Source organism: Ceratosolen solmsi, unplaced genomic scaffold (assembly GCF_000503995.2).
Source record: "Ceratosolen solmsi marchali unplaced genomic scaffold, CerSol_1.0 scaffold6, whole genome shotgun sequence".
Lineage (NCBI taxonomy): Eukaryota > Metazoa > Arthropoda > Insecta > Hymenoptera > Agaonidae > Ceratosolen > Ceratosolen solmsi.
The window spans coordinates 13,762,862-13,834,950 of record NW_011948414.1 but is presented as its reverse complement, the minus strand read 5'-3'; the positions used below and the strand labels follow the sequence as shown (position 1 = coordinate 13,834,950).

The following is a 72,089-nucleotide window of genomic DNA, read 5'->3' as shown; positions in this document are numbered from 1 at the left end:
TGTTCAGCTTGTATTTGTTAGGATAATTGCGTTGTGTAACGTGTTAAAACGAATCAGTCCGGGTCGAAACTATGCCAAAAATTTATAAATACCAATGCGTCTTCCGCGCCTTGCCACGGCGTAAAGCTTGGGAAATTTGCACTTGATACAAATATGTACCAGTAAATTTATAGTATACATGGTGCATATCCATATACATCAATACACTAGGCAAAGAAAATTCAAATAATCGTTTTAATTTATTTTCAAATAAAATTAGAACAGGAGGCTTCGATATTATTATCTATCATTTCAGAATATCAGTATAAATTATCTAATCTAAAATTGTAAAAATTCAAATATTGATATATTTATTCTTAATGCTTTGATTTGTAAATAGATATTTGTTTTTTTTTTGTAAATAGGAATATGTTTTAATGGTTATATCTTTTAAAATTTTTAAATAATATATTGAGATATTTTATTTTTATTAATATCGAAACTAAAACTGCTCTACTTTTTCAATTTTGCCTTATATAATAACTTATCTAATTCAAATTTTTAAAAAATTAAACTCTGTATAACATACTCAGAAATAAATCAATCAATACACTTTTATACTGATTATCTCTGATTACGTTAATATATTCGCATATAAATAGTTATTTTTAGTTTCCTTTAGTTATAATAGTTAGCACTCACAGTTTTTATATTTAATTAACTAAAACTTTATTATCTTATATATAATAATTTTATTTGATTTATTATCATATAATACAGTACAACAAATATTAAAACACAATTATTATATAATTTTATTTTGTAATGTATTCATCGTGTTCGCAATAGTTATATAAAATAAAGAAAGTAGTAATTGAAAAATAAATTAAATGATTTATGTTTAAAAATTTCTATTTAAAAAATATATTATGTTGAGCCAAAAATAACTATTAATGGTACACACTGAAGTCATTAAATATATTTGATTAAGTAGAACTACTTATAACAATTTATTTACAAAAAATTTTTGTATTTTTGTAATAATTATTTTATAGATAAATAATTTATTATATAAGTTGCTTTTTAGTAATAACAGTTTTGTATTTATAACTTTATCTTAATTTTTCTTAACGAAAAATTTATTTAAACATTATATGAGAACTGTGCAAAAGAAATGTGGATGCTTAATGCTTTGATAATCTTCTGGGTACGAGTACTCCATTTATGAACTCATCTAATGAGTTAAAATAGACTTCAAAAGAATAAAATTATGACCTAAAATTTATATATAATAAATATGATCTATAACAGACACACAAATTTAGAAAAATAATAAGTCATTTATTGTTGTGTACCAAATTAATGTATGACTCTTGAATTCCTAAAAATCTTAAATTAGAAGAAAGGTATTGAATTTGTAAATATCTTTATGTAAATACTTGAATTGCCAGTAATTTTAAAGTGAATATTTCTAGAAATAATGATGAGATCTGAGATGAGAATTTACGATATCATTAAATATTACGTAAATTGAAATACGTTACACAATTATTTTCTATACTTTATAATGTAAATAGGAATAATTTTAAATTCGTAATATTTTACTAGTAAGATAATTACATACATTGATGTGAATTTTTTAATTAAAAAATGTTAAAGAATATGAATTGTTTTAATTACTTAAATAAAACTAATTATTAATTAAATAAAAGATAATTAAGTTAACAGTATAATAACAATTGATTGTTACTTTTTATTAATAGCAAATAATATAGTTGCATTAATTTTTTTAAAACACATATAAAATCTTAATTTCATGAATTTGTATAAATTTCCAAAATGAAGTAACATATTATATAATATAAAAATATATTTAAGAACTTCTTTGAAAATAAAATTGTAATATATTATGAATTATTTATGTACACTAATACAAGGATTAACAATTTTAAAAATAAATACGTGTATAAATTAATTTTTAGATATTTGATAACGAACCGTTCAAATTAAAAATAATATATAATACACCGTCATAGGGTATATATAATAAATTCATATATTAATTAATAATATTTTATTCGTAGTGGGATAAAGAAGCAAAAGAAGCAGAAAAGTTAATTAAAATGCGGCACATCGAAAAAGAAGATTCTGGAGAAATGGATAATTTAGCTTTAGCAATTTTAAATAAAAATAAATCTAGAGTATCTGAGGCAAATAATTTCTTTGATTCTCTCATTAATAAATACACAAAATCATCAGAAAAGTCAAAGAAGAAAGGAGAATCATCGCAAATGTCAAAAAAGAAAAAATATATATAGTTATCAGTTATTATAATAATTTAATATTAAATAATTAAAAATGTTATCATAATCATCATGGATCGAAATTCTTTGTATGAATACATCAATCCAAAGAATAATTAATTCATATTATATTCAATGTAATCTTTATTTTTTGTATTATTGAACTATAAATTTTTAGCTATAATTATATATTAATTTTGATAAATTTATTATTATAAAACATTTCTAAACAAAAATATAGTTTTTTGTACTTAAATTAACAAAAATAAATTTATAATCTTATTGTTACATAAAATAAATTTTGAAATAAAAATTGAGTTATTGTAATAAACACGTAATTGAATGTAGTTGTTATTTACAATAAAATATAATATTACGACATTCTTATACCTTGATATTTTTAATATCTTAGGTGCCAGTGTGGCAGTACTGTGACTAAATTGCTGACATACATAAGCCACGCGTAGTTACTCATCGAGCTTTAAATATCTAGCATTCTCTTCATAATTCAATATAAATGTGAAAAATTACCGACAGAACTGTAAGTAAAATCGCAGTCTGTAATATCAGCGAAGTAAATTATATGTCATCATTTTGTCAGAATTTTGATACGACGTAGTATGTTCCATAGTATTTTGTAGGACACTACTGTACTTACTGTACTATACTCATTTCTGTTCTGCTCCTGCAGAATATATAAAATTCTATATTATCGATTGATATTTATTTTTACTCAATCGGTATAAATTGAATCGTTAAATTATTTTGTTTCTGTAATAATTTGATGAACTGTTTTTTTTTATGAAAAAGTACTATAATTTTAATGTGATAATATTAGTTAATATAATTTTTTTAATTAATGGGTACCATTTTTAAAAGATTTACAAAAATTAATTTCTACTTATTTTAGAAAAACACTTTTCTAAGTGCATTAAGATTTATCAAAGTTTTTTTTAACGGACCTTGCTGCAAAATGTTCGATCAATATTCATTGATTTTATAAATTTACAATCGAATAATTCATTTAAGTATGCTATTCTTTCAAGGACTTTTAATGCAAAACAATTACTATATAAATACTACATTTTTCAGAAACTATTTATTTTAATTTATTATAAATATTTTAACCATTTAAACATAAATTTAAATTTATTTTTATTTTACATATAATATTGATTGAGAGCTTTTCAAAAACAATTTATTGCTATTGATAAAACATGTCTGTTTTATTAATAATATGATACAAACATTTTTTGCATAGTTACAAATATATAATGTTACTTAACAAATTCTTACAAATTAGCCCTTCAATATAATAAAAAAATTAAAAAATTAAAATACGGAAATATGACTTATTTTCGATACTTGGAAATAGTATTATTATCTTATAACATTTGGTAAATATATCTTATAAATTATTAAAAAAAATCAATATATCTTAATTCATATTAATTTTTTATACATATCTTTTAAATTATATTCATTTTTATATTATTTTATTAATTATAATCTTATATTTCATGTTATTAATATAAATTTGTAAAATTAAGTATTGATAAGTTATACCAATTAGCTTATTGTATTTGTATTAACAGCATTATTGCTTACATAAAATTTATTGTTATTATATACATAATATAATTTTCTAATGATTTAAAACTACACACACACACATATACTTACTTACACATATACATGTACTTACGATTTTCTAAAAATATATATTTTTAAAAAATTATTTTTAGAACAATTTTTGAATAATTATCTAAAATATTTAAGTTTGATAATAGTTATTTGTAAAAAATCCAGACAATAACAAATTTATATTAAATAAAGTTATGCAAAAATAAAAAAAAAGTAATTAATTCAAATAGTAGTATAGAATATTGTAAATATAAATATAAATGTATATATATATATATATTTATTTATTTATATATGTGTGCGCTGAAAACATAAAATTAATTCTTTTGTAGAATAAATAAGTTCCATTGGATAATGATATAAATTAACATATATATTACATACAAAATGTGTAATGCTTGAATCAGCTACAATGATCCATACTATTTAGTATTAAAACCAATTTTATTGTTAAGTGCAATCTGAATAACAAATCTAAAAATAAATCAAGAAAATAACTTAATACGTTTTTCAAATGTATCCTAAATTCGGAACACCCGGTATTAGTTAGTCTGAAATAATAAAACATATGATATGACCATACTTATTTTCGTAATGGAACATAAGGGTAAGTAATAGTAAAGTATAAGTTCATAATCATGTGAATTCTTTCAATAATTTGTATGACTTCACAATTCAAATAAACTTCGACTTTACCTTTTTACGAAAATCTGTGAAATTCAATGTATTATAAGTTATTCATACTATGTTTGAAAACTATAGAATAGATAATTTACAATGATTTATAGATACATCAAAAGCTCGTCTACTTATCGATTACTTAGATAGTATTTTTGATAGAACAGTTATTTTTTAGATAATTAAATTTTGTATGAAATGTGGTTTTACATACATTTTTGTAAAGACTCGAATAAATTAATAAAATATTCATAAATTGTTATTATACATGTAAACTAAGAATAAAATTAACTTAGTTAGTTTACAAATCTCCTCTAGTTAATAAAATTATAATTTATTAAAAATATTCATTTGAGTTTATAAACTAAAAATTAAATTATATATTTTTTTGAAACTAATAATTTCTATATTCGAAAAACATATAAATCTAATTTAATATATGTAATAAATATAGTCATAAAAATTATTTACGTAAATTAGAAAAAACTGTCCATTTTATAATCAGTCTTTTAAATAAAGTTTACTAAAATTAATGCATTAAAAATTGCTTAATAATAACTATGTAATAAGAATTTAATATGAATTTATTTAAGAAAGATGACATTACTTAAATATTTAATGATTCAGTTCAAAGGATTTTTGAGAAGCAAAACTATTTAGATATATTCATTTACAAAAATTATCGGCAAAAAATATATCACAATATATTGAAAATAAATTGTTCAAACTATAACAAGTCAACAGCGTGTGGGTTACAAATAAAATGCATTATTAAATATGATTCTAAACAATTATTAAAATGGTGTGTCGAAGTGGTTGAATCGAAATTAGATGAATTTTCAACTATTTTTCAGTGTTTGACTTCTTGTTCTCATTTTCGACGATACCGGTAGCAACGGTAGAAGCAGCGGCAATTCTTAACTCAGTTTCTTTCTCTATTTCCTCCGTATTGTTCGATGTTCTTTTGACGCTTCCCAGATATATAATTTCGCGTACACCCTGCTTAACTTTTATGCGACGAAGCAGACAACCTGATTGCTCCTCCTTACGCTACCATCGACAAGCATGCGCATATATAGATGTACGCGTAGCTACTTAGGAAAGCGCGCGCGCGAACGAAAGAGAGACAAAAGCAGAAGATACAAGAGGATGTGGAGGGGTAACTTTTCGGAGGCAGAAGCAAAGAAGAGAGAGGAAGAGTATAAGCGGCAGCACTAAGGAAAGAGCGAGTAGAGGAGTGGAGGAGGAAGAGGTACAGAAAAAGGAGGAGGTTGAGGAGGTTGAGGAGGTGGAAGAGGAGGGCAGAGCGACATTCCAGAAGGCGGCGGCGGCGGCAGCGGCGGGGCTCTCGTGGGAAACTTTAAAATGAGAGGGTGGCAGCCTCATGCCAACAGTGAACGAGAGAGCACGAAATCTCGGTATATGTGAACATATATATGCTTTTATATACACAACACATGGTCATCTCATAAGGAGGAAGGGATCCAACGTAAGAACTAAAAAATAAATAAAAAACGTAAATGAGAAGAGAGAGAAAGAAATAGAATGAAGGGAGTAGCAACGCAACCGTGATCATTGTTTACTTCGTAGTTTTCTTATCTTGTGAACTTCTCGCAACACTAGTATACCAAAGAATAGTGCATTTGAAGAGCAAATCAGGTAGCGAGACATTGAAGGGCGCGAAAAGTCTCCCTTGGTGACGTGGCGACTGCCATCGCAAGTAGTATAACTGGTTTTATTGCGGCGCAACAGATCGCCAACGGCGTCTCACGCGCGTTCTCACAAACGAGCCGCTATATATGTATACGAGAGATGGAGAAAGAGAAAGAGAGTTAGAATGGAAAGCCTCCAGAGAGGAGCCACAGTTCTTTCTCTTTTTCTCTTCTTACCATTCGTTTCTCCTCGTAGAGAGAGAGAGAGAGAGAGAGTGTGTGTGTGTGTGTGTGTGTATGTGTGTGTGTTCTCTCTTTCTTCCCTTCGTATAGTATCGTCGCAAGATGAGAAGAAGGTGGAGAGTTAATTGAATCTGAGCAACGTATAAGTGGAATGGCCTATGCCTCCTTTAGCCACTCTATGCCTCTCTCCCTCTTTCTATAAGGCTGTCTTTTTCTCCTCCCTATCTCGCTTACGTTCACCCTCTCTGCCTCTAGTCCGTTCGCTTTTCTTATTCTTCTTTCTTTCCGCATGCCTTCTTTGGTTTTCACCTTTTCGTTTATACGTGCTGCTTGTCTCTCCCTCTCCCACTCGTTCAGTTCATTCCCTTTGCTTTTGCCTTCGTTTTCGCTTGCGCCCTGCCTGAGTCATGTGCCCTTGCCGCTGGAACGAGGACGAGAGATACCAAATGTTTAATGTTGAAAGACAGAGAGAAATTGAAATAGATAAATAGATAGAGGGAAAAAGAAGGAAATGAAGACGAGGAAAACCAAAATCAGTTGGATGCATTCTTTATTTTATTGTTTATGCGCTAATGACGTTAGATTATACGCGCACATCCGATTATATATATTATACAAAAAGTAATAATTCATGTGATTATTAAACGAATGTTTATCGATGACACTCATAGCTACGATGAGACAAATAGATAGATTCGGTCGGCGGTACAGTCCATGAGTTAGAATAGCCACCGTGCAATCTTACCATGCCACTGAAAACAGAACCTTACGTCGAAATAAATATTCTTGTATTCTTTCTTATTTCATTATTATTAGATATTTAAATCACTCCATTATTTGGTGATATAAATTTTACGTATTTGCATATCATAAATGAGAATAATTACTAAATCAAGTAATAAGAACTTGTTACAAATAATTAGTTTCATTGGTTGTATTGATTTACCATGTAAAGTATTTATTATCATAGATTAAATCTATTCATTGAATTAAAGTTATACTTATATAAATGCAAAGATAATTTATTAGAAAATAATCCATTTTCATGTAGTAGTACGTCTATTTTAACAGAAAATAATAATTTTCGTATTTTTCAATCACTTTATTTAACTTATTTTATATGGAACAATCATTAACTTAATATTAAAAATAAAAAATATATAACTTAATAATAAACTTAACTATAAAAATATTTCAGAAAACTAAAATTACAACTACATTGCACATATATTTTCAAATTGTTTAAATTTAATTGAGGTAAATTCTTATAATACTCTTAAGTTTTATTACCAAGGTCCAAAAAGGTATTGTTATATTTTATATATTGGTATCATTTAAAATATTAGATTTACTCTTATTAACTACAAATTTTGTTCAATAATGTCATAATTATTAATAAGAAGTAATTTAATACTTCTGGAAATATTCGAAAGTAAATGGGTAATGGAGAAAGTTATCTCGATAGTAACATATTGATTTAAGATTACATTTTGAATTCGTAACTTTGTTTCTATAACGGTACTATATATAAATATATATTATTAAATATTATATCGCGAAAGTTAAGCTATAAATATCTTTAAATCATCAATGTAAAAAACCATTTAAACTATTTAATAAGATAATAAAATCGTATTGGTTTTTGAAAAATATTAATATTCAACGTTTCAAATAAAAAAGAATCCAAAAAATTTAGAAGTTCTCAAATTTGAAACGATTTTAAAAATTGTGAATGTCTAACAGAAAAATTGGATTAAGTAGCTTTCTATTATATAATGAATCTTGCGCATTCACATAAATTATATATGAAAGGATAAACCGCAGATATATGTATATATATATATAATATATATAAAGTATTATATATAGTGAATTAGTAATTGGATTTTTGATTGAATATTGCAGTATAAATCAACAATCAATCCGTTTATTAACTAGTTTTGTCTATAGTTTAGAAATATACAGCATGAAATAAATATAATAATAGTTTACTGCTCATTTCTTTAATAGGTGATTTAATTATTTATTTTTCTATCTCAATAAATTCTCAAATTAAATTTTAAAAAAATATCAAACATACAGATATTTTTTAGAATTTCATTATTTTTAAAAAGTTTTAACACACAATTCACTGACAAATTTGAGCAAATAGCATTAGCAATTTATTATATTAAAAAATAAATCTTCGAAGTATCTATTCTTTTAATGTTCGCCATTCACTGTAGTGTCTTACATTATATGCAAAAAGATAAAAAAGATTAAATCCACAATTCTACAGAACATCGAAAACCAGCAACATCAGGACAAGTCTCGCTTCTCTCTGTCTTCTTTCCTCTTACTCTTCGTTCGTATGAGACTTTCTCGCAATGCCTCCTGTAGACCTTTTCAGCGTCCTTAACGCTCACCGTGTATCTTTTGTCTTTCTTACTCTTCTAGGTTTGATGGAAGCTCGCTCACTCGCGACCAACGGTGGCGGCAGCAGCAGCAACGGCGGCCAGCCTGGCTACGTGAGAAAAACGTTCGATGCTCGTTTACGCTCACTAACTCGAGGCATTTTTTTTCTTGCACCTTTTCTCCTTCACTCTCTCATGGCCGCATAAGCAGAGTCAGCGAACGAGCCGATGAAGATCAGTTTAAAAAAAGAGAAAGAGAGGGATAGGCATTGCCATGGATAAGACAATGGCGCTTGTTTGCTAGTAAGAAAGACGCGCGTCCGCGACGACAACCGCGATTCCGTCGCCGCCGAGGAAGTCCGAGCATCGGCGATGAGCCTCGAGAGAAGTCCAAACAAGAGAGAGAAATAGAGAAAGCGATTTATATGTGTACGTGTGTGAGAGAAAGAGAGAGAGAGAGAGAGCGAGACAGAAAGCACGCAAGAGAGAAGAGCAGCACGTATACTAATATAAAACCAGTTGGCCGGTGAGTAAACAAAAAAGGATAAGTCCAACGGACGCATCCTTAACTCGTGCGTTAGTCCATTCGTCCCCCCCCCTTCTCTTGATCGAGGCAAGAGAGGAAGTTGTGAGAGAAGTAGAGAGATGAGAAAAAGAATAGTGACCAAAGACGAAGGGAAATGAGTCGTTTTATTGCTAATTCAAAGATATCTAAAACGGCTAAAAATTGAAAAAAGAGTCACGAACTTAGCTCGGCTTAAAAATGTACTAATTTCTCATAATTACCTACAATAATATAGTGTCAATGTAAAACAAGCGCACAATGTAATCGCTTACACTATAGAAATCACAAATAAACAACTGGTCTTATCTTCCTATTTGCACCAAAGTCTAAGTACTACCGCATAGCCATGTTATCAACCTTTCAGTCTCTCTCTCTCTCTCTCTCTCTCTCTCTCTCTCTCTCTCTCTCTCTCTCTCATGCACCTTTCCTTAATTGACAAATTGGAAGCTTATTAGGGAGATCCAATGTGTCAACTGGTCCTGTTAAGCGGTACGTGTTTTTCCAGATCGAGATCGTACGGGTGGGAGCATAGGAAGCAACAGGTAGGAGGAGGTTCAAAACCGAAAGACGAAGTAGCCGCGAAAGCATGGCCCAGTGGCTCTCTCCCGGCACGGGACAGTCCTGCTAGCGAATGCCACCCAGGATGGTGCGCGTGCGCGCGAGTTGTGTGGCCTCGAGAGGCGCTCGGAACGCGAAGCGTGCCGAGCGCGTCCGAGCGGGTCCGAAACGCGCCGCTTGGCCACCCCGATAGAGCGCGCGCGTGCCGCGACCCGTGTGGTCTGGACCTTCTCATCCGGGCCCGCGCATCTCTGGCTTTTTCTCCTGTTCTCTCTCTTCTGTCCACCTGTGTTGACTGAGATACTTTCGCCACTTCTTTTTTTACCAACACTTTTTGTACCTTTTGCTGCTTCTCTTCTTTTCTCACACTTTAATCGCCATTTTTTATTTCTTTCTACCTCGTTTAGGCTTCTTATCAGCGGCTTTGTATGGCAATGCTAGGTTTGCTTGTCTGGTCCATCACTTTTTATTCTTGAATTTATCTTATCTTCGTTTACAAATGTAACTAGTTAGCTTGTATCCCAACCTATTAATGCTATTTATAATTAATTCGCATCATTAGCATTACCAATAAGATAAATCTTAGAACAGCCTTTTTGTTCAAACTATTTCATATCTTATATTATTTAAGTATTAAATTTTATTTTATTTATTTCAGCAATTATTTATTCATACGCTATTTATATTATTCGCTCAAGTATATTATTGAGATATGTTTGTATTTTTAATTATATTACATTATGCTTAAAAAATGCCGAATGTATGTAATGTAATAATGTATTAAATATTAATAATGTATTCTAAAAGTAAACATAATTTCGTTTTTACTTGTTTTTCATTTTTAATATAATTATATTGAAATGATATTAAATTTAACACAATCCCAAACAAGAATCAGATTTTTAAAATGAACATTAGTGATAATATTTGTCATTATAATACAAATTAAATTCTGTAATATGAAACAGTATGCGACAGATTACCTATTATATGTTTAGTCGCAATACTTAAAGATCAAAGCCAAGTAAAAGGATAATATAAATTAATTTATAACAGAGAAACATAGTGGCTTTATTTTTTTATTATTTAATGTTAAATTTAAAAAATGTATTATAAGCCATTTGGATAAAATAAATTAAATACAATAATTGTAATAATAACAACGTGAAATAAATAAATATTAATTACATTTAATTCGACTGGGTAATTTTAAATTTGTTATTTATATTTTATTTCTCATCATAAGTATATAATATATATTTTTTTAATTATACCTACTATACATATATAATAATGTTAATATTAATTACAAAAAGAAACTAATTATGTAATTATACACTAATCTATTACAAATATCTTCTTTATATAACAAATTATTTATAGAAATTATGAAATTCTCTTAAAAATTTTATATTATTTGGTATATAATTTTTTACATTATATTGTAATTATGATACATTTTAAAAATTTCAAGTTTATGATCTATTAAATTTAAGTAAAATAAAGGATAAAATAGATAAAAATAGTTTTTATTATTCTCATGAAATGAACATTAAGGTTTTAAACATTTCATATTGTAATTAATGATTTATGTTACTAAAAAATTAATATTCATTTTAATCCACATATTTAAAGTGATTATAGTTTTTTTTATATTATTTTTTCGTTACCCCTTTTCATTCATTTTCTTTTAAATTTAAAATGTTTAAATTCTTATAGAAAATATATTTTTCGCACTTTCAAAAACTATTAATACAGTTAATTTTCTTATAAATTCCGCTGGAATATTTATTTATATACAACATACTTATGGTTTAAATTTATCAGATTAAACTGTATGTAATGCATTTTGAAGGTTTTCTTTTATTTCGCATTATTTCATGTATATAATTATTTCTTTTTGGAGATGTTGGTTTTCTAAGTTTACTCATTATCTTTTTACCTTTTGCGAATAACATTTTTTATAATTTTTTATACTCTTCAACTTTTTGGTTCATATATGTTTTAATTGTAATTACTTGCTAGCTTACGACTTGATAATCATTCATCTTGAAGCTTCTCTTCATATTTATCTCATACTTTCTTCATCAATATTAAATATAAAAGAATTATGTGCTAACTTTTTATACCTCTTCTATTTAATTTATGTTTATTTATATTTAGCTTTGCTCTCGTCTATTATTAATTTTTTGCGCTAACACTTTCATTCGAGTATTCTCTCGCAATCTCTTTTTATTACTTTTGTAACTTTTCTCTTTTTTCTTTTTCGGTTTTCTTTTGTAACTTTCATTCTTATCCTTTCGCCGTTTATATATGATTGTTGTAGCTTAATTCTTCATTAATAGAATTTCTCGAATAGCTGCAATATATACAGTACGGCTCACCCCTATAAAAGTATCTTTATTGTACTTTTTTGCTACTCCCTGTTTCAAGAACTCTTGAATTTGATTACGTCTTGCGTATGCGTAACGTAAAATTCACAAATTCAATTAGATAGATGGTTAATTGATAGTTTATCAGAATCTTGACATTCAAGATATGTACACATTAAAATAATCTAAAATGTGACAGTACAAACGAATTTTCTTTAAATAATTTTAAAGAACATTATCACGTTTCTATTATGATTTTCATTAAAGTATTATTTCTTAAGTTATATAGATAAAATAATAGAATATATATTTTTTCTGCTTTATTTTTATTGAAGGCATAAGAAAATGTATATAGTGACATCTCTCTGTAATTTCATTGGTACTTGTAACTTAATATTGTTAAGTAGTAGTGCTACAACCAATACACTAAACTACAACAGAGTAATAAAAATAAACATATTTTTTCCATATTTTCATATAATAATTTATGTCGATCATACCGGACAAGAAAAATAAAAAGTCATATTTTTGTTAAATAATTACTTTTTTATACAAAATGACCTTTAAATCTATTATATTGGTTATTATATATTATTATTTATACATTTTTTTGATAATATATTATTTTTCGTTAAATACAAATTAGGCGTGAAGTTTTATTATTTCTATAAATAAAATTTATGTAAAATTAATAAAAATATAACTTTTCCAAAATAGAAATAGATAATATACAATTTCTTAGAAGGCAAAAATAGTTATTTCAAATATATTTCAAATAAAATAAATAACTTGAAAATATCAAATGTTTAAAGTCTTTTAGATACTTCTAATAAAAATGCAATAAAAATTGTGTAATATTTATATAAAATTATAACTTTATCATGTTTAGAAACAATGCAAAAACAGAATAATAATGTTAATGAAAATCGACTTTTACCTCGTAGCTTTTAATATCTAAAAATAAGTATTTGGCTGTAATAAGTACAAAATCAGAAAGAAGAAGAGAATGAGGAAGAGAGACCATGTATGCGAGTGAGTGAAGAGAGAAAAGGTAGAGGGTTCAAAGAGCCGCTCAGTGGTTAAAGAGGCCCACTTCTACGGCACGTACACGCAAGTTTCGGCACTATATAACGCATCTTCACAAAGAGGGTTCGACGTAGAACGCGTCGATTTTTGTAGAGACATGGGTTTCTATTTATCTCTCTCACTCTTTCTTTCTCGCACTTTTACCGAGCAAATTTATTTTATATTTCTCTACCTTTTCTAGACCTTTCACAATATTTGGCTGTAGTTTGGTATCCTGCACGAGGCCGCGCGCCGCCTTTATATCGCCAGTCGTCCTTTGAGCTTTGCGTGATGGATGGTCTTCTCTCCCAACGAGCCATCTTCCTTCTCATTCTCCCGTACTCCCTCTCTTTTACTCTACCATTAGTTTTCTTTCTCTTACTCTCGCGCGAGCATGCACCCAGAGGTTCCTCATATTCTTACATCGAACTGCTCGCTTGCGGTGTCATTTAAGAGACTGGAAAAATTCTAGCTCAACCATGAGAGGTAGCAGCTCTTCTCCAACTCTCTTTCTCTCTCTGTCTCTCTCTCTCATTCTTTCATTCCACCTTCCCCCTCTCCAACTCTCACTCACTCTCTCATTCTCTCTCTCTCTCATACACAATATATACCCGCTCACAATTTTCCGTATGAAATATATCCCACTCTCTCTCTCTCTCTCTCTCTCTCTCTCTCTCTCTCTCTCTCTCTCACACACACAATATATATATATATATATATATATATATATATATATATATATATATATATTCAAGCACGAATGAACCTCCGCATTCCTTGCCGCGCATCTCGACGCGTCGACGCCTCTTTCACCCCGCATGTGCGCTACCACTGACTTCTCCCTCATCTACACATTTTAATGCGTGCATATTTATATCTATACAAATATACATACACTTTTTCATCATAGTGTCATAATCGTTGCCTAATATACATAAATTTTTATACATAAATTTGACGTTTAACTGGTGGATCTTATATGGACCTCCACTATATGTATACTATCTTCATACATGTTTTCTCATTTTTTTATTTTTTAAAACAAAGATTTCAAGATTCTTTTATAGTTATAATACGATTTGTCTCTATACTTAATCAGCTCTTAATTTACATATAAAAAGATGAAACCAATTAGTGCATTATTACATACTTTCTTAATAATTTCATATTTATTTTATATTACATTTATTATATATTGTTTATATTATTTTAACAATTTATTTTACTCTTTAAAGTAGTAGATGATGTAATATGTTAAATTAAAGCAAGAGATTTCAGTATGCTCTTACTTTTATAGGATTAATCTTAGTCAAGAAACAGATCTACAATCTCTCAATTTTTCTTTTAAAGTGTTTTTTTAATAATTAATTATTAGTCTGCTTTTTTAAACAAAATTTTATGTATATATTTTAGTCGATGTATATTACTATTATAGTATAAAAACATAATATTTATAAATGAGAATATTTTGTTTCATTAATACTTTAAGAAATTAATTTTTCTACATAAAAAATAAAATATTTTATATTAGAATATGATTATATTTTATTCTGTTCGTGAAAACTGTGCACTTTCACTTCATATACATAATTTATTATTTAAATTAATAAAAAGGTGTTATTACTCCAGCAAATTTAAATCAAAATTAATTTTACTATGGTACCAAATTTATATTTAAGAAATTTATGATTCAAAACTGTTTCTGATTTAAAATGAAATTAAATTGATTATAAAATAAAAATTCTATGTTATAGCGATTAATCGAAAATTTATTACTTATAAATTTTATTATAAATAATAATAAATTTTTAATTTTTCATAAAAAATGCTAATATATATAAACTAAACCTTATTATTTTATATAAAATTACATAAAATTTAATTTCTTTTGTAAAATTATGCATTTTATTTATTTTTTTATTTTCTTATATTATATAAAAAATAATTACTAATATATTTATTAGTTAAGTAATGTAATATATATATATATATATATTATCTTAATAAAGCGTACTGTATTTGAGGTTGTTAAAAAATTTGAAATACCAAATGAGGAGCATTGTACTTACTTAAAAGAAAAATAAGTCTATTTATGCTTTATTATTTCGTCATTTAGTGCATTTCCGTTTTAAGATTTAAAAAATCTGTCAATTCTTAGTGTGTGGTTATAAAGTAAAAATCAAAATTCAAGAAAAAGTAGAATTAACATTGAAGAAATACAAAAAATTAATCACATATTGTTCTTTTTAAACTATTTCTTCTTTTGATAAGAAAACTATAATAATGACGATGAAAATGATTAACTTAAATACAATGTTAAAAATGACCAACGTCAAAGATTATACACTTGTAATACCGTTCTCTAATAGTAAGATAGATAGAAAGGCCAGACGCTCTCGATTCCGATTTCCGATTCCGTTCCCGGTCCCGTTCCCGCGGTTGTATTTTCTTTCTCTTTCGATCCTCTCTCACTCTTTCATTCTCTTTCACGTTCTCTTTCCTTCTCTCGCGAGACTGGCTCTCAGACTCTCTCACCCCAGGTATATAAATTCTGCTGCTATTGTTGGCATTTCTGCCTTCTTACTGCGAGCCCTGTGGGCTTCGAGGCGGTCCCTTTGAGCGACTTTCTCTCTTTTACTCTCCTTGCACACAGAGAAACGCATGCCATGATGGCAACGTTCTATCCTTCTTACTTTTTCACGAGGTATTGGCTGCGTTCTGAAGTGACCAAGAAGACTAGTCCCCTTCAACTATGTCTCCCCTCCCTCTCTTTCTTTTCATTCTTTCCTTCTCTAGATCTTCTTTTATTTGTTTTCTTTCGCGCTCTCTTTCGTTTGCTAAACGTACCTTAAATTACGTGACCAATGATAAATATTTGCTCCGTTCATTATGCCTGGTCAAAGCTTTCTCTTCTTTCTTTCGGACTTACTTAACGCAAAAGTTATATGTATCTCATATCAGCTGTGCATTACGCTAATTTTATATATTGCTATATATTGTACATTGTTATATATTGACTGTATAAGTAAATAAAAATATACGTTCACGTTTACATTTCATAGGACTTCTTCTTTATATGTAGTGCTGCCCTATTTAAAAAAAAATTAAATAATTTGCATTCAAAACTGAAAAACGCAATTTGTGAAAATAAATTTCATACATTTTCATGATACCTCAACATTAAATACTTATTAGATGTATTTAAATAAAAAACGCTTTGTATATTTTATTATTTGTATACATATATGTTTTCCTTACAAAATATTTTTCTTACATGAATTTATTATCATACATACTATAAGTACTAAGGAAATCCTGAAAAAGAAATTTTCTAAAAATTTGAACATAATTATAAGAAATCGTTAAATATCATTAAATATTTATATATTATTATTCTTTAAACATTAATAAATTTAGCTTAATCGTGTTTGAAATAAATAGTTATTCTTATAATAACAGCCACGTGTTTAAAATGCAAACAAACAAAATCTTAACAAATTATACATTTTGTATATAGTTCGATAAAAAAAATGCAAAATTCAATGAAAACAAAAAAACAATTAAGCATAGTTTAATGTAAGTATAAATAAATTTTTATATAAAAATCAACGAAACAAATTTATACAATTCAATACAGGAGAGTATTGACTGTAGAAACATTAACGATAGTTATATGATTTAAAAAATTCAATAAAGGACGATTAGACTTTTTATAAAAATTAATTATTGATCCACATGCAATGTGCAATTTTAATACACTACATCAATAATAAACTCGATACCCTGAACAAGCATTATTATAAAAAATTAGTGTTCTCAATATTATACTATTATATAAAAAACTGTGGAATACAAATTGCATAATATGGTAATGTAAAGAACTTTAATCAATTGTCTATAAGTAGTTTATAGTAAGCATAACAACGGTATATAATTATATTCAATAATTTTGCAAAACATAAAAGTTGTATTTATTGTCAAAAATAAAAAATATATAAAATTTTTAAAATGAGGCACATTGAAAGAATATTCTTCTATGAAACTAATCAAATAAGTTTTTCGTTGATGTTTTTTTTTCATCGATCTATTTAAATAGATCTAATTCATGTCACATCTGAATAGTATTTCTACAATTTTTCTTATAAGTGTAATCTAAAAATCAACAGAAAATAAGATATAACTATTTGAGTGAACACTTTATACAGTATATAATTATTTAATAATAAAATAAATATAGAAATTTATTTCCAAACAGTTGAAAGAGCCGATATAATTGTGTAAATATCACAGAACTACTTAGAGTTATTGATGAAATATATTATTAATGGCAATTAAGATGTATCAATATAACATTGAATCAGATATATGTACAATATTTCGATATTGATTTTTATAAGATCGTAAAGACATTCAAATTAAATATTATCAATTTATATATAATTTATTACCTAGACGAGAGATTTTGTAAAATAAATTAAATAAAATTAAAAGTGTCGTCAAATGAAAACATGCCAAAATTATCATCGTCTTTACAATAATAATAAAAATTATTCCCACGTAATTCTTGTAATTTATTCTATGTACAATTTTCTTTAGAAAAATTATTCAATATTTTCGTCAATTAGTTTTATTGTATTTGATTTTATTAAATATTTTGTATCTATTTAAAGATTAAATATATTAACGATAATTAACTACAAATATTTTAATTTAATTTAAATGTAAAGATTCAAATATCTCAGTAATTCGTAGCTAAACAATTCTGCAGCATTAAAAAAAAGAGTTAATCATAAAATAGCAATATATATATCATTAATAAACCTTTTTAAAACAATATAAGAAATTAACGACATAAAAGATTAAATATCATTTATTTTAATAAAACTTTTAATGCTTTTCATTTATATCTCAAATACAGCACTTAATATTTACACAAAATGTTCTTAATTCTTAAAATAAAATAATTATGTCATCAGTTTACCACATAATTTGGCGAAGCCAATTATTCGAATTTGTTAAAAAAACAATTACAAAATAAACAAAAATCCAAAATATAAATACTTTTTTAATAGGATTATTAATGTTACATTATTATTTAAAATTTATTATTATAAATTATTATTTATATAAAATTATTAATAAGATTATTAATATGGCTATTATTGTTTAGACTTTTATTATGTGGCAGATAAATATTTATTGTTACATTTATATTAACATTATTAAAATTGCATAAATTTTGCATATTGTTTTTATACAAATTTATCCGTTTTAAAAATAGGTCATAAAAATGATTATTCAAAATTTATATTTAAAGATTGTGTAAATATAGGACTTTTTAGGATTAAATATAAAATGTTTGTATTTCATCATTATTTAAACTTTTATACGTAGATTTCATATCAAAATATTTTTTAAACAACTTAACACAAAATAAAAAACTATATTTTCGTCTTTAAAATTGATTTTATTTTAAATCTTATTAGAAATAAAAGTGAGATTTCATTTTATTTGAATCTTAATTTTATAATCAATATTTACATTATATTATAAAATAAAATCTAACATAAAAAAACATTGTCAAATCAATCCTTTGAATAATAGTACATACAATTTATAAGATTTCCTATTTCTACAATCAGAGCTTTCAACCTCTGAAAAAAATTAATATATAAAATGAGTTTTGTAAAGTTGCAACAAATTATTTTTTTATTGGTATTTTTTTAGAATTAGTATTTTTTTTAATTAAAATTTTAAAAATAAGCATTTTTTAAGTGAAGGTGTTGTAACGTGTAACAAATTCACTATTGATAGAAACAAAGGCTCAATTGAATATTATGTAAATTTAGCTATGAAATTTTGTGAAAATAATAATAAATATTTTAATTACCAATTATACATAGAAAGTAAATATATTCGAAAATATGTCCTATAATAAATGGAGAACTAGAATTATGTAAACGTAAAATGTACTGAAATCAGTTCTTACAATCCATCAGTCAATTAAATAAATTCATTCATTTTAAAAGGATATTAATATTAAATGGATTTTAAAATGTAATTTTTCTACACTTTTTATATTGATAAAAATTTGAGAAAAAATAAGTTATTTTAATTAAATAAACTTTTAGCTTAGAAATTTATCAAAAATATCTTTAATATCAAAGTCGAAACAATGCATTAATTAGATATATTCAAAATGAGAACACTGAAGGATCTTTAATAACTTCTAACAGAAATTAATAAAATTAGAGGATTAGTCTAAACAGTTGATACAAAGACGTGAATTCAAAATTATTAAATTGAAAATTGGTATATTATTTATTTATTACATTCATGGTAAAATGATATTAGAAAATAAAATTTCAATAAAAAATTTGTAATCATCAATTATATTATTGATGGAATACTTGACGGAAAATTACGAGATTAATCAAGAAGGTAATCTATTACTGCAAAAATATTTTATCTCGCACCTTTCGTAAAATTAACTTACAAATTAAAATAGGAAAATTTTACAAAAAAAAAAAAGAAGATTGATGAAATGTATAATAAAATAGAATTAAATTCATACTGAATAAAAAAAAAGCTTGAAACTGAGATTTTACTGTACTAAATGCAATAAAAAGATGTGTTTTCTTTATCTAAATACTATTTTTAAATCACAACGGATTAAAATCTTTATTTTAGTAATGTCTAGAAAAAGAATGGTAACTAAAAAATCTTAACATATGCTATTTCTTGCAAAAGAATAATACAACATTTCATTGACTATGAAAAAGGATCTATCACGTAAATGCTTCGTATATCTTTTGAAACTTTTGAAAAATTAAATAAAAATTTAAAAATTCATAATATTTTATATATTCATTCTAAATAGAAATAATATAAATCGATAAGAATTAAAAATGTATTTACTTAATAAGTATTCTTGCAAACATTCGTATAATTAAGGAAAATTCACACTATCATCATGCATGTGTGTATGTTAACACTAAAACTTACCAATAACAGAATTGAAAATTCTTTAATTAAATTATCTAGTAGTAGTGTAAATCACCTTCTATTAGCTACGGTATATATAAAAAATAACAAATCTATAGTATTAAATGTTTTTAAGAGTGATTTAAAACATAATTATCAATTATTATGATATAGTAAAAATAAAACATCTATAGAGGTCAAGAAAATTAAATTAATTAATTCAATTTCTTTTGTAGGAAGATTTAGAACAAATATTCTTAAAAATTGAGAATCCCTTTTTATATTGTAAAGGATATAAAATAAAAAGCACATTTATAAAATGTTCAATATCAGTATCATAAACATTTTAAATTCACGTGAATTTTTAGTTTTGAACAATTAAAAAAGAATTTGATTTATTAAGTAGAGAAATTTCATGTTGCAATTGACTAGAAGAACATTGCTTATATATTATATAATAGAGAATATTTCTAAAATTTAGAATCTACGATTTACCTTCTTGATTTGATTAAATATAGCATATGAATACTAAATACGTCTGATACAAAATTTAGAATAATTAAATGTAATCTGAAACTTCAACCGAATATATGTTGTTTTTCTTAAATATATAAAATTATATATAAATTATAAATTATCAAAAAATAATATTAATTCAAATATGCAAAAACCATAATCAAGTAATTATCCAGAATTGAAATACATAAGTAAATATGAATCACGAGGACTTTTCTAGAACTTAATATTATTATTAAAAACTATAATTTTTTAATTAAAATTCATGCTATTGAGGGACTATTCATTACATATTCTAGTATAATTAAAAATAAGTATTACAAAAATTATATATTTAAAGATTAATTTAAATTATATGTGTAGAGCGATTTCAAGTAAAATTAAATTAATATTTAAATTGTCATTATTTAATTAGTGATAAACATTTAAAACTTCGTGAAACTTATTATACAGATATATAGGAAATTAATTAATTTTTATTTTAAAAATAATAAAAAATACTCTTAGTAATTCTATTAAAAATAAATTAATCTAGAATTGAACAATAATATTGATACAATTAATACAATTTCATCTTTTCCACGAATTTTTAATTATTTTAAATATTATTTTACAAAAAAATTGTAAATAAATAAGTGTTTATATGGAAATTGATTTACTTCCATCGATATGACAGATATAATTAAAAACTATTATAATTAAATATAATTAATAATTATTATAACAAAACAATTTATAATAAATAACACAGTTATTAATTATTGTAAAAAAGTCGTATTTTATAAATTAATATTATTTAATACTTTAGAGCAGTTTTTGGGGCACTTATTAACAAACGAAACATTAGAAAATCATTTAAATCATATGATTATAAAATATCTTTGGAATTTTGAAATCAAACAAATGAATACATCAAAGTTTATTAAAAATTTAACAAAGTTATATGAAATAGAAATCTTCAATAAAAATATTCAAAAGTTAGTTAATTAGGTAAAAATAAAACAAATAATATTAATATTTTGTTTTTCCAAATTGAAATATATCTACGTATTATTGATTCAGTTACGCTCTTTGTCTGTAAACTTTGTTCTGTCTATTCGAAAGGAATTTTATTTTATTATTCGTCATATATTTTTTACAAAACAAAAAATGTATTAAAACAAAATAGAAACGAATGAATATATTACGAATATATTTCACTTCTTGTTAATATGTAAAAATATTTATAAATATCTACTTGCAGAACAACAAACTTAAGCCTTCGTGAAGTTATTAAAGAAGTATTGTAAAATAAAATGTAAGAGTTACAAATTAAATACTATTTCTTATTAAATACTATTCTTATACAATACATATTATATAATTTAAATAATTTTCATAGTAATAACTGATTTATTTAAAATAATCCAACTAAAAAATTATCAACAAGAAAATCAATCAGATTATAAAAAGTTATGAATTACTCACTTTTAATAAATGTCCAGAAAAAAAATTAAACAAAAAATTACCTATAAGTGTAACCTATTAAATAAGAAAATCCGAAATAAAAAAAATTGGTTCAGATTAAAATTTAAAACATGAATCTAATTATAGCAAACTGTATTTATACAAATAAACACAAACTTTAAACTTTAAAACTTTAAAACATTGATTTTCGCATTATACTTTTAATTTTGATAATTTTCTTTATATTATTATGGTTGACGCTCTGATCGTCGATGTCATTATTGAGTTTTCACATGATAATGCATAATTGACACACATTTTCTAGGAACGTTTATTATTTGACGTTGACTGACTAATATGCCCAAAACAATCTATGTGAATATATTGGTATGTATTAATATATTTATTAATATACTTATAAAAAACCGCATTTAAAATCTCATAAATCTGTTATATATTTAAATGAAATAATAAATCAGTAAGATACGCATTGTTTAAAATTATAAAATGATATTCCTTTCAAGCAAAAATGATAAAATTAAGTAAATAAGATTCGTCAGAAATAAAAATTTAATAAATTACTAATTGTAATATTTGAGTTAAGTCAGTAAAATGATGTTTTAATTAAAAAAATTAAAATATTTGTTTTTAATTACAAGTTTACAAAACAATACAAAACAATATAAATACAAAAAATATTTTAATTCTACATAATTATTAACATACCGAGGAAATTTTCATTTGAAATCAATAATATAAAATATCGTAATCTTATGATCTACACAATTTATTTAAATTTGAAAAACGCAACGAAAAACATTGTGAGAAATAATAAAAAAAGTAAAAATTTTAAAGACCATGTATAGTAAAGAATATGTAAATTTTAATTAATATAAATAATGATTTTGATTTTATATTATAGATATTCGATGTGAGAGTATTGATCAACCAATCTATCAATTAATTAACAAAAAAAAATGTTAAATCATAATATGTAAATAAGAAATATTTGGTTATAAGATATTTAAAATTTAATAGATTTTTTTATATATATCTACAGAAATTGTTCATATGCATGCATTTAGCTGGGACAACCCGAACTGTAAGCACTTTTGAATATAGCCAGAAGTAGCATTGATCGCCTTTTCTTTGTCGGCTATCCGTTAGTAAATGAACATAACTGCAGTATAGAATCATATATCATTTCAATGGCAGAAGTTGTATTCTCAAATAAGTGTGTGCCTCGATTCGGTTGCCAAAAGATGTTTGATTATTTATATATTATGTTTTTGTCTTGAAATAAAATATATTTTATTTTATAGGGAGTCTAAAAGTTAATTATCAATATAACTACTATTAATTTTAAGTTATAAATATTGAATAAATACATTAAATATATTTTTTGTATGTGCACGTGCATTAAAAATTAACTAATAAATCATACTCTGAAGCATTTAAATGCATTTATAATTCATAATTCGATTTTGGTTTATGTTATATAATTACAATACATTTTTATTTTGTAAAAATCATTAAATATAATATAAAATAATATTTTTTATTATTAGAATTTATTTTGTTAAAATAACTATATAAATTCAATTATACGTAATGATTTAATATATTATTTTTCTGAATTTAGGTAAATATACACTGTTCACAAAGAACAGAAAACTAATAAAATTGACTTTTTTGTTATAATTAATTTTTGTTTTATTTTCAAAATTAAATCATGATTTAAAATCCTATAAATTAAACTTTATTTATATTTAAAAATTAAAATAAAATATTTAAGCACTTAGGTTAATTTTGTGTACAAATTGCTGTTTTTTAATTTTAAATTATATCCAATTTTAACAAACTTATATGTAGTTAGAATACAAAAAATAATAATTATTTTCTGAAAATTATCATCAATTTCATATTCTGTATATAATTGAAATATTATGTATATTATTCATCACTACAATTATACTGGTAATGACTAATTAATTCAATAAAATGAACTGCCATACGTAAGAATTTATGCAGTTAATACTCGAATTATTATTGTCTTTGCATTAGTATATACATGTATTATATATCAAAATTTGTAACACAAATGTTTATTACATATATTTACTTAATTTTATAATAATGAAATTGCTCGTCAACCAGTCTTTGATTGTTATTTTTTCTTTATCCTGCAGTTTTTTGCATTTCATTGCACATTAAACTTGTAGAAATAAAAAAACCATTTATTTTCATGATACTTATCAGTAATTATACATAGACCTATGATGTATAATCATGCACCATGTAAAGGCACGTTAATTTATGAATCGCAACAAAAATAAAGCAATTTATAAGAACAAACCTATTATAATATATTTACATTTATTTTGTTGATTTTATTCAAATCATAAATTATACTACATAATTTTATTCACGATATTATTACTTTGATTTTTATGATCCAATTGAAAAAATGTTTATAAAGTATTTAACACTTATGTATCATATATGTTGAATGTATAACTTATAATAAATCATTCTCTTGATTTATACATTCATTATTAATTAGTTTTTATTAGTTTAGAGTATGGATAAGCGATTTAATTTCACGGTTTGAGTACATATGTCACATACCGTTTCAAATAAATGTGCTGTACTTAAGCTTTTTGTTTTTAAGTAAATATTTTATCTTGATAAATTTTTATTTCTTAAACTTCAGTCAGTTTTCTCATTGCTAAATTTATTTATTGCATTAATGAAATCCTATAAGCCGCATTTTGAATAATTAATACTTACTATTTATTTATTTTTATTTTATGTTGTATTGCGTTACGTTTATTCTTAATTGTTACATTAATATTTAATTATTCTTAAATGAATGTATTATATTAATATTTAATTAATATAGTTGTTCATAAAAATAAAAAATAATCATCATAAATTATAAAATAATTTTATTGCTATTATTTTAATTATTAAATTACGTTTTAATAAAAATTTTTTCGTATATTGTAAACTTTATTAGGCATGTATTATATATTAAATATTCAAAATAAAACTAAAAATTTTTATAACGCTGATATTTATAGTTATCTATACCGTATTTTTATTATAATAACATTATAATAAAAATACGGTATAGATAACTCTAAATATATGTGTTATTGTTGAATGATATTTAGAGTTATTAGGTAATGTAGACATATCATCACGATTCGTTGTCATCAGTATATCAGCCTAAATGATAATAACGATAAAATAATATGTTATTTGTTTAACTTTTACATAAAAATAATTGCAGAAAGATTATATTATATTATATTATATATATATATATTTATATAATGAATTTTTATTTAGGATGATAGATTATAGAAATTTAAAAAATGATATGATACTATGTATCACGAAAAAAATTCGAAAGTATAAAATATATATTAATTGTTAACATTTTATAAAATCTATCGGTTGAATTGAGAACCATTGTTTTTAAGAACGTACATGATATAGAATACATAATATATATGTTCAGTAGACGTAGAAATTGTAGCAAGATTTATGTAAAGAAAATTTTTAAATAAAAAAATTTTATTTATTGATGATCAAATTAACGTTAATACCCGATACGACATAAGTATTAAAAAAGTAGGTAATCATTTGTCATAAATTTATAAATTAATTTAATCTTAATTGCAAATAAAAAAAAATTAAAATTACAGACCTCGATTAGGCCACGAGGCAGCGAAAAATGGAGTGCTTAAGGATTCGATTAGAGTTAGTTGTGAACCGATAGACGATCCAAGAAGCGCTCAAAGATCAACAGTGTAAAAGCCGGCAGTCTTCAGGGGATCGATAGTAATATTGAATAATCACTCAATAATCGCGGAAAGTGAGAGCCGCGAATCGGTCACGAAGCGCGCCGGCGGCGAGCTCAGAGATTGGTTCGAGTTATGCTTGCCCCTGACTACGGCTGTGACCCCCACCAGTCGCTGCGATTGCACCTGTCGACGCTCACGCCGAGTGAGGATCCGCCCAACGACCAATGGCGTACACAGCCTCCCCTATGCCACCCCCGTAGCTGGAGTTTGAATGACAGGGAAGGGGGGAGTCGGTACTCCGAAAGCCCATCTTTGTATTCGCCAGTTCCGGAAAAGCTTTCGCACATCATTCGTCTTTCTCTCTCCGACACCCCTTACCCTCCCCACCCCTGGTCAATCTAACACTCGACCACGTTCCCCAAGAACGAGACGCATTCGCGTGGCCGACGACCTTGTCTCAGTCGTCGATTCGTAGCCGGCGTATCGAGGTTGCCGTTGAGAAAACCAAAGAGTAGAAACGTGGTTGAAGGCTCGAAACTTAGAGCTAAAAGGGGTTAAAGTGCGAGTGCAAAAAGTTCGCTGAGTAGTGATATCGGGCTCGGTACCGGTGTTTGGTGGATTGTCGGTGATGCTCGGCCGGTGGCGAGCATGCAGCTCGGCCGGTGGTAGATTGCTGAGGCTGGGGCGCTCGTCGTCGTCGTCGTAGCGTCGAGAGGATGCTACCAGGAGAGGTGCGAAAACGCGGAGCTGGAGCACTGCTCGCGGCTATCCTCCTGGGCGCACTTACCGGTCCAACTCTGACTTGCGGTCCTGGACGAGGTGGGGGTCGCCGACCGATATTGCGCAAGCTTACTCCCCTCGTCTTCAAACAGCACGTGCCCAACGTCAGTGAAAACACCCTACCAGCAAGTGGACTAAGCGAAGGGCGAGTATCGAGAAACGATAAGCGCTTTCGGGACCTGGTACCGAACTACAATACTGACATCGTGTTCAAGGACGAAGAGGGCACCGGTGCTGATCGGCTAATGACACAGGTTAGTCTTGTGACTGTTGGCTCAAGTGAAAAGTTGCACTAAGTGTACATTAATCTTCGTTTTCCATACAGTGTTCTGAATTTGCGCGAATATTTAATCGTAAATTATTTATACACATTATTATTATTCACATTCAAAAAAAATATAAATTAAACTATCGACCATTTTCGAAAAAGTGGTCTCTGAAATTTTTGTATCGTATTTACGTTATATCAAAGGCCTTATACTTAAATACGGGATAATTTATAATAAAAGTATAATTTAAACATTTTAATGAGTTTATAGATTAACAATTACTAAATTTTATTGAAGAAAAAACTTATATAAATATATATATATATTCGGTTTCGTAAAAAAATACTGCCGTCGGGAAGTTTTTTAGTGTCTACTAAATTTATTCCATAGAATAGTAATTTATTAAACTTACAATTTTTTAAAATCATATTAATTTAACAATTCCTAATGAATGCGCTGCTTTTAAAAAAATTATATTTATGATTAAATATTTATGAATATTGTAATTTAATATAAAGTTGAGAGGAAAGCGAGTAAAATTATTTACTTTCAGCAACTTAAAAAGAATCAACATGTATATTTCAAACTTCGTTTTATCATCTATTTGTCATTCAATTCTCATGTATCTATAAATCAGTGGCTTTTATGCACGAATTTTCACGTGTTATTATTCTCTAAATAAATCACTTCACTATATAAAGTTACATTGTGTAAACCACATATAAATCATATAAATCATCGCTTTACTTTTGTTTAAATATTACTAAAGAATTTTCTTAAAATTATAACTAAAGATATATATTATAGTATATAGAATATTTTATTTATCAATATATTAAGTTATATTTCAATAGAAAATCGTTAAAAATATGAAGTTTAATTTTACATTTATATTATATAATCGAAACATATAAGTATTGATAAACAAAATACTTAATGAGTTTTATTGATATTAAAATAAATTTGATGTATTTTAGATATTTACATACATATGTAAATTAATTTATTGCCATGTAGAATCCTATTTAACATTTATATTCCATTTATTTCAAATTTTTATTCCATTCTAATCATTTATTTCTATACATTCAAAAATAAAATAAAAATTTTGAAGCATTGGAATGTTGGTTTTTAAGAATATTGCATAGAAAATCAAATTAATTTAATATTACATGGTTTATTAAGTTTAAATTCCTGTTGGAACGAATAGAATACCTTTCACATTAATCTAATTCTATATCTGCATCTGCTAGTATAACACTACGCGATTTTGATTACTGATAAGAAGCAATTCACTGTTTTCCGTGTGTATAAGTGATTTTGAAGTTTGAACCCGCAGATTCGATTTTTGGTAACGTTTTATTGATATGCAAGCAGGTATTCTTAACTCTTGAGACATCCTTTCGAAAATTAACTACCATGTTTAAGCAATCCATTGGGTAGAAAGACAAAGGTTGATTACGAACCAGCAGAACAACTGCGTATACCATCAAAATCTTAGCTTCTGAGTTAATAGTTAGCACGTTGAGCATTGTACACATCCAACTTTCTATTAAGATACATCCTCCTATGCTACTTTTTAAATATAAAGTCTTCACGTGTACACTATTCATACGCCTGTTGCCATACCTCTTTTCGTCATTGTACATTATTACAAAAACGAATTTTAATCTAATTAATGATGTAATTAATGATTTATTGTATAAGATGATAAAAAGTTAACATTATACATTGTAGTATGTACATAAGTATTTTTAATTTTTACGTTTTTTCTTTATATGTATTATAATCATTATAGGGTATTATTTAAACTATAAATTATAAATCTCTAAAAATAAATTTTTATTTATATTTGCATGAGAAATATTGTAATATTGATTATAAGTAGTACATTATTAAGTTTGCAGTTCATAATATATAGTAAAAATATCTTTCTAAAGATGCATAAAAATATTATGACTAATTTAGCAATAACTTAAAATATTATGAACTTATTATTCAATTTTTAATGTATAATAATTTACATTATAAAATTTTTTTTAATATTATGGTTTGAAGTAGATTATCAATTATCAATATATCTTTAGACGGTCTCATAGATATATATTGATAATATAATAATTATATTGTCTTTTTTTAACATATACATTTTTACAGCAATCAGTCTTTAAAAACCTTCCACCGCCCCCTTTTCTTACCGTACTTGAGACAAATATGAGTACAGATATGTATATAGTGGCCTTCTGAATTCAATCAGCCACTGCCTACAAGCTACATGAATGAAAAGAAAAAAGCAGAAGTGCGCTGCAAGTAAATTAAATAAATCAGAAGTAAGAAAAAAACGAGGGATTGAAAAAATTAAAATGTAAACGAGAGAGAGAGAGGGAGATGAAAAGAAAAATAACAACAAAAGCCTGGGCAAGCTTGTGCAATATCCTACACCTTTATCGTATGCGGGCAAAAAGCCGACACAGAAAATAATAATTTGTAAGAGAGAGCATACACAAACGAAGAAATATCACCGGGATCGGGTTATCAGGTGTTAGGATGAAGAGGGAGAAAAAGTTGGTCATACATAGCAAAGCACAGAATAAGTGCACGAGGGACATAAATTAGATTTTCCGAAGTAGGAGAAAATCGCTACGAAAGAAAAAAGTGAAAGAAAAATGAGTTATGAAAAAAATTGTATCCTAGGCACTCGCCAAATCCTTGCGTCGGGCCGCTTACTTAAGCGATTGTGGGTAGGTTTATGACGGCCATAACCGGTGTTTGGTGCGATAAAGCTTCTCCGATTACAGTAAATAAACGTAATGACATTCTCTCTCTCTCTCTCTTCTTCCCCTTTCCCCTATGTATATATATATATATATATATATATATATATATATATATTTAATTATTTATTTATTTTTTAATCTATCTCTTATATTTTTTCTGCTTTTATTGTTTTGATTATCTCTGTTTTCGGAGTTAACTCATTCGTTGGCATATCTAGTATTTCTATGAAATTTTAAAAAGCCTTAGATGTTTTTATTTTATATTTTATATTAAATAATATGCTTAAAATAATCTCTAATTTCTTTAGAAATATTTGAATAGCTATAGAAATATTTTAATAACTATATTTCATAATTTCGTTGGTTATATAAGTTTAACGATTCAAAAAAATATACATCAGAGACATTTATGAAATCGGTAATTAAATAAACCAAATCAGAACAATGAAATAGGTATAAATACTAAAAAATGTTGGAAATTTGTTATATTACACATATATCTGTCTAATATTAACTCACAGTATTAATTATTTTTATAATATACATAATATAAATAAAAAAAACCGTTTTAACTAAATATCCATTAAATAATTTCTGATGGAATTAATGTATTTCATTTTCCTAAATTTATCTCCTTCAATCTCTCTCTCTCTCTCTCTCTCTCTCTCTCTCTCTCTCTCTCTCTCACTCTCTCTCTCTCTTTATATATATATATATATATATATATATATATTTCATTTCTTTTACTTTTTATTCTTTCGTGAAATTGCAATTTTCTGATTCTAGTTAATAAAAACTTTTACCCAAATAGGGTAAAAAATGTATATATGGGAATATAACTTTATTTTTTTAAGAACAAGTTAGTATCAAATAATGTACAAAATAACAGAAAAAATAAATTTTAAAATAACTGAAAAGTAATTCTATAATTAATTTTTATACAATTTAATGTACTTGTGAATTTAATTATTTTTGAACCTTTTTTTATTTCAAAAACAATTTATTAATTTTTTATTTACCACAACATTTTACTTGAGTCATTTTCCTTTTTTTATTTTTATATAATATATTTTATTTAATATAATGTTTAAATAATAAAATTAATATAAAATGCTTTCTGTATTTCAATTTAAAATGTATGGTACTTATTAATAACGTTTAAAATATCTATACTTCCCGTCTGTTTAATAGAATAAATAACTATTTCGATGTATTGTGTTACTATTAGTTAGCACTGTTTAATTATTTACTACGTACACGTATTTGAAAAGAACACATACAATTCAAATGATCAAATCTTTAGTCCTAATTGAAAATATTATTTCAAGTTTAAAAAAAATACAGAAATTGAAATATTGTATCAAATTAAAAGTAACTTTCAAGAATGAAGAATAATTATAAATCGATTTAAAACAAAAGTATGTAATAAACTATTATTTGCTATATGAATGAAAGCTGCTAAATGATTATCTTCTCTTTTGCTTACCTATACCATCTTTTTCTTCAATTTCTTCTGTCTTATTTCTCTATCTATCTATCTATCTATCTATCTACCTATGTATCTACTTTTTTCTGTCTGTCTATCTGTCTATCTGTCTGACTGCCTGTATGTCTCTCTCTCTCTCTCTCTCTGTTTCACACACTTAGCTACAGTATAATTTTTTTTCTTTTTCTATTTTTCTTCTAAACAAGAAACAAACTCGAGCATGCCGATAAAATAACGGGATCTATATACACGTGGCATTTATTTACGTGACACTTACACTACTTTTTATTTTCATTCTCCACACCATTCATAAAGTGCGCATCATCCATGCTGCAGAAACGTATGTCCATAGAACAGATGAACTTCATGGCGCGATATCTGCTTTCTGATAAATATCTTGAGTATATTGTAATCTCTAATAAATTATTATTCAATTTGTATATAAAATGAAGATTAGGAAATACATACAATGTTTTATCCAATTTGTCACTATAAAAATATATTGACAATGTATGAAATAGATAAGATATGATATCTATTAGGATATTGATTTAATAATTTTAAATCACAATAAATGGCATTTTTTGAATCTTAGTCACGAACATATTATTTGAAATAAAATTAGTTTTATTAAAATAAGTATATATCTTAAGAAAATAAAGTTATGAAAATAAAAAAGACTACTTTATATAGTTCATAAACACAAGTAATAAGTAATACGAAGACAAATAAAATAAAAAATAATATAAAAGAGGTGTATATAAAATAGAACATAGTCAGTGAGCTAATGATAGTACAAGATACGTTCATGCTTTGTAGGATGTAATTTACTCGAATTACTGGTAGGCAGTCACAAACAGTAAATCATTTGTATGAGTCTTTTGACTCTATTCGTGCGTGATATGCTAATAGATATAAACTTGTGTGTATGCATTCTTCTTCGATACAATAATCTCGATAAATGTAAGCATTTAAGCTTGACAGATGATGTACTATTTGATTCTACATCATTGCTTAGTATGCAAGCTTAGTAAAAAAAATGCGATTTAATTTGCTTTAGAAAGAATTTACGACCAAGCAGTGATTTATGAAAACTTCTGCGAAACTCTGTTTTTGTTTTGTTAAGTGATAGATCTTCGTTTATTGAAATCTTTTTATTAATAGTTGAGGTTAATAGTAATGGTAAATATGATACTATCTTTTAAACTTGCTTTTTCTTTAATTAACTATACATGCATATACAATTAGAATTAAAATTGTATCTAAACAGCTCGATTATGTACATGAAATATAATAATTCAAGATATAAAATTGTACTTATAAATACTAAAATGATTAAAAAATAAAATTAAATGTTTACAAATTTATTCAAAAATGAACACAACTCTATACAGTATATAACATTATACCCAAAAAGTTTTTTTTAGGACAAAATTATACTTTTGTACAATAATTTAATTGATATGATAAAAACTTAAAAATAGTATTTTAATAATTTCAATTTTTAGATATATATGGTATCTGGCATATATATATCTTATTATTTCATTATTTGTGTTATAGAGATTGTATTTTATATATGAATATAACGAAGCAATGCAACAGACAGCCAATGTCTATTCCAGTCACTGGTCATTGGGGAATTAAGTTTCGTGTTTTTACAAATTTAAATGTATATTATTATCAATACTTTTAATTCTATTTTAGTGATATAAAAATAGGAACATTTGCTTGGTTATGTTTTTCGAATTCTCTATATATTAAAGAAATTCTAACAAATATTTTATTATTTCCAAATTTTAACTAACAAAAATGAATTAAATAAATAATTATAATACTACTACTAGCAATTAATTTTTAATTGAATAGGATGCTTAGATAAGTTTAAAGTATTTTAAAAGAATAATAATGTATTTTAAGGGTTTTCTTTGTGAAAAGTATTTTAAATAATAAAAATTGTGAAATTTCATAATAAGTTTCTTGAAAGATTGTCATCATAATTAGATATACTTAATATAATTGTATGCAACAATAGTGTTTGAAGTTTGCTATTTCTTAATTCAAACTAATACCAAAATTTCAATCAACGCGTGTGTATACATGATGATATATTACAATCTAAACTAAACAATATTGTAATAAAATAATTATGTGTATATGGATTATGTATGTCCAATTACAAATATTAGAATCAGTGTTTTCATGACGCAGGTAGCCATGTATATATGTGTAGAGTGAATCAGAAAGACTTCAATTAAAATACTTAGAAATATTTAAATGACTATTGCTAAAAATTTAATGTTTTATCACAAGTATAAATTGAAGTATAAGTATAGAAGTATGATATAATATTCATAAAAATAATATTATAAAAATAAATAAAATATAATAAAAGCTTTCTTAAATGTCGAGCTTTTTTTAAACATTTATCGATGTATGTTGACACATTTTTCTATTACAATTATTTATTTTATATAAAACTTATTTTAACAATTATTATATTTTTATATTCTAAACTTAGTCACTTTTAATCATAAATGATTTTATATTATAAATGGATAAAATTATTAATAGGCAATTTTTTCAAATTTTTTGTGAATATAAAAAAATTAAAATGTGTATAACATACTTTATTTTATAAAGAAAAATATTATATAAATTAGTTTTTACCTATTAGTAAAATGGAATTACTGAATGTTAGCTAATCAATACGAATAAAATTATTCAATGTAAAAATAATGAAGATGAAAGAAAATGGCTAAAGGCAATAGTAATATCGTTAATATTCAAAAATTCAAAAAAATCTAATAATATGATATAAGTATTATTTATTATAAAATATGATTTAATTTTAAATTAATTTTTTTTTTAAATAAAATTTTAACATTTAACATTCATCAAAATATTAAAAATAATAAATAAAAACTAACATTAGATTTAATAATAATATTTTATTGTAAATGTACTTATTAATTAGAACTTCATTATTATAATAATTAACGGCGAAGTATATTATATTTATAATCAATTGTTTATCAGTTCTCTCGAATATCTTGTTTTATAACAAAAAAGAGAAAAAGGAAAAACGTAGACGAAGCTTTGGGAGATTTTTGAACGAATGTCTGCCATGTTTCACAACTGAAGGAACGAGTAAACGAAGGAACAAGAAAGCAAAGAAACGAAGGAGCGCGAACAACGCGGGGTCAGTCAGGTCAAAAAGAACGTCATGGCGCACTCCTCGCCTATGGCGGACCATCCATGGCTGGTTTTTCTTCCTCTTTTTATTGCTCTCTCCCTCTCCGACGTTCTCTCTTTCGTTATTCGAGCCGTTTACTAACTCCTCCATACGCTTCATCTTTTCGTATGTACATATACTGTACATAGCTTCCTTCGTGATCATCATGAAGATATTGCATTGTGTTTATTAGCGTAGGTCTGAAGGCCTTTAGCAATTCTTGCTCGCATATGCTAGTCTTTTAATATTTTCATTTTATTGATAAATTTCAATATTCTTTAGAAAAATTTAGATCCTATATGGTACATATTCGTATGTTTTACATAAAAAAATATTTTTTAAGAAGTTGTAATATACCGATTACTTAAAATTTGTCCAAGAACAAAATAATAAGAACATTTGATAAAACATATTTCAGAAGAAGCTATTAATGTTTGCTATTAAATATTGAAATTCTTCACGTTATTTATAAAATACCAAATTTCAAAAAGCTGTGATTATACGTAAATATAATGTAAAAATTAAACATAGATATAATGTAAATATACTTTTTAAATTTCTACTCCTAAAATACTTCATAATACATTTATTAAAATGTATTTATATTATAATTATATATTATAAAGTATTTTATTACTTTATGTATAATATGTACATGATTGTATTGTAATACACAATGATAAATTCCTACAATTAATTTTATGCTTTTTCAGTTACCTAAAATTATATTAAAAAATTTATTTAAATGAACATCATAACACTTTGTTTTTTAATATAATTTAATTTTTGAAGATAATAGAAGCTTTACAAAGGCTTGTTCCGAAAATGATTATTCATATCTTTACAGTGTTTTACAAAATGGTCATTAAGTAAGATCGGACCTTTTATATGTTTTGGATAAACTAATGATATAAAACGAACACTTTTGTATGTTGTTTAAAATTAAATTATTATACAATCACTGATGAGTTTATTTAATCGCAGAAGAAAAATTTTAGTTTGAAGAAGTATTTATGGAAAACTTGTCTAGCTATGGAATGAGTGATTAGATAGGTATATATACATCCATAATGTTTATCATAGATGCATCTTTTCTCTTCGGTTCCTTCTATATTATCGTAAAGGCTATCGGCGTTAGCTACGTAAAGTGATCTCCGACAAGGGCAAACCACTTCCTTCCTCTGACTACGCGACCGACGTCTACGCTATCTTCGTTGACTGGAGGATCCGATGACTGGTTTGAGGTTGAAAACAAGGAAGAAAGGGAGAGAGAGAACCAATGATGAAAATTACAAAAGAAGAAAGGATGAAGAAAGATAGTAAAAGTTTCGCACATAATGGCGTGGGAAAGGATTGTATGATTATATAAAGTACAATGTGTCATGCTGAATACTCTTTAGGCGTCTATAACATCGGAGTATATTCCATATGGTTCGATCTTGACACTTCGTACATGACGCTTTTATTTTTAACACGAATGCAATTCGTAAAAAATCAGATTGATCGGATCGAATCCATAAGGATTATTTGTAAATTAGGCATTTTTTGTTTAGTGGCTCATTACATTCATTTTTCAACTTTCTATGCGTTTTTATTCTTACTTTTAACATATCTATACTGTTAATACGATATACATGAGCGTCAAAAGCAGCAATTGTTTGGCACATCATATGTCCCAGAAATGTGTGTGTTCTCTTTCTCTCTCTCTCTCTCTCTCTCTCTCTCTCTCTCTCTCTCTCTCTGTAGAGAAGAAGAGCATACTGAAACCCTATCATATTCCGCCAGATTCTTTCGTGGCTAGATTCATTATTGGATTCTTCCTTTTTTTGAGCTGTTTTATATTTTCTTACTCCTTTTTCTACTGCCTCTGTATGCATGTGCTCACTAGCATTCAGTTTCTCACTCACTAATTTTTTTCGTTTTCATTTTCTTTAGTCATGTGGTTCATTGGGAAGAAATTTGTCTTGAGATGTAGACTGATAAGCTAGCAAAAGATAAATTTTAATTATCAATATTGCATTATCAATTGTTGAATATTCTTAAAAATTCATTTAATTATATATAAAAAACACTTTAAATGACTTTTTAAAAATATGATTACAATATTTCATATACATTAACAATGTATTATTCATTACATTAATTAATATCATAATATAATTATGATTTTTTCGCTAGATACAAATGAATGATTTATAAAATTTATATATTGGATATCCTAATAATTTATTTCTTAAAAATTAAGTACCTAGTAGAACAAATTTATTATTGAATCGTATAAGAAAAATATATTACAAAAATATTTAGTACAGTAAATTTCTCCTTCTCTCTCATTCTTCCTCCTTTCTCCCCCCACCCACTCTATTTTTACCTTTTTTAGTGTCTTGTCCTAGCTTCTGGCTTCAGGTATAATTTATTTCTTCTCTTATCTAGCAAAAGCTGAATCTTGCACTGCCATTAATTATATTCTCGAGAAGAAAAGAGTGCGACAAGGAGGGTGGAAGACCTCATGCTGTAGTAGTGTACGTCATCCCCTTTCGCAGAATTGTGTACAAAAGCTTGAGAATCGAAACAAAGTGTGAACAATAAATGTTTTTCAAATGTGTTCATATTTATTTATTGTGTTTCTGATTTCACTTGTTACATAATTAAATACTAATTAATAAATTTATGTTAGAATGATGTAAAATGTTCTTACATATTTAGGGACATATTGGTAGATATATTAGACAATATAATAAACAATTATAGAATTCATGATCAACAGTATCATGTTATAATTCGAGGTGACAGGAACTTTGCATGCTTATTGCTATTTATATAAACATATCAACGTAATAATACTATTGTTATTTCTTGCATTACTTTTCTCTTTATCCTGCTTACTTTCTATTTTTGGTTAGGTCTCTCTTATTACCTCTCTCTCTCTCTCTCTCTCTCTCTGTCGCTCTCTCTCTCTTTCTCTTTCTCATTTTCAGTTTACAGTAGCATTATCATCTTATATTTATTCAGTATTAATACAAATCTATATACTTGCTTATATGTTCTTACGTTTTCATTTGACGAAATATGTTAAATGTAATTAGTTCACTGTATTACTCATTTTAAAATGACTGGTTTTTCTAAGTAATTTATTTTCTGCATTAATTTTTTAAAGGACTGTTTTATACAAAAAAATTTCTATTTTTAACATTGATTATTAGATTTTGTTTAACGCCTATCTTGAAATAATTATTTTGTTTCAATTTGTAGGGCTGTTGTACTATAATTTTTGTATTTTTCTTATTATTTTGATATAATTTATATGAAAGATTATTATAATTTATATAAAAGAGTACTATAAAGATATTTGTTTAAACAATTTTTTAAATAAAACTTTAACGCTCAAATGATGAAATTATTTCAAATATTTTTATATTATTTAGTAATACAATTTAAATAAAATAATTAAATGCAGTTAATAATATTATAGACTGATAGATTTTCTTGTATTAATAAAGTCTATTCAGAACGTTTTCTTTATTTATTTGGTGTACTCTCTCTCCTAAAATTTCAAAATCTCAATCTCAATCTCTGTTTGGTGTTGAATATAATAATGATTGAATGTTTAGAGATTTAAATGTTTGATTAAAGAAATAAATTAATGTTCCTTAATTGAAATAGTGTATTAAAAATTGTTTCCTTGAAGGATTGATCGTGACTATAGATTATTTGTAAAGCCATTTATATTTTCATAAATCATATATTGTATAGAAATAAAGATATAAAGAATACTCTAAAAGTATAAATAGTGAACAATTTCACATATTCTTATATATATTCAATTAATTTTCGAAGAATAACAATGGTTTTTTCTGTGTTCGTGTATGTTTAATACATAATTTTAGTATCTTTTACAAGTGTATTTGTTTTGGTGCGCGTATGATATCCCATACGAGAACCAATTCTTTTTTGTACCTTAGCTTATTCCTTCATTGGTCTTATATATGTGCATAAGTAGGAAGAAGAAAAATAAAACAAAAATAAAATAAAAATATATTCAACTATGATAATAATACCATTGATAATAAATTTATCGCCAATCCAAACATAAAGTGTTAAACAATTTAGAAGAGTCTTTAAAGTCATTATGAAGAAATATGAGAAATCGGCGAAGAAATTAGCTATTGCTATACAAGATTTATTAATTTAAAAAAATAAAATAGCTTGAATAAAACAATGACTGCCGGATCTATGTCAGGCTTCCCATGTATTTTGAGCTACAATTATCTAATGTCTTTCATTTTCTACTTACTGATTCATAAAAATTTTCGCTAATTCTCAAATAATTTTATATATTCCGATTTAATTGTTCTGTTAAATAGTATAAATCAGCTATTTACATACTTTGACTCGTAGATTACATTTTCATATCATTGCCATATTTTTTCTTTCTATATCTTCATAAAATTTTTAATTAATTAAATTTTCATAAAATGTAATTTCATAATTTAATAATCATATCATCTACTATATAACTATTATAAATTATATCAATATTTAGTTATAATTGATATAACTGTTGTAATAAATATCAATAAACTATATATTAACGTAACCTGTATTACCTTTTTAGTTTATACGTAAAACGTATGCTTGATTAATTTTTTTTTAAATAAATTTTGTTTATTAGTTTACATTATTGAAACGTTGACTACAATGGCATTCATTGGTAGTTGATCATGGTGATATTATACATATAGAAATAGCTGTTGTATATCTTTTATGATATAAAAAAATTGATATTATTAAGAAGCTGGAATGAATATTAAGAAAAGATAAAAGTAACCGTATGAAAATGAATCCTAATTGAAAAACTATGGAGTCAAAATTTAATTAGGCTATATTTATGTTTAAATTTTAAACACGCCATTTCACGAACTCATAACTTTTTTACATAATTATTTATCCACCTCAATTATATCATGATCATTGCATGAAGTGCAACAAATAAATTAATAATTCAAAATAATGATTTGCCGAAAACATCGATTTGCTTCAACTTTCTTTCATTATTATCCTCGTTCTTTTTTTACTTTTCTTTTAAAAATTTTATCTTTTTATATTTATATAATATTTCTATTTTTATTTGCTATTTTTTTTTTACTAATAGGCTTTATTTATATCAATTGTAAATAATTTCATTACTCCATAAGGTAGCAGGCAGTTCAATATTTATAATCAATTAAAAAATATTCTGTAATATTGTGAGAAGAATATATAAATCCACCCTTGATCATTGAGTTATTTGTTGAATAAATCATGCATGATGGGATACTCTTATTAAGATTATTATTAAAGTATGGATTTTGTTGCCTGCACGAAGTTGTTTATTTTCTTATGGGGGGGGGGCGAGACGTCATATATAGTGGAATTGAAAAAGTAGTGTGTAATTAATGGGGTGGTGATAATTTGCTTCATTCAAATAACTGATATTCCCTCTGATGATCTCAATTTCGAGAGAATGTGTCTATTTCCTGACGTGGACAACAAATGATCGAAACACCTCCGGATTATATCTACTTATGACTTTCAGTGAATCAACAGATTATGTAAAGTGTAACGAAAGTTTTGGAGCTTCATAAGAGACTTCGTGCGAATAGTTCCACTTGTCAATTACAATATTAGCAAAATTAATAATAAAAAATCATATTTTGTTGAAGAAAATTGCTCATAATAAATTATTATATGAATAAGTTATCAGAAGATTTCAACCCGAAAGTAAAATTAATTTTTTTTCTCGTTTTGTTTAAGCAATGAATACGCGACCCTAAAATAGCGTAAAATTTAATTACAAATGTGCATATGATGTATAAATAAACAATAATAACATAAAAAACTAAATAAAATTATAAAAAATAATAAAATGAAAAAAAACTTTGTACACAATACAAGGATTAGAATTACTCTTTCTTTTATATAATTTCACACATGTAAGCAATGTAAAATGGACATAACAAATATTAGTGTGGATTACAATTGCAGATGAAAACCTATTCCAAAAAATGTGATCTATTTCTTCTCTCTCCTCTCCCCCTCTATATTATTCATAGTTTTATATAATTAAAAGATAAAATATATATTTCATAAAGAAAATTACAAATAATTATACGCTAATCATATTAAACTCGCATACTTCTATCATCATCTTCTCAATTTTACACTATCAACATTGATATTGAAAGCTTTTTTTTTGTTTTATATAATTAAATATAAGATTTGGATGTAAAAATATTTTTTTTCATTTATATATTAACAAAATTTTATAAAAAAATATATAAACTTTATTATTTATAGAAATCATCTATTTTTTATTTATTAGACAATGATGATAAATAGAATATCACCATTATTAAAACTATTAAATTTTGTACAAATATATATTTTTAGAACAAAGAGTTAAATTAAAAATTATGTTCCTTAAAATTATATTACTCCAACACAATTATGAAATTAATGTAACGTGAATTGTTCTATAATTAAAAAATGTTAAGAATAAAATTAATTGTATACATATATATCCTTTAGTATAAAAATAACTACAAATACATACAATATAATAAATAGCATTTAAACGAATAATGTTTAATATAAAACTATTATATAAATACTTTTTTCTTAACGATTGATCAGATATACACATACACCCATACGTTAATACAATAGAGAGAGAAAGAGAGAGAGAAGGAAAAAGGTGGGTGAGAAGAAGAAAAAGAAAAAATTTTTAAAATAAGGCATAAAAATTAAGAATAACAAGATCGACTTAGGAATGTTAGGTGGATATACCGGCGTCATTCTTCATCAGGGTGTTTCTGCGTTCCCATCATTGGCATTCACAGTAATTAATTTAAGTTCTTGCTCGCTTGTGTGATTTCTTCTGCTGTCATTGCTTATACTTTCTCGAAAGATATCTATACATACCTATGTTTATATTCGTAAGCTTCTTCGAAAAGCTCAGGAAAATGATGCTGAAATATACAGCAAAACAAAATGGCATTCTCGTATAATTATACAACATAAAATGGGTTTTATCATTCCAGCACATACATACGCAATTATGCATGCACATATCAAAATTGCCAGTTAAAAATGGATAGTATGATATTAGTAAGCACATCTGTTTTATTAATTTATCATAAATTTATCTGAAATTTAATAAGGAAAAATTAAATATATAAAATGTACATGACATAAAAGGAGGTATTACTTTTTAGTTATGTCAAATAACTAAAAGTGAATTAATGCATCTCTAGCACTAAAAGAAATAAACATAGTAGGCAGAAAATTGTGTTATCTTGGCGCGTTTTCGATCTCAGCACGCACAGAATCATTTAATCATATATACATAAACAGCGGCGGTGTCTGATTTTTAGTCACGCGCATTACTTTATTCCGCCCTCATATTAGAACTTGGGATCGCGTTAGCAGTACAACAATCTCGTTTAAAGTCAACGTCATCTACATATACGCATAGTCTCTTCGTCCTGTTAAGTGACTTTTGCTGTTTCGTTCCCTCTCCCTTTTTTCCTTTTTTACTTTCCTCGCTTTCGTGTTTTGTTTTGCGTGTACGTAAATTTTGATAGGTATTATTCGAAGTGATTGATGAGTGAGTAAGCACTCGAGCGCGTGGGACTTGTATTATAAGTGTTGGCGCGCTGCCCGGCCGGACGGAAATTGAATGATAAATATCATAAACTCGTTTGCGCAAGATTAATCATTTTCTGGTCCTGTTTCTTATATACTATGCTTGCTTTTAATGCAATCGATTTTTAACGTCGTCAAAGAGTAACTTTTCCATTTTATGCTTTATTTCTTCATTGTTTAAATCCATTATTTTTAATTTTACATCTTTTGAAATATATTCAATTTCCCTAAATATTCTAAACAAGCATTCATTATTAATGAAAAATTATTTTCAAATTAGTAATTATAACTTGATACATCATAAGCACCATCGCTTAGCTATATATTCCTGTTAATGTTTTTGAAATAAATATATATTTTTATATTAGCAGATATTGTAAGAATATGAATTATTTATAATAATATATAAATTAATATTAAAATATACTCTTTATAAAAATATACTCTATTAAAATACACTATCTATAAAAATGTAATAATATCAAAAACTAAATTTCTGTTAAAAAATATTATAGCAGTAATTTGGAATCATAAGTATAATACTAAATAATATAATCTTATTTTCCATGTAAAAAATTTTAAATGCTTACATACTAGCAAGTATATATTTTAATTTTCGAAAACAAATAATTATTTATAATATAATATAAATTTAATGAAATCTTGTTGCATTTACATATTCAATTATATAGTAATTTCTATAGAAAATTATTAATACAAATTTAAATAAATTAAAATAAATAAATCTCAAGATTTAAACATTTATAATTTAATACGTAGAAATATGCACACGATATTTATTGTATTTGCATGTTATTTGTTTAATTAAGATCGTCGGAGTACAAAATGAACTTTATTAGTTTAATAAAAAAATATATTTTTCATACTTTACTTTGGAAAAAATTTCGTAAGTTTGGTTCGTACTAAAGTTGTTAATGAGCCCGATAAACGTACACCTCTAAAAAAGAAAAGAATAAGAGAATGCTAATTATTATAAAGTTTCAATAGTAGAACGAAAAAAACACTTCTAAATTAAGAATGATACTGTTTATATATGAATTATTGTGAAAATTTTGCTTTATAGCTTCATATATTTACTAATGAATTATTTTATTCTTTTTAAAATCTATAACAAGCTTGTCTGTTTTTCATTTCTTAATCGATATATTACATACATATTTACTGCAATATTTAATAAACTTATAAAATAAAATATTTTTTCATATATTAGTTGTTAATTATTTTTTAAAATTTTAAAATTTAAAATCTTTATAACATAGATATAACATAGATGTTTAAAGTAAAGAAATACGTATTAAATGTGTTACATCTTTGAAACAATATATGATAATATATAGTTTTTAAATTATGTTCACAATAGAAAGTAATAACTGAATTAATAATTTAGAAGATAATGATTCAATTAAATTCTGAAGGCGATGAATCGTGCATAGTAATTTTCACAGCCATACAAATTTTTAAAATATAATCACTTAGATAAATAAAAGATTTTAATATACACGTGTAACTTATAAAATGAACTTATTCGTTCTATTTTTAAAGAAATGGATAAATGTAAAATTTTTTTAAAATATGCAATGAAAACATTCTTTTAGTGGTTTTCTCAATTATTAAAATATGTTAGTTGTAAGTTAGATCTGTTTTAAATTAATATTTTAAAAATAATGTAAATAAACTAATCTTTGTATTTTTACAACATTTAATTAAATATTTAAGCAATACAAAAAAATAACATAACATATAAAACTACAAATTCATTAAGTAATATGTTATTGATATATGTGACGCATTTTCAAAGCCAAAACAAAATCCCAATGAATGATCAACACCTTTCTGTAATAATATGTCGATCGATTGAATTAATCAAGCGTTTGTTTATTATTTATGCAATCTAGAGAATTCAACGTCCCTTCGTCGCGAATAAGCTTATTATAGTTTACAATCGACAGCATTGCAGCGTGTATGGAGTTCATAACAAATCTCAACCAATGTCGAGAATCCGATACTCTTAAAAAGCAAGCATACCATATTTTCTTTTTTAATTCTCATTAACGTATTTGAAAATTAAAGTGGATAAATTTTGTACCTTGCTTAATTTTAAAATTGTATTAACATTTTAATTTATATTTTTAAATATTCAGCTTATATGATTCCCATGACTAAAAATATAATTTTTATATTCAATATATATAATATATATTTTATATTCAATATAATTCAAAATATAAATTTTAAAACAACGTTTTAATTCGAATAATAATCATGAGCAAAAATATACAAATAATTCCGGATTTCTTATTCAAATCATTTGAAATTTCTAAAATATTCAAATATGAATTCTTGTACTCTTTATTGATTGTCTTACTGGATAATAAGTCATTTTTTATTATACTTCTCTCGCTTCTGATAGCACTAATAGTGTCGCATTAAAGTTTAAAACGCATATGTTCACGTGGTCTTGACACACATACCAAGATTCTAATAATTTTGTAGGGCTTGAGGGGAAGTAAAGAAAAACGTTGACCAACAGCTGTCGACACCTAAAAAAGAACATTTCCGCGCATGCGCACGATCCATGGTAAAACTGTCGCTGTCGTTTAAAGTGAACAGCGAATTATTGTCGAATTGCGGTCAGTCAGTTCACCGACATACACTGTCCGGAAGGTCAAGGATTCATTTTTCGACCGCAGCAACTTCCTTTCGGATAATTTTAAACGTCACGGACAAATTCCATTAGGGCGACTAGGACTCCATCAATTGCTACAATCAGCTACAGTACCGTGATGGTACGAACACAAGACTAAACAACGAACGGTCGAATCAGTTACGGGATATGTCTATTTGTCCAACAGATTTATTCCTCTACCTATCTCTCTCTCTCATCACCCGATGCTCCAGAGAAAATGGTCTATTTTCAAGGTAGCAGTAATCTTGTTTGTTCGTTATAGCAACCATTGCCTTTACTACGAAATTTTTTTTGACATGGATAGTGTCAATTTTTAACGCTTCACCGATAGGTTTTTGATTCGTTTCAGCATTCTAGTACTCTGAGTATATTCTGCCCACTTTCTCATCATTTCTAAAAAGTATAAAATGGGCCAGGATTTCATATGAAGTGAATTGTTCTTTGCTTTCATTTTTTATTTATTTTTATGTATCCGTTTATATTTTCACAATACTTATATTTCCAAAATCTATGCGCATTTTTACAACTCTTTACGTTTATAAGATATTTTTAAGAACAAATAGAAGAGAAATATAGTGATTTTTTTAAGATTTGATGGAGCTTTTATTTACAGTAATGTACACTTAAATTTACCATATTTTATATACTTAATTATTTACTTACTTACTTTTACAAAATAATTTAATAATTAAAATTTAAAGGGCTGTTTTCATAGGTACAAGTTTTCATTATTACGTAGTGTAAATATATTAAAACACATTTTATATAAATCTTTCAGAAATAATTAAAAATAGTTCAATTAAAATAGTATATTACGAGATATTAAAAATTATTTCTAATTTTTAAGAAATTTTACTATTAAAAAATATTAAAATTGAGTGATTTTATTGAAACCTATAAAACTTGATTGATTAAATCGATATAAAATTAAATAGTTTTACAAGGCTATAAAACAAATATGTAAAAAATTGAGATAAATACATTTATGTCATGTGAAAAGGACAATCTCGAATAATAGTAAACATTTATTAAATATATACAACAGATTAAATAGCTACTATGTCATCTATTGGTCAAAACATCTGGAACTATGAGAAAAATCAGACAAATTATAAAACAAGGTCAACGATGCACCCCGCTTTCTAAACTATACTGTGCAATATATAAATTGCATAAAAAGTTTACCTTGCATACGTCATTCTTTCAACGAAAGACTCTTGTTGCATCTTTAGTCATAAATCATGGTTCAAAAGTACAAGCAGTATCTGTCTCTTCTTTTTTCCATAGTCCTGGAAAACACAAGCTCACACTCATTAACAATAGATCGCACCCGTTGAGCGAACAGAAGTATAAATGGCACCGATTGGGAAAGGTAGAGAACAAGCTGAGAAGCCGCTTCTTTTAACTGTCGAACAGCAGCTAGTATTTCACGACTTTCCCGGGGGGCTAATGCGGCTTGTCTCCAGGAATCTGTAAGCAGATATACTAGGACATAATAGGCAGATAGCCGACCCAACAGAGAGCGCGACTAATGGAGGCGCACAAATATTTCAAACGTCGCTCTTGTCCTATACACATTTACTTCTAAGCCGACTTTGTCAAAGTTAGTTGAGCCTATATTCTTGATTTGCCTCTTGTTTTCTTTGCATTCGTTCACTTGACGTATTTACTACAACTAGTAAAATACTTAAAACTTGTTGAAATTTAGAAGAAAAATTAATCTTAAAAAAAATTAAACGTAATTCTTTACACTTTTAATAGAATAAACTCTAGTATATTACTTTATAAAATATGTAAGATTTTTACAAATTTAAAGAATTGTTAGAATTTATGAAATAATACAAATTATTTTTTTATTGTTCCAGTACACATTAAATGTTTATAAAATTGATACATTTTAATATTTTTGCCACCCTTGTAGAATATTCCTCTTAAATATTAAAATTTCTATATTTTATGCTTTATAACTCTATTTTTAAACTTAATTTTTTGTGTAAATTAAATGAAAGTAAATTATATTACTGAACGGGAATAGTGAAAATATCAATTGTTCTTGCTAACACATAAATAAGATTCCATCACTACTTTTTAATCAATCGATACGAATTTATAAAGTTCAACCCATTAAAAAAATACGTTAAATTCATTGGAGTACAAGGTATTTAATTTAATATCACTCATATGAAAGGCTCTTCAAGTGAGTTTTTCTTGATTCCATAAGTGCTTAGTTTAGAACTTCGAATAAATTGAGTTGTATCTTGAAAATGTTCACACTCTGCTATGTAGATATAGATGAACAATTGTTAATTTTTTTCCTTTTAATTTTAGTATCGTAAGTATTAAATATGTTTTCTTTATTTCTGTACAAGCTTAAATTAGTTATTTTTATTTTAAGGTTAAATAATCCATACGTTTCACATAATAAATTATACAAAAATATAGTTAAATTTTAAATTAATTTTAAAATTAATTTTAAAATTCTGGAATGTGGACATTATAGTGGACATTATAGTGGACAATATTTTAGTAAATAATACTGGAGGAAATATAATTAAATTTATTAATTAATACTTACGGATAAAACTATTTTTTTATGCGCATATAACTATAGTACATTTATTACGTAAGAACAAAATTTTCATTTTGATGGAAAGGTAAAACAAATTTTCCATATTTTAGTGTTTAGTAAATATATTTGGGACAGGCTGTTAATTGGCTGCTAGAATAAGAGGGTTTCTTTCGCCATTCGAAGGGTTTGTAATATTTACCAGTGGGCGTCAAATATTTGGATATTAGGTTTCTTCTAAAGTGGAGTTTCCGGTAATGACTGGTCTTTTTTCACAATAGAAATTTTGTAGAAAAAACGATTTGTTTTTTCACTTTGTCGGCATTTCAACTGTTTAAAATACAATGTAGTTTCATTTTATTTATAACTTTTTATTTATAAATATCAAGTACATTATTGAATCAAGATAAATATTAAGGAAATATTAATTAATACTAACAGTCTAAAATATACAAAATTTGATGTATGTAAAATTGTAACTATTTTGTAACTATTAATTTTAATAAATTAATTTTATGTTCTTCTATTTGTTTTATTTTACAAATAATATTTCACAAATCATTAACAAGTAGTATTTCAGAATAATGAAAATTGAAAACATGAATTTGAATTAAAAAATAGAAATAATTATAATAAAGCTTAAGCGAACATTCTATATGAAAGGTTGAAATTTGCAATTTTCATTAGACATGAAAGTTTCCTCGATGAAATTTAAAAAAAATCACGGGCTATCCCATGTACAAGCATTCATAAGAGTTCTTCATGCGGTTGCTGTTGGCGTAGCGAGGCCAGTCTCATCTTCAGATGTAACTTGCTTCTTCGTTGCTGCTATCCAGCCGTCCTTCTGTTCAGTTTTGACTATATATATGCACAGATATTTTCCAACTGGAACTGATAATACACACTAATATATACTCTCATTAGCTCTTTCCGCTATCTTGTACACTTAAGAAAATAAATAGAAATTATAGGAAAACGAAAATAACACAGAATGAAAATGTATTAGCCATGTAAATGGAATATTAGTACTTTAATTAATTTAGTTTAATTAATAAGTAATTAATTTTCCCTTTCTTACCCAGTTGCACTTAATTTTTAATTTTGATTTGTTAACTCTAAATTATATTTATATTTTTATATTAACTTTTTCCTTTTCTTCATTGAAATGTTGATTATTTATTCTTATTCCTTTTGTAAATGACATTATTCTTATTTTATATTTTCTATTATTTTGTTTAATAAAGCAGTTAAAGGAATATAATATGGTAATTATGTTGTTTATGTAATAATGTTTTTGTTTAAAATTATTGCTCAATATTTTGTGTTCTAATGAATAATAATAAAATTATAAAAATCAGAAAACAATGTAAAATTATAAAATAAAATAATAAACAAAATTTATAATTTAAAAATAAAAGTAAAATTTAATTACATGTATACACTTTTTCTATCTTCCTTTTACTCGCATTATATTAATCTATTAAAATTATTTTCTAAATTATTAATCATTTTATTAAGTATTAAATATATCAATAAATAACTTTAAATATAAATAAATAAATAAGATAAATATGAATAAATTCTACTTTCTAATTGGAATAATTATAAAGAGCATATTAAAAAATTATTAAAAGCAATATTTTATAAATTTTTTAATTCTGTACATGTGTTTAGTATATAGAAGATATTTATCTCTACAATATACCAAATGATATATTTTTCTCGCTGTTTTAAGTGTTAATAATAGTAAGTTGCGATCGGTGATCGATATTCACAATAAAACGCATAATAATTCCCCAACAATAATTGAACAGTAGCGTCGATAGCAGTTAAGATCGATGTACATGCGTTCAAAACCGTATGCTCAACTTTTCATTTTCTCCAATTTCCTTTTCTTCGAAATTATAATTTATCGCATTGACTGCACGTAGCTCACACATGTTATCGCATTCAAATATCTTGTTTGTATTCCGGACAATGTGCATATTGGTTAATATGAGATATTTCTATTAATGTGATTATAGTATTTTTATAGTTTATTATATTTTATAGTATTATTATAGTTTTTTCTATTTTAAAAATAAGTATCTAATAATATCTTCGTCAGTATGAATTTTTTAAAATTTGATTAAAAAATAGAGTACATGCAAATAAACTTTTATAAAGACATTTAAATATCCTAATCTATTTATTGAAATTTTCTCTTCGGCAAATAATGTATTTAAATATATATTTTGAACGTATTTATGAGTGAATAAAAAGATGAATGACTTCATTTTTAAATATAATAAATCTCTGAAGATTTAAGAATATATTTTAAATAATATAAGCCAAAAATTATACTTAATTAACTTACTTGCTGATTCATTGATATGAACTATACAATACATTCATAAATACAAACGTAAAAACATAATTTCCTTTATACATTTGTATTTAAAACTCAATGATTAAAATACATCATAAAATATAAAATAACAATTTAATTCAATAATATTGAAATTTCGATTTAGTATGTTTTTATTTCTTGGATGATTTGACGGACAATTTATTTTGTAGTATATTCTTTTTTCTATAAAATTTACTAATAATACAATGAACAAACGATAACATTTTTGCTATATCAATAATTAATAAAAGAAATTTACGCTAAAAAAATCTAAGTTGAAAATTACATCTTACACATCTCAAGCAACAATTAAGTATAACAACTTACTAATGCTGATTTCAGTTACAGGAATGTAAATCAGATACTCGCATATTATATGTAGTCGGAAAACTGAAATGTCAAATTAATTGAGCCATGATTTTCATTTCTACCATTCATGTATTTGGCCTATTTTTTTATTCATAACCCAATCGAATTAAGCATTAGGAACTTCTAGTAATTTTTCAAGCTATTGAATGTGTTCTAAATTATTATAGTGTTCTAAATCTTCATTTTTTAAATATTCTAAATATATTTTCAATAATTCCAATTATTCTTAACAATAATATATATATATATATAAGTCATAGTGTTACCGATTTCCATTGATTCTGATTTGCTAATAGTTAGAGCATAATATGACTGGTATTTTAAAACATACTATGTTGTTTTTAACTGCAAAACGTACCGATATTAAACTAAAGATATGTGATAACTTAATTACATTATTCAAGTATACTCTTTCCTTCTAGGTTTTCGATTTTTTTATAAAGTCGAAATAAAAAAGAACTTAAAAATTGTAATGGAAGATTACATATAAATGACAATTGCACAATCATTTATATTCAACATAAGGAGGATCTTCTGGCTATTGAAATAAAACATCGCTGATATTTTCAGATGATGGATGTGAAGAGATTCTTTAAACGTATTGAACCTGACCGATTGAGTAACGCGCACAAATATGCATGCGCGAGTGCACTCACGACAAGATCCAGACTGACATGACTACCTGTTGATCGTTTGCTTCACTATCTCCTAATGTGCATGGCTCAATTATGGGTTTGCTTGCATAGTGATTTTGATGTCTTGATTCACAGCGTGATCACGAAGCAGTATATGAAAACGTGTTGCAGATCGCCGTCAAGAACTGAAGCACCGCGCGCTCATGTAATTGGCTGAGTTAAACATATGACGATATGATGAAACAACCTATTATTAGAAAACCAAAGAAAATATTTTTACACTTTTATTCATTTTTTTTTTTTAATACATTATGCCATTTTTTATATTTTGAATGCTGATAAGCTTGAATTCTCGTATATAGTTCGTTATATATAATTCATTATATAAATCTTACATTTACCATAATTATTTTATTCTGTATCTTCACATTTACTAACAAGGCAAAGTATGTTATTTTTTATTATGAGTTAATTATATAACAAAATTATAAGAATTTTTATGGTTTAATTATTATTACTTAATAAAGCAAAACATAATTCTGTTTTTAAGAATATTGTCTAGAATAAAAAGACTCAATCGCGATGTGAATAGTAATTGTGCGTATAATTTACTATGAAAAAAACGTATAATTGCAGAAAAGTGTAGAAGTAGATCAAAATGTAAAATATACTAATAATAATACACAATAAATTAAAAGATTTTTAAGAAAGTTTTTAAATCCGGGAATGCTGATTTTGATAAATCTGACAAACTGCAGCACTAAAAATAGTACAATTTATAATATACGCAATTCTATCAGAATGAAAAAGTCTAAATATATATAAATAATAAAATATTATAATACATAGTGAAGAAATTAGAAAAAGATGAACGGAAGAAATGGTTGAAATCGAGTGAGCGAAAAAGGGGCTGGTCGTAGGTGTATCTAATCTGGGCACTTTGGGACGCCTTATGAGTAGCTGTGTTTAGCTTGAGGATCGTGTTAAGGGGATTTACATTCATTTCGATCCTAATAACCCGATCCTTGATCCTGGCCGCGATTGAAAAGACGATATCCTACTACGCCAGCTTGGAACTCAACCGTTCCCCCTCCCTCTTTGTCTCTCTTACTTCAACCTTATTTTTTTCCTTGTTTATATCTATTTTTTTAAACGTTCATTCTATTTATGTTCTATATAGATATGCTAAGCTGTCTATTTCGTTTTAAAGGCCTCTGGTCAGAATCTTTCTTTTAGCTTTGTAAGTACTGTCGATTTATTACCGAACACTTTATCTTAAGAAACTGTCAAACAAAAAAAAAAGAATTTTATGGAGTGTATACATGGAAATAAGTCATAAGAAAAAGTATAAATTTAGCAACTGAAATTGATTAATGATTAAATAAATGATGGCAAATGAGATTTTTCATTAATAAGAAAGGATTATTATAAATTGACAATATTTTAGTTTGATGTATTTAAATCTCTTAAAAATTTTAATCGGGAATTTAGTTTTTGATTAATTAACCATTTTATTTTTAATAAAATTAAAAAATTACAATGATATTGCATAATGTAAAAATATTAGTTTTCAACTATAATCAAATTTACAGTTAGAAACCAAATTCAGTTCAAAAACCTATTAAATATTAATAACACGCCTACTAGTATATTAATTTTCTTATGTGTTAAAAATAAATTGTGGAATTGAAAATTTTTGTATGTAATAAACTTATATATAATGTACTGAATTTGAAACTTACAAGGTTTACTATTTTATATTCTATGAATAAAACTAAAGTGAATATTTTGTAATAGAAATACAAATATAAAATTCCATAATGCAGATAAATTATTAAATAATTGCGGATTCAATAATATTTATTAATTATTATCATAAGTTTCGTCTAAAAATAGTAAACGATCTGAAAAAATATTTTTCTCGTCAGTATCCTATTTCAACTTCCCGCATATCGCACGTGTACACACACCTTTCGCATTTCGGTTGCGATGAATCTCTTTTATTTTTTTTTCTGACTCGCTGAGTTTCGTTTTCTGCTTCTTTTTCTCTTTGTCTTTAGAAAGGTATATAACGCGATAACCAGCCTGGAAACACGGTTGACGAATAGTGTTTTTGATTCAGCGTGACAGGCTGTTTGGATTTTATTGTCGCCGAAGGTATTGACGTGGGAAGACTCAGTTCTCTTTCTCCTACGTATCTCTCTTTCTTTTTATCTTATCCTCCTCTCTTTCTTTAACTTGTGAGCACACAATTTATACCACAGACGGCATGCTTTTCACCTTTATTACACATCTCTTTTTGCCAAATTGATTAACTTTGACGAAACAGCTCGTTTATCTCGCCGTAAACTTTCTGTGCGGTTCTCATCCTTTTTGTCTGCTTCTTTCTTAGCATTTTTGCTTTATGATGCGGCTATAGTTAATTGTGATATTTTTTAATGTCGATGAGGGAATTCACGTTGTATCAAGTAGTTATTAAAAAAATAATATAGTCTATCTTAGCTATAGTCATTCTTTAGAAACTCTCGACAAATAATTATTTACGGGTATAAACCAAATGTCAAATGCAAACTAATTGAATGTAATTATTTGTTTAAAATTCTTTAAAAATAAATTTTATATAAATTAACTCCTAATTGTTTGACTATTTTTGTTATAATCATTTTAATATTATTAATGAAGCAATAAATTTTACATTAATAAAGCTTTATTGTATATAAAATGATATATTAATGAGATAAAAATTAATTAAACTATATTCATTAATGGTATATACTACTATAGTGAATTTTTGTAATGGTTCATTTGAAATTCTTCATTTTTTTATTGTATTTTATCAAAAAATCGTGATTTCGATCGATATGAGCTATAAATATAAGCAAATTCACGCACCATATCAGATCACTTTACATAATATTGGTTACAGTAATATATATCGAGTGATAAAATTCGTCATAAAATTGTATTTAAAATGGAACTCACTATTTAAACAATGATTATAGATCTTAACTTTTGTTGCCTAAATTTATACATTTGTAAATAAATTATAAACCTTGATAAAAAATTATTTAAAAAATAATATTAAAACAATTTTTTTCTATTTACGTATATTTTGTTTGTTGCATTATTGTGCTTATTTTACAAATATTATTATTATTGAACTTCTATATTAATAATTATTATTTTAATAATTGCAAGATAATGATTAATAATGTAAACATTATTAATCCATAGATAATGAAAAAGGAAGGAATATTTTTTGTTGTTTAATTTACTATATCCTATCAATGAAAATCATATAAAAATGTTTAAAATTTAATAAGTACTTTTTATAACAATTTTTTACGATATAATTTAAATAATTCATTACAAGTTTGTCATATGTATATATTATTTTCTATTATTACTATTAATGTGATATTCCATGTATTATTATTATGCTGTTAATTATACTTTGCTTTGTATAATAAAGTTATAATAAAATTATAAACAATTATAAAAAGAGTTAAACATATTTATTTGTATATTTCAGTTTTTCAAATAGGTGAATTATTGTAAATAAGATTTAATACTTTTTGAAAATTATTTTGACTATGGCCTTACAACGTACTTGAATAAATATTGTATTGAAAAATTAGTGTTTAAATAATATTATTTCTTATAATTATTCGTGACACTTTAATTTTTGTACTATGTAGAATAACATTCAGAAAAATAAATAGTTGCTATATATATGAATGAAAGGGAAAATAATACAGAGAAGAGCATTAACATTATAAGTGGCGACTTTAAAAGTTTAGCAAATGCTGGGAGCAAAGTAGAAAGAGGGATTGACAACAACAGCGCATGAATTGTATGTATACGCAATATGCGGTACTGGATATAATATGAGAAGCATTTGCAAGCAAGAAAACGATAATCCATTCCCACAGAAAAGAGAGATTCGTTCGTGCACCGTCAACTTCGATTTATTTCGCTCGAAAGTTCGTGCACTCGTTCCACCAGCCCCCTCCTTGGATATTAAACCTTCTTCCATCCTGACTTCCTCTTAACTTACGACTTAACACCAAGAGGGCTTCTCATTTTGTTAATTATTATCTCTTTTCTTTCGAAGTTAATTATTTATTTCGTTATATTTATTTGCAATATTTTATGAATTTATATCCAATAGACTGTTTCACTAATTTATCATTTATTTAATACACAAATTATCATGCATTTACATTATAAATGTGTGTATATTTAAATTAATTAAATTGATAATACTAGCACATACATTTACTGTAATTTTCTATACTGAATTAGTAAATACAAATTTTAAAGAATTTAACAAATTCCTCTTTACGTTTTTTTGGTCAATATACGTCAAGCTATCTCTTTTTTGCTTGATCTCGAATCTCAAATCATGGATGCAGCAGGTATATAATAAGGATGTAACCCGAGCCATCGCGTCGCGTTCGCATAGTCGTCGTCCGACAAACGCTGACATATCAGACACGGACGAAGCTGAGAAAAATACCTACAAGTTGCTCGTGCTCGCGCCGGAGTTCGAGATACCAAAAAGTGCATTAGCCGCTTCAATCTGACGTAATAACCCCTATCACTTATTTATCTATTTTCTTTTAATTGTGTATTTATTCTGTTTTTTTTTATTATATTTCAACAGATTAAAATTAAATTCTATATTTAGATAACAATGTGACAATATTCCTTAGAATACATAAGCACCAGCTTCTGTTCATACGACAATACGTTATTACGTTAGAACATATTAGATGGTGAAGTTTAACATGAACAATTTAATATGTAATTAAACAAAGTGTATTATCTTTAAAAGAAATAATTAATTAATAGAGTATTCAATTACTAGTAAAAACTTATGATTCGCTATTTAAAAATTTAGTAAAAATAATAATTTAAGTAAAAATTGAGTAAATGAAGTTTATAAACAATGTTACATGTTTAAGATTAAATTATTGTGAATTAATTAATTATTAAAACATACAATAATAAATTGACTTTTAGAAATTAAATAGAAATTCCTTAGAAAATACATCGAGATTGTAGTTTAATATTCCCAGTACAATATAGTTTTAAATCTAGAATGGTCATTAAGAAAATAAATGATTCTAGTGTCTATCCTTTATTCAATGTTTACAGTAATATGTCTATACTGTTAAAGTGACGAAGCTTCGTTTCACAATCACAGATAATAACTATTGAACACTCTGTAAAAATGTCTCCTTAAGAACAGTCTTTGGTGTTATACGGTATAAATAATCAGTACCGAGCGAAGAGAACCAGGATTGCATTCGTTCTTTTTGCGAGGTTACAAACGCATTCCTTGTCATCTCTTAAGTGTTCTGCAAATACTCACGACTTCTGTTGGATGATTTATTGCTTCGTCATCGTATCGCTTTTTTTGTTAAGGCCTTCATCGATGTAGGTTTCACGTGCACTCTATTTTTCTCGATGCACCCATATACTCCATGCATATATCTTTCTATGATAATACTGCTAAGCATGTTTAGAATTTCAGACAAGTGTATTATATTCCAATATTTTAAGAGTTATATGTGAAACAATAAGAGCATTTATATTCCGTTCTTTCCAATAATTTGGTATTTTGCGTTTATATATTTTTGAATTTTTAATTAGTAAATAGTTTTGCTCTTGAATATTTTTACAAATCGTCAAGAAGAAAGTATTTAAATAACATCCGATCGAAAAAATTAGTATACAATATTATAATTTTGAATGTTGTATATCATATACCAAATCTTTAACGACTAAATTTTGCTCAATATTATCGATCAAAATATATTTCACAATCAATTTTAGATATTTTGCAATACTATCAACTTTTTATATATTATAGATTTTAAATATATTAAATAAAATATAATAATATGGTTAACACATTATTGTTCTTCAAAATAACAAAGTTTTTGCAAGGTGTAATATTTTATTGGCAATGGTATTTTGCTATGTTATAAAAAATTTTTATTTCAAATTTTATATATAAAATTAAAGTTCTTTTAAATACTCGTTTAAATAAGCTCATATTTACTAATAGGAATTAATAAGTATTTTAATGACTAATCAATCTATTGCTAAAAAGAATTTTCGCTTTAATTATAGAATGTGTTTGTATACTTATGTGTATGTATGCATGTATGCATGAAAGTATATATGGATATATGTATATATGTATTTATTTATATATGTACGTCTATATGTATGTGTGTATATATATATATATATATATGCGTGCATGTGTCTGTGGTTGTAAGAAATATTTGTATTTGTGTTTTTTCTGTCCCTTCTTCTCTCTCTTTCTCTCTCTCTCTCTCTCTCTCTCTCTCTCTCTCTCTCTCTCTCTCTCTCATCGAAAAATTCTATATATACTAAACAAAGAGTAATAAATCCATTGCAATGAATTCTGTTGTTGACTACTGCATAATACAAAATGTAAATAGAGTTAAATATTTTTACAAACTTGTGATATTAAGTAATTACATTGAAGACATACAATTATATTGAAAATAAAAATTTACATATGCAAAACGCATTAATAATATGGAAATGTATAAGAAATATGTATATAAATATAATAAGAAAAAGGAAGAAAGTTAGAGAACGAGAGAGGGGGAAGTAATATAAGAGTGGGAAGGAGGAGGGACTTTGGTAAGCGAGGCGCGAGAGAAGGCGGAGCTCGTTAAACTTGGGATGTTGAGAGGAGATGGAGAGATGCTTCGGCTTTCTCACTATCTTGTCCAGTCGCTTTCTCGTTTTCTTTCTTTCTCTTACTCACTCACCGCTTCTTTCGCTTTTCTTTCTTCGGATAAACTTAATTATTATTGAATTTTTAGGCTTTTCTACATGAAAGTATTTATTTTACGTTTTACATCAATTCTTTATATTTACAAAAAAATTATCTAGTATATTTTCACGTTTCTCAACCCTTTTAGTCGTATTTTTTAATATTATAAACAAGTTTCTACTTTCTCTTTTACTGTTTTAACCGTACATTGTTACTATTAAAAAATAGATGATAAGGGCACAAATACTGTACTATTTAAAATGATCTATCAGGTATTTTCGATCAAAGTAATTCTAAAACAAAATATATTAGTAAACAATATTTAAATAAAAAATTATTTTATTCTTCTATTCTTAAATAATAGTTGAAAGATAATAAGTTTTTTATTTTAAGTAAAAACGTGTAAGATATTACTCAAATGAACGTTAAAACGATATATTGTTTAAATACAAATATATAAATATTTAAAATAACTAAATTTTAGGTATTATTAAACGGATTTTTATAACATTTCTGCATTTAGTATAAAAGTATATATTAAAATAACTTGAAAATTTTTTTAAATTCTTCAATTGTAAATAGCAATTTTAAATAATAAAAATTTGCTTTATATTAAACAAAATTTAAATAAAACTATCATACCAAATGCTTATTTTAGTAAGTGAAGTAACTTTATATAAAATACTTTAATAAATGAACTATCAATTAATCAATGATAACAGAAGCTTCAAAAAGCGGTAAAAATAACAGTATACATACTAAAATATTTCCTTTAGATATTAATCTCTCTCTCTCCCCCCTTCCTTCTACCTGTCGATCTATCTTTCTGTTTCTGTCTGATTCTCTCTCGATATTAGTACTATAGTATATTATAGTACTATAGTATAAATAAATAAATATATATATATATATATATATATATATATATATATATATATATATATAGTGGTTTTGTATAAATATAAATAAACAAATAAATATATATATATATATATATATACAAACATATTTATCTATATATCTATCTATCTATCCGTATCTTTTTCACTCATTCGTCGCCTGTATTTCATTCATTTCGTTCACTCAGACCGCTGCTACTTTAATGTCAGTTGGAGGCCTATTTGTCATTCTTCTGCTCACTATCTTCATGCACTTTTTTCTTTTTTCTCTTTTTCAGTGGTTTTGTATTTCTTTCACTATCTTCTCGATCGACTGATTGCGTAGTAGTGCCTGTCAAAATATTCGTAAATAGAGGATGTAGAGTCGAGAAGCGAATGGAGAGCGTCTAGTGTCCGCAGCGCGTGGACATCCTGCTAGCAGTCAAAAAGGCTCCCCATCGCGTTAGCGTCCATCTTTTCGACCTCTATCAACCTTTTTTCTTCCTTGTCCCCTACTCTTTAGAGCAAGAAGCTGCCGCCACTACTAAACGTTGTTACTCCTGTTGCCATTGCTCCGATGCTTTTGTACGAAGAGTGAGCTGTTCACTATTTACTGTTTTCCTTTCTTTTTTCTTTTATTATTGCACCTAACTTTTTACTCTTTTTATTTTTTATTATTTTCCACGAATACTTCTTAGATTTTTAATTTTAATGTAATATAGAATGATGAAAAATATATCTTAGAAATTAAAAGCTGTCTTACATCATGGAATTATGACTCTTATTATTTTTTTATTTTTAAAAGCTTATGTACATTCTATTTCGTCTACATTGATTTGTATATTAAATTTTCTTCTTTTCTTTGATTTTCGATGAAAGTTATATCGATGTTGTAATTTATATCGAGCTTATCTTGCTTTTTTTATTAATTAATCTTTGAATATAACTGATTACAAACTTCAATTTTTAAAGTATTTGTAATTTCTTGAATACTAAATCCACTAAATACAACTTTTTATAATATCGAAAATTAAGTCTTATGCATTGCTTTTAATAATAATTTTTGTATTTTTATAAAAAACCTTATTTTCTAATTATTTATATGAAATTAACCTTGCGGCCAATATAAATGATAAATATTTTAGTATTTATTTAAGTTTTTAAATTAACTAGTATAGTTAATGGTTTTACATTATGCATAGTTAAGTCATTACTGAATACATGCTACAAGCACTTTGTTCAATATAATATGATACATAAACTGTTGATGTTGAAAATATTGTAAAGATTTAGATTCTATTTTATAAGCTATATCGAAAATATTTTATCTAAATAAAGGTTTCTATTGAAAGAGAATGAAATTTTTCTTTTTTATAAAACATCAATTACGTATAGAACAAAATTCTTATCCAACAAAACCCAAAAATCTAATAAAGCTAATCCGCAATTAACTAATTTCGCTTTTGAAGAGAGAACAATAATTTAGAAATGAAAAATCTCGTATCGTCAAATATACACTATTGATTATAAAATCGCGCATTCCTTGTAAAACTTCATCGTAGTATTTTCGCAAGACGATTAAAAATTAAAATAAAAGGTCAGGAAAAACTATCGAGTCATGCTCAAAAACAGTTAATAAGGTCAACAAAATTAAACTTATGCGAAGCACGCGACAATGACGCGTCCCAAAAGATTTGATGCTCCAACAACGGTTGCCGGATAATGCAGTTCGGATATAAATAGGATAATCCCCGGACGAGTCTAAAGAAATTCGTAAATATTGTGTCGTGATAGATATAAGGACAGGACGGATGCGATTATCCCAAGAGGCAATTTGAATTGAGGTAAGCATACTGACCTTATTGATGCTACCTTTTTTTCTGCAAGTATTTTTCATCATGAAAAGATGCAAAGGCGGAAAAGCCGCCGTTGCTTGCCACTAAATGCAAGTGAATCAAGGGCTTTTCTGGTATTCGGAAAGTAGGAGCTTCTTTTTTCTCTTCCAGATATGCGCTACTTTTTTAGTCTTGCCACTCCCTCTTATTCAGGTATATGCGAATACATTGAAGAGCAAAACAATCGAAGTTAGAAAGTCTACAAATTCTTTTTTCTTCAAATCTTGCCTTGTCATTCACGCGCAACGAAGTTACTCAGATCCCAAGTCTTTACGCATCCATTGAAAACACTTTCGGTAAGCAACAATTCAAACTCTTATATTCAAGGTGTCACTCGTGTCATTGGCCTTGTTCGCTTGTTCTTGTCGGTCTCTTTATTCTTCCTTCATTTTTGTAGCACAGTCTTGACATTCGAAGGAGAGGCTCGAATAACTTTGCACAATGAATGTGAGGGCCAACTTGTCATGGATGACCTATTCAAACTATATATGTTTTTGTGAACATTGTCAGTGTTTTTTTTTATTTGTGCTTTTACTTTTATAACTTTTGACTGTTAGTATATTATTTCTAGCAATAGAATTTTTAAAACAAACTTAGACGCTATCGTTAATATTGTCTTATTTCTGCTTCGTAAAAATCTAAAAACTACAAATTAATAATTAATAATCGAGTATTGCAGTTATTTTAAGAAACACTTTTCAAATTAAGTTTTTATATTACTTATAAAAGACAATTATACAATAGTATAAAACACTTACTACTTTATTCTATAAAGTAAAGCGTTACGTGTAAAAATGAGACTATTAAACTTGCATTCTGTTTACGTATCCAAATAAAATCATTATAACAATGAAACGACTTCCAAATATAAAAGTAATAAAGAATGAAGTAAATTTTAATACCCTTTTTGTCATAAAAATAATTTAAAAGGTCAAAGTTCAACATTTTTTAAGAAGAAAAAAAAGGAGGAAAAGTCTTAATACTTTCATTTTTGTAAGTGTACCAATAACTAAGTAAAAGACAACGCTCGTTGTATGTCTAATATATGAAAACTACTTTTATGAAGAAAGTATGAAACATTCGGCCATTGTCGCATTGTTGTCATTGTTTATTTCTGATAAATAATGTTACATACAACAATGTTACGTACAATTCTAAATATCAATTGATGCTGTGTTCAATGTGTCGCTTTAGTACATACTAAACAATAAAAGTTTAGATATTATCTAGAAGTATATTAATTAAAATTTTTATATTATAACTTAGAATAAAATTTTCGCTACAAGTTTTTTGATAGGTTAATAATAATTTGTTCTTTTTGTACTTTTTTAAAATGCAAATTGTAAATTTAATATATCGACAAATTACATAATAGTTAATGAATTTGATTTTATGTTTAAAAAAATTTATCATTAAAATATTATTAAATTTTTATATCAGAATATTAACTACAGGAGTATTATTTATTATTATTTAACAATTTCATTTGATAAATTTAGTGCAATCTAAATAGTCTAGATAGTTTAATTCACAAGCTTTACATTATTTTATTATTCATATTTTTTAATATATCTTAAACTTGACGCCAAAAGAATATTTCTCATTTCATAGTAAATTATAATTGATAATGATATTGAACAATTTAATAGTTAATTATAAATGTATAACAATTGTAGCAGTAGAAACTATTAATTATAATCAACATAAAAAGTGTTCCAACAATGTTTTATTTTTTTTTTAGATTTTTATTAATGTATGTTAAATTAAATACACTGATCAAAGATTTATATTCATGGATTTACAGAGATGTAAGGAAAAGCTGAACACACTTGCCATTTCGGTAATGAACCAATGGCCAGGAGTGAAACTACGGGTGACGGAAGGTTGGGATGAGGAAGGCAAACATGCTACAGACTCATTGCACTACGAGGGTCGAGCCGTCGATGTAACAACGAGTGACCGTGACCGAGCTAAGTACGGGATGCTCGCGAGACTGGCCGTCGAGGCAGGCTTCGACTGGGTTTATTACGAATCTAGATCTCATATACATTGTTCCGTGAAATCAGGTAACAATTTAGTTCTCATTATTCTAATTACAAATTTATTGTTTAATAGCTACCAGCTATTAACTCAGTAATTACTTCTGTAGTAATAACAATCACATAAATAATTTATGAAATTTGTATATGTTAAAAACTTACATTAGTTTTATATGATTATTTGAAATGAGTTGAAAGGTAAATTTAATTATAAATTGAATAAAAACCACGTATTTTCATTTATACTTATATTTAAAACAATATGATTTTATTGAACATAACAAAATAATATAAAATATGTAATAAATTTCAATTTTTAAAACGAAAACTTATAATTTATAACTTAAGTTCTTTAACATTGTTTTATACTACATTTGTTATTGATATTTTATATTAATTTTCTTGTATTATGTTTGTTATTAACGTTTTATATTACGCTTATTATTAATAATGATAAAAACATTGTGATTGATAAAAATTGTTTTAAAAATAAATTTGAATCTGTAAAACTAATATATGTCTAAAGTTATGTATTTATTACTAATAATAATGACTTGCTGATTTTCACATCTGAGAATATTGGATTGATTATAATTAATTAAATAATATAAATTTAACTTGGTACTAAAGATCATAAATTAAAAGGAAAAAAATTTGAAAATAAATTTTATTTAACAATTATTGCAACTTACAAAGGCAAGGTTTAAAGAAGGATTTATGGAATCTCAATAGAAATAAATAATATCGTTATTGGTGATTTGCAGAATCATCATCGACTGGCAAGTCAGGTGGTTGCTTCCCTGGAGCGAGTTTGGTACGCACCTCGAATGGTGTAACTCGAAGACTGGATCAGTTGACACTAGGCGAGCGAATCGCTGCTCTGGACGAGTCGAGCGGTGAGCTCGTATACAGCGAAGTGATCGCGTTCATCGATCGGGCGCCTACTCAGAAGCGTCAGTTTATTCGATTAAACACAAAGTCTGGGCATACACTCACATTGACACCAACACATTTGATACCGATCGAAGGTAAATCGGCTGTGTTCGCGGCGCGTGTTTCACCGGGTGATCGAGTTCTCATCAGGCACGAGATAGCCACATCTATGCGACAACGAACTTCATTTAGGTGGGATGAGATTTTGGAAGTTAAACTTGTGTTTGAAGAGGGTGTTTACGCACCTCTCACGTCCGAGGGTACGCTTCTGGTTAATGACGTTGTGGCTTCGTGCTATGCGATTGTTGATAGTCAGAGCATAGCACACTATGCCTTCCTGCCGTTTAGACTTTGGAGAAATATAAGATCCAGTTTAAGGAAGTTCATCCTGATTTTGAACAATCTGGGCTCGAGTTGGAACATTCTTGCGAGGACAGCCACGGGGACATCGGCAACTGTACTAAGGAACTATGAGGAAAGAAGTGAAGGTATCCACTGGTATGCATCACTGCTCTATAGGATTTCGTCCTACATGCTGCCCAAGAATATGCTATATGACTGAAGTGCAACTCATTCACCACCAATTGTTAATTCATAATTAATACTAAATAGGATCGATGCATTATTACTTTGTTTCTCTATCCATTTTACCACTTTATCCTATTAGTAACTCGAAGCTCATTTATTGCTCTTTTTTTACCACTTAATGGAACTCAAATTTTTGGCCAGTACTTTTACTTGGAGCTTTGTTCTTAACTTTTCCCCTTGTTTTTCCATTTTCTTTGATCCTGACATATACGTCAACACATAGCCATCAATCTTTTTTTCTTTTAGTAATTAAGTGGCGATAGAACTGTACAATATTTATTGTAGATGTATAGGACAAGTTAGCGAATGGAAAAGACTACGCTAGCGACAGATTGAGGAGTTTTCAACTGCTATATCGTACACTTGTTACAGATTTGAAATATTTATTTATCAAATTTTAATATTGTATAGTAAGTTTCATTGTGTACGAAATTATTTAGCAGTATAATGAAATAAAATATAATAGACATAACTACGGGATGAATGAAGAGAACTGCTTATCAATTAGGTTTCAGTTTTATTAGTTTTAATATAAAAAATCGATAATTAACAAAAGTTATAATTTACATTTATTATAAATAATACAAGTAAAAATTTCAAAGATTTTAATGTAGCAATTGTATAAAATAATTCTTTCACTTTAAACCTTTTTCTTATCTTGAGAATTATATCTATTTAGAAATTGATTAAATGATATATATATATATATATATATTAATGATATATATATAAAAAATTAATCAAAGTTTCAATATAAACTCCTATTGATAATTTATAAAACCTAAAAAATGTATTAATAAAGTGTATAAATAAACTTAATTAATATAAACAATTTATTTATTATATAATTTTTAAAGTAATTGAATCAATTTGGTAATTTTATAAAAGTTTATAATTCGTATTTTAATTATAAATAATTTGTATATAATTAATTATATGAACAAAAAATTTTTTCTCCTTAATTTGTTTTGCTTAGCACGAAAGTCTCCTTCGAAAGCTTTGTAAACCCGTAACTCAACATAGATGGGTGCACGGATGTATTATAATTTAACGCGTATTAATTATACTATACATACTTTGTATAGATGATTGTATTTAAATGATTATTTTCACGTTAAATATCGACTGGCCGCGAAAAATAATTATTTTATTTTCTATTTTTAAATAAAAATCGTCTGTTTATTTTATAGAACGATTTTTCTATGTGTAAAATCAATCCAGGCGATAGAATCGTTTGGTTACTCATAAAGTATAATTTGTACATATGATTTATATATAGTAGACGTACATGGATATAATATAATATAATATAATATATTATATATATATATATATATATATATATATATATATATATATATATAACTCATATTTATCAACAGTGGACTTGAACTAGGCGTGATGTAATGTTCATTGTTATATATGCCGGTGATCGCTATTACTTTAACCTTCTTTTCTATTTCAATCTTCGAATCATTGTAAATGCATATCGATATTTCCATCATTGAAGTAATTATTTAGATTTTTAATCTTTGCTTTGAAAAATTATTAAAAACCTATTTGGATTTATTTAATTTATAGATTGTAAATGAAAATATAAATCAGAAACAATTATAAGTATTTAGAATAAGAAAATAATTCTATTGTTTACTGTGCCTCATTGTGTGATCAAATTTACTTTATTCTCACCTTTAATAACTCATGTGTATTGTTTTAATTCTAAATGCTTAAGTTGTTACATATAAATATGAAGCATATGCATGCACACTATATACAAATTCACGCGGCTGCTACACAATTCGCGCTACAATGAATAATAATTATTTTTTATAGATAGTATTATTTGTGTGAAAAGCAAGAAATTTTATAAATTATGTATATACATTAGCAACAATTAAATAAATTAATTTTAAATATTTATTTATTATTTTATTTTATTTTCCTGTATCATGTAGATCCTTTAAAATGATAATTTATAATACTGTTGTATTGTCCTTTAATCAATAATCAATTAATAACCACTTTTAGAAGTTAAAACATTTCCAATGAATATTTTATTGAATAAATATTTAATTGCATCATTTTTATATTAGCAATTGCCGTCATTTTTTTCTAATATAATATTAACTTAAAATATTTTCGAAATAGATTTTAAGAGTAAGCTTCAAAATCAAAAAATAGAAAAAATAAAAATTGAATTTCTATATTCATTCTAATCATATAAATAAATGATGGTTTACTACGCAATATTTGTTAAAAATACTATTTTGAACGATTTTCTGCACGAATACCGAAGTGGTAATTGAAAATTTGTCAGGCATCTCGAAGAGTGAAACCATTATTAATAAGCACTTTTTCACCAATACATCAGTAGCATTGCTTGTACTTGCCGAGCCATAAAACCACTGTTTTAATGCTTTGACTTTTATGTGAAGTTTTCGTTGTATATTTTATGTTTCACCTTTTTCAGTATAAATTTATACCGTCACTACAAATTTATATACGTCATCATTCCTACGAAAATATATAAAATATTAAAGGTATATTTAGTATTTTATCTAAATTATCGGACAAACTAACATATCGTTTAGTATATCTAAAAGAAATTGGACGTTTGGATTTTCCTAATTGATTTCTAGTTATTATTATTAATTTTTTAATGAAACATTTTAAAACAAATTTCATAGAATATTTTCAAAATATACTTTATTAAATAAATATTTAATTGCAAAATTTTTTAAAAATTAGTAAAAATCGATTGTTTTTTACAATATGTTTGTTTAGATTTAATTATATAACGTAGGTTATAACAGTAAAAAATGTAAATAAATTATTAACTAATAGCATTGCTATATAGTAAGACTCCATTTGTAATATTATTACAAAGTAAAAAATTGAAATCTGTTTAAGTATTACAAAATAATGATTTAAAAACTTTTAAAACAAATTTTCAAAATGATAGACTTCAATTATAATTATAAATAATTTATAAAGTGACCTTTATAGGTGACCTTTTAACTAAATAATTTTACCACTTATTTATATGGTTTATCTAAATGAACAGAAATAAATTTTTATTAAACTTTTAAAATAATTAAAATATATTTTATTAAATAAACTATAATTCCTGATTGTTAATAAAATTTAGTAAGGAATATATAATTTTTTGCTAACCAAAATGCAAACCAAAAGTTGTAATTGAATTGGAAATTATTTGATATTGTAATTATATTTTAAGAAAAAAAATTGAAAGCAAATTCCTGTTATAGTTTTTTTTATAAATGGTCTAATATTCATTAATATTTAATTGCAAAAGAAGTATTTGTATTCTATTATTAATTTAACATTAGATCGTTTTCTTGAATGTATGTATTTTATATTAATACATTATATGAATACAAAATTGATCATTCTTATTGAAAGTTCTTGATTAGTAAGAAATATTATAATATAAACTTTATTAATGTTTATTATGTAATCAATTGATACGCTTTATTGAAAAAGGTAATTAAAAATTTTAAAACTCAGAATATAATACTATTAATTCTTCGAAACATTATTCATGCAATTATTTTTGTACTTCATAAAAAAGTACATTAATATATTTTAAATTTGAAAATGAACAAAAGCTTTTATATGCAATATTTTTAAAATATCAAAATTATATACGAAAAAAATTTGTTTTTATTTTGCTAAATATTTTTAAACTTTGGAAAAGTTTATAAAAATGTATATCTAACTAATTATTTAATTTGAAGTGAAACAAAAATGAAAGAGATATAAATTAAATAAATTGAATTAGTTTAGTACTAAATACTTTTGTATGTAGTTAAAATTATAATATTTTTATTATGTATAAATATTTATTGATTTGTACTTATAGATTTATCTTTTTATTTAACTAAAATTAATTTCAGTAAGAATTTATAAATCATTTTTTATATAGTAAGTTTGTTTTATATGTATGAAATTTAATTTTGAATTTAATAAATTGTTTGAGCTTATTTAAAATTTTAAAAGTTATTTGTATAAACCAGATATAATAACAAAATATATATTTAAGAATTTATTTGAAATTTCACTGAGTGAAATACAGGTTAGCCGAGGAAAAGACTCCCATAAATAAATAAATCTTTGTATCAAATTCATTTATTTCCATAATTTATTTAAAAAATTAATAAATAAAGGTAAAATAAAAAGTATAGTAATTATATTTTACTTAATAATTAAAATTATTATTAAAAATAATGAAAAAATATTTAATACAAAAATTTGTACTTAATATTTCAGAAAAAATATAAAAATATATTATCTATGCATACTCGCGTATTCAAGCATTTATTTTAGACAGAACTATATTCCTAAATAAATTTATTTAAAAAATGCTACAAAAAAGCCAAAAAATTATATTAAACATTAAAATAAACCTTTATTATATTTGTTAAATTTAATAATATTTAATAAATTATAATAGACTTCAAGTAATACAGGAAATAAACAAATTTATTAAAAATCATTTCATATAAAATAACTTGTTTTGGGTAAGCCTGAAATAAAAAAATGTGATTTGAATAAAAATAAAAAAATTAATGAGTAAAATTGAATAGAAATATGTGATTCTATTTTGTCAATATAACAAATTAAATAGACATCGTATATTAATAATAACAACAATAGTGTATATAATAAATAGTGGTATATATAAAATATATATTGTATAATTACATATATTTTATATAATTATATATTATATACTTTTTGTTCTTATTAGAGTACCAATTTTGTATAAATGCACTATCATCAACTTTTTTATATATAAATTTTTTTTTATATTTCAATATTTTCTTATAAATTAGATCTTATATTATAAATGATTAATTATAGAACTTAGATTCATACACATTACATTGAAAATGATTATACACTGATCAACAAATATGTATTAGAAATTATAATTACATATATTATTACAGACCATTTGACCAAAGTAATTATTGATTGCTAGTAATTTTTCATTCTAATGATTATTGTTTAACATTCACTTATTAAATAAATGGTACATACAAAATAATATTTAGTTACTTAATTAATCAAAACATATTTTCATAACTAAGTTTTTTCAAAATAATAATAAAAATAAACCAATAAACTATACTCTTAAAATACTGTCAACATATTCATATAATTTACGAAATTATTTATAAATGCTTTTGTAATTCATAATTAGTAATGTTAAATAATTATGTATATATGTCGATTGTATTTTATAGATCTTTAAAAAGACATTGTTTAAAAAATTAAATAAAAAAATTTTTAATATAAATATTTAATATTGAGATCAAGTTTTTATAGATTTCATAGATTTTTTTTATCTGTAAATTTTCCATATACTTCATATAACAAATTCGTTACTGAAATTATCTAATGAAATAATAAACTAATTATAAACTAAGCAATTATTCTATAAGTATAATTTGGATTACGTTAATAAGTATAACTTACATATAATAACATTTAAAAAATAGATTTATATGTTAAAAATAAAACAAGAATAATAAATCCGATGTGAATATTTGATGTCCTATTTTTTAATAAATAAATTAAAACTACTGTGATAAATCATTTTTCAACTGTGAAATGAAAATACATTTAAATAAAATTGTATATTACATCATAATTAAATAAAAAAAAAACTAATAAATATATGTTAGAAATAATAATTTAATAAATATATAATATTTGATATTAAAATTATATTTTATCATGTTCTTTCATTTTTTTTTTATTAAAATTTCAAATATAATAAATTTCATATTCATATCTAAATATTCAAATTCAGTATTTTATATCATAATTATTTAAATATGTGGCATAATAAAAAAATATTACAAGAATTTATATATTAAAAATTATACTTTTTATTGTAAGGATAATTTTAAATTATAAAAAGAATTATTAGAAAATATTTTTTCTTCATAGTTGTCAAATTATTAAATTATATTATTAAATTTTTTACATTAAAAGACAAATAACATTTAATAATTATCTACTTTCAAATTTAATTATGAAAAAAATTATTGTAAAAACAAAATATTTTAAAAATTTTAATAATAAATCAAAAACTAACTTATTTGATTACTAAGCTGCTGTAAAACAGATAGAACCACTTCTCGAAGAGTCTGTAATTGAAATTAATACATTTTTAATTCATACTTTTTATTTCCATATTATAATGAATTGATTTAATTTTACCTGTGGTTTACAATGTTCTTCAATCCAACTGAATACACAAGCTGATAATTCAGCAAAATTAGATACTGATACATTGTCAAAAGTTTGAAATAAACGATCCATTATTGCTTGAAACTAAAAGTTTAAATGTATATGGTATTTCATTAAATATATGATATACTGATATAAAATATTAATATTATATATTATAAATATTATATTATTATAAAATAGTAGATGTACAGAGAAATGTTAATGACATTATTTTTACAATCTGAAATAATTATATAAACAGTTTATATTGAATTAATTAAGTTTCAAAAATCATAAAGACTTTGAATTACCAAGCCCATCTTATTTTTATTTTATAGGTGTCAGTGTGTGCTACTTATTTTTATATTTTTCATTTGAAGTGGTTATAAATATAACAAATGTATTAGAATTTTAAAGTTTAATATTCTATTCACTACTTAGATTATAGTACAACCAATAAATATTTAATATTTATAATACAAATTTGATACGTTCAATGTATTTTGTTACTTAAATTTAGAGAATACATAAAAATCATTTTTAATATTATATTGACCTAAATATAATTAAAATCATAGATGATTCAAAGTATATATATATATATATATATATATATATATATAACATTTTCCATAATTTCAATCACTTTATATTTATACATATTTTATTTAACAGTTTATTATTACTATAATAAACCATTAATAAATTATACAAATAAAACAATCGTATTTATATATTTTTTTTATATAATAATAAAAATAACATTTAAATATTATATTATATTAATAACAGAATTAATATAAAAATTTAGGACAATATAAATTTTACATATTTTTTAAAGGAAGAACTAAATTTATATGAATTAACAATGTATCTATTAGTATTTCAAATTTGTTATAAGTTTTCTTACCACTTGAAATTTAGTTTCATCTGAGACACATGTTTCTGAATGTCCTGGTTGAGTCTGATGAGCTTTTACAATTTGTTCATAATTTGTTTTCATAATTCTTAAAGCAATTACTTCTTTTCGAAGAGCATTTCTTTCTTCTTCTTGTTTTTTCTTTTGTTGTAATAAGAACTGAATATAATCAATAGATTTTTGAAGAACTGTAGCCTTTGATAATTTGTAACCTGAAATATCAGTTTGCTGACATGTAGGTATAAGATCTTGTAATGTATCATATCCTCTTTTAATAGCATCTCTTCTTTTCTGTTCAGCCTGAGTATGAGCTTCTCTACGTCGTTCTTTATAACTTACTGTAGAATTTTTATTATCACTATCTTCATCCTCTAATAAGATACGATTATTTAATTCATAAGTAATTTTATATATTAATTATTTAACAAATTAAAAAATACTAATAATTTAAACAATAATATATATCTAACATTTATAACAACATTTACTTAACATTTATTTATAATTAATGTTTTTTAAAACCAATATTATTCTTTTTTTATTTAAAAAGTGTACAAAATATATAAATTTTATATGTAAATCATTGATTTCAATTATTTTATATTTAAAATTGATCTTTATTACATTACTTTATAACATTTATC

General features: G+C 25.3%; 3 protein-coding genes across 3 annotated transcripts in view; 2 read left to right on the top strand and 1 right to left on the bottom strand.

Moving 5' to 3' along the window:
• Positions 1-2,322, top strand: part of LOC105368172 (dnaJ homolog subfamily C member 9) — a 17,180-nt gene extending 14,858 nt beyond the window's left edge. Inside the window, exon 4 of the mRNA XM_011507122.1 lies at positions 2,064-2,322. Coding sequence (XP_011505424.1) covers positions 2,064-2,297 — 234 coding nt within the window. The 3' untranslated portion in view covers positions 2,298-2,322. The remainder of the gene's footprint in view (positions 1-2,063) is intronic.
• Positions 2,323-26,589: 24,267 nt separating this feature from the next.
• On the top strand, positions 26,590-64,792 carry hh (hedgehog signaling protein). Its single transcript, XM_011507120.1, has 3 exons — positions 26,590-27,244; positions 62,507-62,768; positions 63,506-64,792. Exons 1-3 carry the CDS (start codon positions 26,927-26,929, stop codon positions 64,234-64,236), a joined length of 1,311 nt encoding a protein of 436 aa, XP_011505422.1. The 5' UTR covers positions 26,590-26,926; the 3' UTR covers positions 64,237-64,792.
• Positions 64,793-70,345: 5,553 nt separating this feature from the next.
• bigmax (helix-loop-helix-leucine zipper transcription factor bigmax) overlaps positions 70,346-72,089 on the bottom strand; it is a 2,477-nt gene continuing 733 nt past the window's right edge. Inside the window, exons 4-6 of the mRNA XM_011507119.1 lie at positions 71,437-71,816; positions 70,515-70,628; positions 70,346-70,441 (exon numbers count right to left, since the gene is read on the bottom strand). Of these exons, the coding sequence (XP_011505421.1) occupies positions 70,385-70,441; positions 70,515-70,628; positions 71,437-71,816 (551 nt within the window). The 3' untranslated portion in view covers positions 70,346-70,384. The remainder of the gene's footprint in view (positions 70,442-70,514; positions 70,629-71,436; positions 71,817-72,089) is intronic.

Coding starts and splice junctions, on each gene's coding strand:
- hh (XM_011507120.1), top strand. CDS start 26,927: ATGCTACCAGGAGAGGTGCGAAAACGCGGAGCTGGAGCACTGCTCGCG. Junction 27,245..62,506: donor CTGATCGGCTAATGACACAG/GTTAGTCTTGTG, acceptor ATGGATTTACAG/AGATGTAAGGAAAAGCTGAA. Junction 62,769..63,505: donor ACATTGTTCCGTGAAATCAG/GTAACAATTTAG, acceptor GGTGATTTGCAG/AATCATCATCGACTGGCAAG.